At 43.3% G+C, this 70,991-nt stretch overlaps 4 protein-coding genes and 1 pseudogene across 4 annotated transcripts; 4 read left to right on the top strand and 1 right to left on the bottom strand.

The window, feature by feature from the left end:
• Nucleotides 1-3,175: 3,175 nt before the first annotated feature.
• Nucleotides 3,176-4,111, top strand: LOC100720692 (olfactory receptor 4D2-like). Its single transcript, XM_003466815.2, has one exon. The coding sequence runs from the start codon at nt 3,176-3,178 to the stop codon at nt 4,109-4,111; it is 936 nt and encodes a 311-aa protein (XP_003466863.2).
• A 27,649-nt stretch (nt 4,112-31,760) lies between these two features.
• Nucleotides 31,761-32,696, top strand: LOC100720418 (olfactory receptor 4D2). Its single transcript, XM_003466814.1, has one exon. It carries the CDS (start codon nt 31,761-31,763, stop codon nt 32,694-32,696), a length of 936 nt encoding a protein of 311 aa, XP_003466862.1.
• A 7,547-nt stretch (nt 32,697-40,243) lies between these two features.
• On the top strand, nt 40,244-50,189 carry Epx (eosinophil peroxidase). The gene is made up of 13 exons (XM_003466813.4): nt 40,244-40,664; nt 40,786-40,879; nt 41,083-41,258; nt 41,432-41,549; nt 41,648-41,777; nt 42,634-42,840; nt 43,905-44,223; nt 45,550-45,710; nt 46,080-46,335; nt 46,907-47,077; nt 48,210-48,447; nt 48,966-49,178; nt 49,468-50,189. Exons 1-12 carry the CDS (start codon nt 40,589-40,591, stop codon nt 49,165-49,167), a joined length of 2,148 nt encoding a protein of 715 aa, XP_003466861.1. The 5' UTR covers nt 40,244-40,588; the 3' UTR covers nt 49,168-49,178; nt 49,468-50,189.
• Mks1 (MKS transition zone complex subunit 1) lies at nt 50,180-63,101 on the bottom strand. The gene is made up of 18 exons (XM_003467012.5): nt 62,993-63,101; nt 62,475-62,584; nt 61,037-61,104; nt 60,495-60,650; nt 59,460-59,557; nt 58,986-59,114; nt 58,731-58,835; nt 58,019-58,127; nt 56,387-56,443; nt 54,941-54,983; nt 54,618-54,683; nt 53,212-53,282; nt 52,803-52,872; nt 52,606-52,713; nt 51,815-51,948; nt 51,206-51,288; nt 51,024-51,121; nt 50,180-50,931 (listed from the first exon to the last, which is right to left on the bottom strand). Exons 1-18 carry the CDS (start codon nt 63,070-63,072, stop codon nt 50,840-50,842), a joined length of 1,677 nt encoding a protein of 558 aa, XP_003467060.1. The 5' UTR covers nt 63,073-63,101; the 3' UTR covers nt 50,180-50,839.
• LOC100725829 (sorting nexin-2-like) lies at nt 63,071-69,765 on the top strand (annotated as a pseudogene).
• The last annotated feature ends 1,226 nt before the right edge of the window (nt 69,766-70,991 follow it).

Genomic DNA, 70,991 nt, shown 5'->3' with positions numbered 1-70,991 from the left:
ACCTACATAGTAAGGCCCCATCTCTAAGAAACAAAAAGCATAAAAATTCTTGGTCTCACTTTTGAACTTCTGAATGAGAAATCAGGGATGGGCGCACAAATCTGTCTTTCTTTCTTTTTGAAACAAGGCCTCTCTATGTAGTTCAAGCTAGCCTTGAACTTATGGTGCTTCTTATGCTTCAGTTGCTGGAATTACAGGCATGTGCCACCATGTCTGACCACCAATCTGTCTTTTAACAATACACCTAGGTAATTCTCTCAAAGGTAAGAATCACTGGTGTCTCAGTTACTTTTCTCTTGACATCCAAAAATAAAGGAGGAAATATTTATTCAGCTCACAGTTTGTAGAGGTTTCAGTCCATAACCTATTGGCTACAAGGCAAGACTGGCACACCACACAGTTATTGCAGAGGAGAAACCGTCCATGGCAGGCAGAACACAAAACAAGCAAGAGACCTAACACCTTCTTTCTGCCTCTTTTATCTTATCCAGGCTACTCAGGGTGAGTAACAGTCACATCCTTAATCCTAGGGCCCTTGTGCCTACCATTGCATCATGAATCAATTCTAGCATCACACACTCCAGATACAGCCACTTCTGAAAAAGTCCCACATTTGCCACATGAGGCTTTGGGGGACATCCAAACACAACTCATGGCAACTGATCTAAGAAAATTTTCCTGCTAAAACTCTCAGAGTCTGTTCCTTTTGAAGACTCTCTTATTCTCTTGGATGTTGACCTGCAAAGCTTACAATTAATCGCTAAGATTGTCCACTAATTTCTAATCTCTAACAGTGTTCTTGGCACTTTGTGCCTGAGGGAAGACTTCTCAACAAATGTGTGTTTTGAGACATAGATAAACTTTTTTAACAACTCCCATTGTTCCCTGGTCCCAGTAGTAATCAACCTAGGTCTTTTCCTGAGCCCTGTCCAATGGTTTTCCCCAAAGATATGCTTTCTTCCTCCAGGGTACTGTCTGAACCTGGTAGCACACATGAAGTAGAAGAGGGCCTCGAAAGCTGAAGCTACACCTGAGGGCTCCAAGAGGATGTAGGACCTGAAGCTCCATTCTGGGCTGGAGAAAGGTAAGAGGATAGAGTTTGCTTACCTCACATAAGTCAGCTGTAAGAGGGATCCAGCAACATCTGCTGGGGGTAAGAAATAATAATCTAGTGACACACTTGATGGGTAAGTCTAGAGAATGAGGAGGACCTGGGAAGTACTTACTGTAGGGGGACCTGACACTGAAACAAATCTTTTAAGTTAGTTATGAAAATAGCCATGCATATAAAGCGAGTTCTGCAATTTAAAGAATTAAAAAGATGTGAAAAATCACTACAAAACTGTCCATAAAATTTCATAATTACCTGCTAATACTTTAAGTTGGTAAATATTTCTTGGTACACATTGTTTCTTAATTTTTTGTTTTTATTTTATTTTATTTGTTTTTTTGGTACACATTTTTAAATCACCTACTAAATCAGAGTTACTGTTACTCATATGGGCCTATCATGTTATTAAAGTCATAATCTGGTTAGCAGTTAAGTGATAAGGGCTATAATGAAGGTGTCTATAGCTTGTTACTGGGACTCAGAGAAATGAAGAATTCTGTATGGGAGAAATGAGAAATGGAACTGGGTAGAAGGTGATATCTAAATGTTTCTAGGATGTCAAGGTAGTGAGATGCACTAAAGAAACAGGAATTATTATTGAAGTTATGGAAGTAACATTGATTTAAAAGGTATGTGGAGGTGATACTTTGCAGCCTCATGAACTGCTAAGAGGGAACTGTGCGCACACTGTATTTATGTTTTTCAATCCTAATTCCACCTTCAGGCACCTCCAAGAGTTTGAGTTTTAAGCTATGAGTGCTAGACAGTCACTAAAAATGACAACAAAACAGAAACATTACAGTGGAAGCACGGGGAAGGAAGCATGGGAAGTGAGTGATCTACAGTGGGGATCAGATTGTAACAGTCAGGTGAGAGAGGACGTGAGGATTGAGATGGAACAGTGGGGCCTGCTCCATTTAACCTTTCTCTCTCCCTTCATTTGTCTTTCCAGTTAAAACTATCCCCGCCAACAGCAATATTTTCATTTCCCCCTCCTTAGCCTATACTATTACCTCATTTCTCTTCCTTGTGATTTTCCTTTACTTCAGTTTCTTTCCTTTTCTTCTTGCCTTAGATTTGGTAACAACTAATATTGCTGAGAGAGGCCCCTCCAAACAGTATCCAGCATCGATTTCTTAACTGAGTGAATCTCTCTCCCCACCTTCCTATTGCCCATATGTACGTATTGTGGAGCCCCACACCACAAACAAGCAAGACCTGCATTGGGGAAGTGGGCAGAAACTGTAACCAGAGGTTCCTCTGCAAGGTTTTGCACATCCTATAACTACTTAATCATCCTGGACCTCTTAAGTACTAACTGTGCTTGGCATAAATAGATTGTGAAATCAAGACCTATGTCTAGAATCCCACAATTGAATTGAGGAGGAAAAATGGACAGTTTGATGGACAGTTTACTTTTATGATGCCAGCATTTCCTCTAGAACATTGCTACTTTCTGCATATTGTCTCTAATAGAAAAGAAAATTCTATGAACTCTTTAGTGTATTTAGTGTTCTACAAAAATGTAAAGGAGTTTTTGGAAGCAGAAAGATGCCTTTGGACTTTGAGTTATCACAGATGAGTGTGATTACTGTTTATTATTCCAGACATTGTTCTAGGAAGTTTATGTGTGTTGCTTCACCTAAGTGCACAGAAAATTCTGTGAAGGAATTCTTTTTATTGTTACCGACAGAAGTAAAAGTTGAGATCCCCATAAAATCAGCAGGTTAAACATGAGCAAATCTCGAAGAAACAGAAGCCCTAAAACTGACTTCAGACCTGTGGGACTTTTGTCTTCCTATCACAATATTAGTCTTTGGAAGGAAGATTGAATGAATGTAGTTCTGGAGGGTGCTCAGCTACCTCATGAATGTGTATTCCAGCATCTACTTGTGAACTCTTCAAAGACAAGGCAGTGCCTGCTATCATGGTCCACCTTTAACGATGTTTAACGATGTTTAGCAATTGGACCTGAAGAGCTTCATCTGGGCCCCTCGGCACTAACAGGCACATAAAGCCTCCTTGCCTGCAATTCGTTTTCTCTATGTCTATGGAGAAGACCCCATGGAACCAGGGAATGTCACGCAGCTGTCAGAGTTTGTCTTCCTAGGACTCTCACAGACTCAGGAACTCCAGCTTTTCCTGTTTCTGCTGTTCTTGTCCATCTACGTCACCACTGTGGTGGGAAATCTCCTCATCATAGTCACAGTGACCTCAGACTCCAGGCTCCACACACCCATGTACTTTCTGCTCCAAAACTTAGCTGTCATAGACCTCTGTTTCTCCTCAGTCACTGCCCCCAGAATGCTGGTGGACTTCCTGTCTGAGAAGAAGACCATCTCCTTCAGGGGCTGCATGGCCCAGCTCTTCTTCTTCCACTTCCTGGGAGGGGCCATGGTCTTCTTCCTCTCAGTGATGGCCTATGACCGCCTTGTTGCCATCTCCTGGCCCCTCCACTACGTCACCATCATGAACACTCGGCTCTGTATGGCACTCATGGTGATGGCATGGTTAGGGGGCTTTGTCCACTCCATTATTCAGCTGTCTCTAATGCTTCCATTACCCTTTTGTGGGCCAAATATCCTGGACAACTTCTACTGTGATATCCCTCAAGTGCTGAGGCTTGCCTGCATGGATACTTCCCTCTTAGAGCTCCTCATGATCTTCAACAGTGGGATGCTGGATGTTATTTGGTTCTTTCTCCTTCTCGTCTCCTACTTGGTCATCCTGGTGATGCTGAGGTCCCACCCTGGGGAAACAAGGAGGAAGGCAACTTTCACCTGCACCACCCACATCATTGTGGTGTCTATGGTCTTTGTCCCAAGCATCTACCTCTATGCTCGACCCTTCACCCCATTCTCCATGGACAAGGCAGTGTCCATCAGTCACACAGTCATGACCCCCATGCTCAACCCCATGATATACACCCTGAGAAACCAGGAGATGCAGGCAGCAGTGAAGAGATTAGCAATGGGTAGACTGGTTTGTAAAAGAGAGTGATTGTCAGTAGATGTGTTTTCTTTGGCTTGTTCGCCCTTTGCATATTGCATAGACAGCTACTACATGTACTCTACTCATAGTTTATAACTGTGTTGGGAGAACCATTTGCATAATGGGTGGATTTTGAAACTAAGAAACACTCAGTATTTTTAGGTGAAAGGAAAGAGTCTTTTGTGACTAAGGTGGGTGAGAAAGAATTCTAACACACCTGAAACTAAGACAAATATTTACTTCTTCCTGGAGAACTCTACTCCACTTCATTTATTTCTTACTGATGGATAAACAATTTTCTTTGATGATGACCTCAATTCCTCTAGAGCATTTCAACTTTCTGTATATTTCCTCTCCCCTTGGCATTTCCTTTCAGCCTGAGTCTAGAGTGTTAAAGAGAACTCAAGATTTGTAGTCTTGGTTCTTAATTGGGAGCTATGTCTTTTCATTTGTCCATTTGGTGGACTTGAATGAGCCACTTAACATCCCTTGGTTGCATAGCTTTTTCTTCTCTCCACACACGTATTAAAAAACAATGCCAATTACAATAATACCATAAAGTTTCTGTAAGATCCAAGTTTTTAAATATGTGGGAAAGTATTTTAAAAAACATAGAACCTATGTAAGGATTGTTATTTCCCTTGACATTTACTTTGCTATCAAAATTTTGGAAGTAAGGCAGATTTTCATTCCCATGTCAAGGCAGGTGGCATGGGGAGGGTGGAGGCTGAACTCCTGAAGGCCATGAAACATGTCAGAGGTTGAAGCTAACTCACAGATAGTGAGTACAGATTCAGGGCCATGTGTTGGAGTCTATTTCCCACTTTCCCCTTACCCATCTGTGTTTTCAGACTCAAGACTTCTTGCAAACAAGAATCAAAAGATCCATTGATTTGATATCTCTCTCTCTCTCTCTCTCTCTCTCTCTCTCTGAAAGATGGCAAATTTCCTCTGGCAGGTGTTTTCCTGCATACAAATGACCTCCATTTTTATGAAGACTGTCAGAGGAACCCAGAGCCATTGGCAGATCTCAGACACAAACAGAGGACAAACAGACTCTTGGGTCCTTAATGTTTTACTCTTTAAATATAAGATTGGTGTTCTCCTGGGATAGTCAGGGACTTAAAAATTGATTTTGCAAAAAGCAAAAACAAAAACAAAAGAACAGTGATGCTCACTTGGGCCTGCAGATGCCCTATAGGTAACTAAAAGGAGAATACACTTTCATGTTCATTTTGTATTTGCCTTTCTTTTCTATTTTTAAAATATTTTATTTAAAGAAAGACTAAACAAAACAAAAAATAGGTAGAAATTATACATATACTCAGAGAAAAAGTAAACAATAATAAATCACTGGTTGATGTTTACATATTGTCATTTTACAAATAGTTGCTCAAGATACAAAAATGGAACATGTAAAGTGAGAATTCAAACAGTGACACAGCAAAGAGTTCTGTTCAACTGTCCAACAAAAACTTAATAACATGGTTGTCAATCCTACACACTTAAACATAAATACAGTTATCCATATCTTTCTTTATGCTTAGATTAAACAAACTAAAGCAGGTTAAAATCACTCTGAACAAAGAATAATAATATTGCTGGATTTCACATCATGACACTCCATGATCAGCACTGGGTACTGTAGTGTCTTTTTGTTAAAAAATTTGATTTAAAGAAAGACTAAACAAAACAAAATGGGTAGAAATAATACATAATTGCAAAGAAAAGAATAAACAGTATGAAATCACTATTGATGATTACAGATTGTCTTTTTACAAATAGTTATTCAAAATATTAAAGTGGAACATATAAAATGGGGATTCAAACAGTAAGACTGTAACCAATTCTGTTCAACTATCCAACAAAAACTTGGAAATATGGTTATCAATCCTATACACTTAAACATACATGCAGTTATCCATATCTTCAATTATATTGAGATTGAATAAACCCAAGCAGGCTAATATCACTCTGAACAAAGAATAATACTATTTCTGGGTTTCACATTATGACACTCTAAGATCAGCACTGGGTATTTTAGGGTCTCTTTTTCTTCAAAGTATCTGTTCATTTCATCATGTATCATAAGATCAGTTCTCATAAACTGTTTATAGATTCTACACATATGTAAGTCTTAAGATGCATTTCTATCTTTTATGTATTAGAGGGAGAAACAAAACAAAGCAAGGCAAAACAAAACATATTCCTATAAACACATGAAATGAAATAAACATGTAAGACTGTTGTACAAAGAGTTCTACCATGGTTCCTGTGTTGTCTCTTGTTATCTGAATAGAATTGGCTGTATCATCAGACATAGTATAATTGAATATATCAGTACATAACAGTATTAATAAAAACACAACTTTGTATATAGTATAGAACTTCAAAAACTGGCAGTTATCAAACCAGAACGTGTATCGTAGAATCTTGTCATCTTCAGTGTAGTTGCCCATACTCTCAGACTTGTTACTGTCAATCATATGAGTTTTGAATAGAATCTTGTCTGCCTCATTTATGTTATGCTCTTGTTTTGCCATCAGTTGTCTGCTTATCTTCTTCATTCTATTTTCTGCTCCATTAATTGAGGCCTCTCTGCCACTGTTCCTGGAATCCTAGTACTTTTCTCTCTCTCTAGAATGCCCTGGAGTATTCTCTGGAGAGTTGGATTGGTGGTTGTGATTTCCCAAGTTCCTCTTTGTCTTGGAAGCATCTTGTTTCTCCATTAGTTTCTAGAGACAGTTTAGCAGGGATGGAGGTTATTTTCTTTCAGAGCTTGGAATATTTCACTCCAGGCTCTTCTTGACTTGATGGTTTTTGTCGAGAAGTCTGCCATTATTCTGATGGGCCTTCCTCTGTAGGTTATCTGTTTCTTGTCTCTAACAGTTTTTAATATTCTGTTCTTATATTGAATTTCTGGGATCTTGATTATTATATGCCTGGGTGTAGCTCTGTTTTGGTTGTAGGTGGCTGGAGTTCTGCATGCCTCATATATCAGAATATCATTTCCTTTTCCTATGTTTGGGAAGTTTTCCTTAATTATTTCTGTGAATAACTTTTGTAGTTCCTGTGTTTGTACCCCAGCTTCTTCATTCACATTCTTTATTCTCAAGTTATAGATCCTTTTGTCATCTTCTAGCTTTTGTATTGCTACTGCTTGTTTCCTTATTTTTAAAAAGGTTTCCTTTTCATACTCCCACATTGCAAAACTGTCCTCCAGTTTGAATAATCTATCCTTTGTTTCTTTCAAGCTGATTTGCCATCTTTCCATGGAGTTTTTAATTTCCTGGTGATCTCTTTGAGTCTGCTTCATGATTCTATATTTGTTTATATCCTTCATCAAATGGTTCTCTCCTTTGTTTGAATTCCTCCCTTCTTCCGTCTGTGTCTGCTTGAGGGGTGCTTAGTATCTCTTTTATTAATCTTCTTATATCTTGCTTTATTTGGCTAAATATTTCACTTTTGAACACATCTATGAGGCCTCAAATATATCTCGTTATGTCCACTGGTGCTGTGTCTGATATTGCATGTTTTCTGTTCTCATTCTCCTTTGTATTTACCGGTCCTGGGTCAGTGTTCTCAGGGTTGGGGCCTGGGGACTTTTTGTTGTTGCTTCCTCTTTCCATCTTTTTTGCTTCTTCCAGGAGGCCCCAGTTTCTTTCTTTGTTGGTTACAATTTTTCTGAAGCACACTGGCTAGATGACCCTTCACACTGCCGTGTGCTAGTGAGTTGCAGACAGGGACAGCGTATGCTGGCCCCTCCCCTCCAGATCAGTCAAGCTGCTGTGGCCTGCACTGTATTACTTTGCACCACCTCCCCTCCGGATCAGTCAAAGGCTGATCTGAGGCTTCACTGGGTTAGTGTGGTTAGTGTGCGCCACCACTGTAGGGACTCGATTTTGGATACCCTATTGGGTCTCAGCCAGGTCACGTGAGCCAGGCCTAGCTCACTCCACCAATCCCGTTTGGGAAGGGAACAGCTGACTGGAGTCACTGCTGCCCCTTGTACTTGCCAGTCCTGTTGGGGCCCAGAATGTCGTCCACCGGAGCCTCCCTATTTATGGAATGGCTCCACTCCCATCATTCACCAGGGGTCGGTGTAGACATCGTGCCAACTCAGCTCTCTGTTCGGCTTGCTGACCCCCAACTCAATGTAACTGCACCTCCAATGAGTCAAAGCGGCAGGACCTCGGATGACTCGCCAAGTCACTGTGGGACCTCAGATGGTCGGCAAGTCACCTGCTTAATTTCTTCTTGGGACAAGAGAATTCATCTCCCTCTGTTTGGGGCTCCCCACTTTATTATGTTGAATTCTAAGTTGACTAGCTCAAGGAGCCTCTGTAGCCAGTTGTTATCTATCTGCCATCTTTCTGTATTTGTCTTTTTTACTACTTAAAAGTTTTTGTCAGATCCCTGCTGAGCTCTGCATATAAGCATCTCCATTGAGGGAGCATCTGTCTAAAAGCTGATGGCACAGGGCTGATTAACCCTAGGTTTACAAAACCTATTTCTCCTCCTTTTAAGACTGAGGACACTGGGATAAGGCATTTCTAGGGACATGGAACGACCAATGAATCTCCAGAAGTCTTCAGTATTTCTTTAAACCTATAGTCATCTTGGATATCAACAGAGCCTCCACAAAACTGATCTTGCCCTTAACACAAACAATCATCTCATGAAGACTAGGTTAAGTGACAAGGACCTTTCCTGAAGGTGGTTTGCAACTCCAGAACTGAGGTCCTGATCACCCAGACCCTATCCCACTCCAACACCTTAAAAACTGGTCTTTTCTGTTTATTTTCTATTAGTGTGTGATTGTAGTAGATACTGATTATACTCATCGTGGGCAGTAGGGGCAAGTACATAATGTATCTTAATTTTTTTATTTCCCTAACCCTCCTTTCTCATGTCTATTTGAGCCTCTCCAGAATGGTGAACTGGAAGCTCCTTCAGCTTAAGTTCTTCCCATTCCTCTCACTTTCTAGCTCTGCTGAATAAGCCAGGCTATGCCTTTCTCTGGCCCATCTTGAAATCCTCTCATATAATGCCATGCCAGAAGGGAGGTGGGAGAGGTGGGGTGCCTCCCCTCAGCTGACCACCACTCCACCCTGGATCTTCCTGCCTCTCAAATACTCATCTGAAAGGCCTCCTGCCTCCTGAACCTTCCTCTCTTTGGTGACTTGGTTAGGATATCAGAGAGGACAAGTACTTCCTCAAGCTCACACAAGCAGGAGTAGTGCTAGACTCCCAGGATGGCTCTCTAAAGCCCAGGCTGAGTTTACTCCACCTTTACTACAGGCAGAGGACTCAGAGCTGCCCCTCTCAGAAGATTCCTGGGCTCCGGAGCACAAACATACACATGGATACAGACACATGTGCACCCGCATGGCTTTGGCACAGGGGAGAGCCCACCCTCTTCTCCTTGAATACATTTATGTTCTCATCTTGCGAGCATGACCCTGGACTCCTTCCTAGAACCCCTGGAAGCCGAAGCAGTCTTGCCAGGTCCTGAGCCTGGCCCTGAGTTCCCCTTGGCCAGTTGGGTTGGAGATAGGTGATGGCTCCACTGTCTTTCCATGCACCACACTGAGAAGACTCCTGCCAAAGCCTAATGTGAGAACAACAGGGGCTAGAGGGAAGGAATGGGATACTCATTAGGCAAAAATTCTGGATAAAGGTATTTCAGGAAGAGTTGGTTTGATCTGGAACTAAGATTTGTCTGCACTGGCCTATGTGTTGGGTGGAATTTAGGGCAGAGGGTAAGAGGGAGAGAAAAATACAGACACACACCATCCTCTCCCCCACCCGTTACATCCACTCTGCATCTTCCTCCCACTCCTAGGGAAAGGCAGCCAGGTGTCTCACACTTCCTACCATCTATTTTTTTCCATATCCATTTTATATCCAAGAGAAAAATAAAAAAGAAGAAATAAAAAAACTCAAACAAATTTCAAAACATGTTCATCAGAGGGCAAGAATGACACCTACATTGCTCATTCTCATCCTCAAATCATTCACCCAGAACACAAGACACCTGCATTCAATTTTCTGAACAATACTGGCACAAATCTTTCTCTTCAGTGAATTCAGAGAAATCAGTAGCATAAATATCTTGACTATTTTTTATATTCATAAGCATAAACGTACACATATGTTGTTTCTTTCAGCTTCTCACACTAATGAGACAATATGATGTTTACACATGTGTGTCTTATTTATTTCTCTAGTGAGTATGGTCTCAAATTGCATTCATTGACCTACAAAAGGCTCCATTTTTATCTCTCTTTATAGCTGAGTAGTATGCCATTGTATAAAAATGCCACTTTTGAAAGGGAAGCAATCCTTTCTAAGTCATTTCTGGAAGCAAATATTACTCTAGTACCAAAGCCTGCGAAAGACCCAACTAAAAAAGAGAACTACAGGCCAATCTCCCTAATGAACATACATGCAAAAATATTCAACAAAATATGGGCAAATAGGATGCAGCAAATCATCAAGAAGATTGTAAACCATGACCAAATGGGATTCATCCCAGGCAAGCAGGGATGGTTCAACATACATAAACCAATAAATGTAAGCCACCACATCAATAAAGCCAAAACTAAGAATCACATGATCATTTCTATAGATGCAGAAAAAGCTTTTGATAAGGTCCAACATTTATTCATGATAAGAACCTTACAGAAAATTGGAATAGATGGTCTTTACCTCAATATGATAAAGGTCATCTATGACAAACCAACAGCCAGCATCATACTAAATGGCCAAAAACTGAAGGCCTTTACCTTAAAATCAGGCACAAGACAATGATGTCCCTTATCACCACTCCTATTTAATATAGTACTGGAATTACTGGCCAGAGCATTAGACAAGAGAGAGAAATAAAAGGGGTAAAGATAGGAAAAGAAGAAGTTAAATTATCATTATTTGTGAATGACATGATACTCTACATAGAAGACCCCCAAGACTCCATTTAAAGACTCCTAGACATAATGAATAAATTCAGCAATGTAGCTGGATACAAAATCAATACTCAAAAATCAATAGCATTCCTATACTCTAACAACAAAATCACAGAGAGAGAAATAAGAGAAAACATACCCTTCACACTAGCAACCAAAAATATGAAATATTTAAGAAGTATTCTCATGAAAGAAGTGAAATATCTACATAGGGAAAATTATAATACACTGAAAAAAGAAATTGAAAGGGATCTCAGAAAATAGAAAGACATCCCTTGCTCATGGATAGGAAGAATAAATATTGTGAAAATGACCATCCTCCCAAAACAGATTCAATGCAATCCCGATAAAAATACTATCAACATACCTAATAGATCTAGAGAAATCACTCCTAAAATTCATCTGGAACCAGAAGAGACCTAGAATAGCAAAGACAGTTCTAAGCAGTAAAGGCAAGGCAGGAGGCATCACAATCTCTGACTTGAAGTTATTCTACAAAGCAACTGTAGGAAAATCAACATGGTACTGGAATCAAAACAGAGCCAAAGATCAATGGAATAGATTAGAAGATACAACCACAACTACAAACACACTCAACCACCTTATCTTTGATAAAGGGGCCAAACATGTTCACTGGAAGAATGACAGTCTCTTTAATAAATTATGCTGGAAAAACTGGCTCTCTATATGCTGAAAACTAAAACTAGACCCTAGCCTACCACCATGTACTAAATTAAAATCTAATTGGATCAAAGATCTGAATATTAAAACAGAAACACTAAATCTATTGGAAGACAAATTGGGTAAAAACCTTGAAGACATAGGAGTAGGTAGGGAATTCACGAACAGGAATCAAACCACATGGGAAATACTTCCCAGAATCAATAACTGGGATCACGTCTTCTTAAAAAGTTTCTGCATGTCAAAAGAAATCTCCAGCATAGTGAATAGAAAACCCACAAACTGGGAAAAAAATCTTAGTGAACTGTCCCTCAGACAAATCACTTCTGTCTAAAATATATAAAGAATCTTAAAAAAATCAGACCCCCAAAATTGAAATATCCAATCCAAAAATGGGCATCTGAGATGAATACACAATTCCCAGATGAAAAATTACAAATGACAAATACATGAAAAAATTTTCATCATCATTAGTCACTAGAGAAAGGCAAATTAAAACCACACTGAGATTCCATCTCACTCCTGAAAGAATGTCCAGGATCAAGAAAACTTCCAACAACAAAGCTGGAGAGGCTGTGGGGAAAAAGGAACTCTCCTGCACTGTTGGTAGGAGTGTGGACTGGTGCAACCATTGTGGAGGTCAGTCTAGAAATTTCTCAAAAAACTGGGATTGGAAGTCCCATTTGTTCCAGCTATTTCACTTCTAGGCATATTCCCAGAAGAATTGAAAACATCATACTACAGTGATATATGTGCACCCATGTTTATAGCAGCAAAATTTGTAATAGCCAGATCTTGGAAACAACCTAAGTGTCCATCAAGTGAGGAATGGATAAAAAAGTTGTGCTATTTTTATACAACGGAGTACTACTCAGCTATAAAGAATGATCACATTGAGATATTTATAAATAAATGGATGCAGCTTAAGACCATACTCATAAGTGAAATAAATCAATTTCACATTTATAAATACCAAATAGTTTCCCTAGTATAAGAAATGATAAGAATACATAAAAGTATATGGTAATCATGATTCCTCATTATATTGCTTTGAATCTTTATAATGTTTTCATTCATTAGTTGGAATGATTTTATTCTGGGTTGTTTGATTTTATTGTCTATGATACTATGAACAGCTATTTTGAAGAAAACAGGACATTATAATAGCTAGTGATGATTTAATATCATCTTGTTTTGAAGTCCCACCAAGCTTTTGTTCTTCTGTCTCCATTGTTTTTATCATGTTGTGTCTTATTGGATTTTATTATATGTGATAGTACAAACAAAAAATTTTTATAGGCAAAGAGATAATGTGGAAACCATTGTTCATTTTCTGTTAGTTGGTTCTGAATATCCTGTAATACTTTCATTCTCTTGAATGGTTTTACACTGTCTTGTTATGTTTGATACTGTAGTGTATCAAGGTATACTCAAATATTTCAAAGAGACACTATGGTAACTACTGTTATGTCGAGTTGTCTTGTGGTGAAACACTATGTTGCACAAATTGTTCTGTTCTGCCGTATTATTATGTCCTCTTCTCTCTTAATCTTTTTTAAAAAATTAAAAAATACCATTTTTTATGCATTCCTCAGTCAATGGACATTTAGGTTGTTTCCAAGATCTTGCTGTTGCAAACTGTGCTGCTATAAACATGGGTGCACATATGTTGCTGTGATCTGATGTTTTTAATTCTTTAGAAAGATACCCAGAAGGGTAATAGCTGGGTGAAATGGAATCTCTAGTCCTAGTTTTTTGAGGAATCTCCACACTGATTTTCACAGTGGCTACACCAATCTGTATTCGCACCAATAGTGGAGAAGGGCTCCTTTTTCCCCACAGTCCCTCCAGCATTTGTTATTGCTTGATTTCTTGGTAATAGCCATTCTTTCTGTCACTTTTGGGGGGGGGGTGTCAGGGATTGAACTTGCGACCTCACGCTTGCCAGGCAGGTACTTATGCCGCTGAGCTAAATCCCTGGCTAGCCATTCTTTCTGGTATGAGCTGGAATCTCAGTGTTGTTTAAATTTGCATCTCACAAAAGACCAATGATGTTGAACATTTTTTCACATATTTACTTTCCGTTCATATTTGTTCATCTGAGCAGTGTGTATTCACCCAATCCCATTTTTGGATTGGGTCTTTAAATCTGGGAAAGCTGATTTTTTTTTCCAGTTCTTTGTATGTTATTGATAGTAACCCTTTGCGTGTGGTACAGTTAGCAAACATTTTCTCCCATGTTGTGGGTTGTCTCTTCACTCTGTTGGTGGTTTCTCTTGATATGCAAAAGTTTTTAAATAGTGTGATATCCCAGTTGTTTATTCTTTGTGAGAGTTCCTGTACAATCAGGATTTTGTTCATAAAGTCTTTGCCTACACCAGTGTTTTCAAAAGGTTTACCTACTTTATCTTCCGGCATATTTAATGTTTCTGTCTTAATATGAAGATGTTTGATCCTTTCAGATTTTAGCTTAGTACATTGTAAAAGATATGAGGTCAGTTTTAATTGTCAGCATGTGTAGAGCCAGTTTTTCCAGCACTATTTATTAAAGAAGCTATTATTCTTCTGAGGAATGTTTGGCACCTTTGTCAAAGATAAGGTGGCTTAGTGCATCTGGAATTGTTTCTGCATCCTCTAATCTGTTGCACTGATCTTCAGGTCTGCTTTTTTTTTTTTTTTTTTTTTTTTTGCCAGTACCACTCGGTTTTTTTTTTTTTATCACAGTAGCATTATAGTATAATTTCAAGTCTGGGATTGTAATGGCCCATCTTATCTTTGTTGCCCATGATTGCCTTTTCTATTCTAGGTCTCTTTTGTTTTGAGATACATTTTAGGATTTTTTTTCTCTAATTCTATGAGATATGCTGTTGGAATTTTGATTGAGATTGCATTGAATCTATATAACAGTTTTGGTAGTATAGCCATTTTTACTATATTGATTCTTCCTACCCAAGAGCACAAAATATCTCTCCATTTTCTTATATCCTCTTCAATCTCCTTTTTCAGAGTACTATAGTTTTCAATGTAAAGGTCTTTTACATCCTTTGTAGATTGACTCCTAGGTATTTCATTTTTTTGATGCTATTGTAAAAGGTATTTTTTTCCTCACTTCTCCCTCAGTGAATTTGCTATTTGTGTACAGGAAGGCTATTGATTTTTGCGTGTTGACTTTGAATCCAGCTATATTACTGAATTTGCTTATTAAATCTAGAAGTGGAGTTTGTGGTCTTCTAAAAAGAGTATCATGTCATCTGCAAATAATGATAGTTTAACTTCTTCCTTTCCTAACTTTATTTCTTTCTCTTCTCTACTTGCTCCAATTAAAGTTTTTAGGACTATGTTGAATAAAAGCGGAGACACTGGACATCCTTGTTTTGTTCCTGATGCCAAAAAGACAGCTTTCAGTTTTTGTCCATTTAATATAATATTGACTGTTGGTTTGTCATAGATGGCTTTTATCAAATTGAGTAAAGACCCTTTATCCCAGTTTTCTCTAGGCTTTTTATCATGAATCAGTGCTGGACTTTGTGAAATAATTTTTCTACATCTATTGAGATGACTTATGATTTTCATCCTTGGCTCTGTTAATATGATATATTTCATTTGTGGATTTATGTATGTTGAGCCATCCCTACATCTTTGGGATGAATCCAGCTTGATCATGGTATACAATCTTCTTGACAATTTTTTGCAGTTTGTTTGTCAATATCTCATTGAGGATCTTTGCATCAATGTTCATTAGGAAAATTGGTCTATAATTCTGTGTCTTAGTTGGTTCCTCTGATTTTGGTATCAACATAGTGCTGGCTTCCAGGAATGAATTTGGAAGTACTGCTTCTCTTTTAATTTCATTAAAAGTTTGAGAAGTGGTGGTGTTAGGTCTTCTCTAAATTCCTTGCAGAATTCAGCAGTGAATCTGTCAGGCCTGAGTTTTTCTTTGTTGATAGATTGTTAATTACATCTTTAATTTCATTTATTGATATTGGATTATTTAGGATTTTTATATCTTCTTGATTCAGTATTTCACATGTATCTAGGAATCTATTATTTCTATATTTTCCATTTTACTGGACCACAAATTTTCAAACAGGTATAAATTATTTTCCAGATTTCTGTAGGGTCTGTTGTGATTTCACCCTTTTCATTCTTTTTTTTTTATTTAAGAGGAAAAAGAGAAAAACACAAAACAAACCAAAGCGGCGTAAGGGTACACGCAATACAGAACTACAAAACAAAACAAAACAAAACAAAACAAAAAACCATAACAGTAAGAAATTACCTGCTAGTAGATTACACACTATTTTCTTGAAAATAGTTCCTCAAATCACAGTATCAAAGAACACAAGGTGGACATTCAAACAGGGAGACTGCAAACAGCTGTGTTCAATGTTCCAAAAACATTGATAAAGTCAGCTATTTAACACCCCCAAACACACTTGCTGTTATATCCGTTAGAGCTCCTTTTCTTTTTTTTTTTTCCCTCTCTTTTTTACAACAAAATTTACACATCTTGGATTTTATTACTCCTTAGTGCTTATTACTTTCTTTGGGGGGGGGGAAGAATACAGTCAAATATGGCAAAACAAAGCTGTCAGTCAATACCAAGGATAGACGTAGCACATGGTGTAGAACAGAGTACAATTTTATCAACAATGGTTATCAACGTTGTCCCTTGTTTCCTTAAAAAGAATTGTCTATCTTATTAGATATTATAAAGTTGGACAAAACAGTAGAGAACAAGACCAATAAAACTTAGGCATTGTAAACATTACAGGACTTCCAAAGAAGACAATAGTCAAACCAGAATGGGTATCTTAGTGAATCTTATTGTCTTCAAAGTAGTTGCCTATGTCTTCAAACTTGATACTATCATATAGAATGGAACAGAGTCTAATCAGTCAAAACAAGATCGTGGGAGTACTATAGGACTTCAAAACAAGTTAATAGGAAATCATAAAGAGTTACTATTTATATATCCTAATTTTTTTGAATTTTTTCTTTAATTAAGACAAACATAAGAAATGACTAAATAATTTTTTTTTGAAACAATAAGGGGGAGATTGAGATAAAACAGGACATAACAATATAACAATAGAGGTCACAGCATGACTGTTTCAATAACCTAGTACTTCACCACCTTATAACCTGACTTAATAGTAGTTACCATAGTGTCTTTTTCCTTGAAATATTTGGGTAAAACTTCATATACTCTAGCTTCAAATATTTTCATATCAAGAAGCCCAGAATAAAGCCTTTCTAATTAATGAGTGAAAACTTTATAAGGCTTCAAGGCCACCTAATGGGGAATCATGATTACCACATATTTTTATATATTTGAATCATTACTTACATTAGGGAAACTATTCGGTATTCACACATGCGAGATTGATTTATTTCACTTATGAGTATGGTCTCAAGCTGTGCCCATTTATTGATAAATATCTCAATGTGATCCTTCTTTATAGCTGAATAATACTCCATTGTATAGAAATACCACAACTTTTTTATCCATTCCTCAGTTGATGGGCACTTGGGTTGTTTCCAAGATCTGGCGATTACAAATTGTGCTGCTATAAACATAGGTGCACATATATCACTGTGGTATGATGCTTTCAGTTCTTCTGGGAATATGCCTAGAAGTGGAATAGCTGGAATAAATGGGATTTCCAGTCCCAACTTTTTGAGAAATCTCCAGACAGATCTCCACAAAGGCTGTACCAGTCTACACTCCCACCAGCAGTGCAGGAGAGTTCCTTTTTCCCCACAGCCTCTCCAGCATTTGTTGTCAGTTTTCTTGATCCTGGCCATTCTTTCAGGAGTGAGATGGTATCTCAGTGTGGTTTTAATTTGCATTTCTCTAATGACCAATGATGATGAGCATTTTTTCATGTATTTATTTGCCATTTGCATTTCTTCATCTGAGAATTGCATATTCATCTCAGATGCCCATTTTTGGATTGGATCTTTGAATTTCGGAGGTCTGAGTTTCTTTAATTCTTTGTATGTTTTAGACAAGAGGCCCTTGTCTGAGAGAGAGTTCACTAAAATCTTTTCCCAGTTTGTGGGTTTTCTTTTCACTATGCTGGAGATTTCTTTTGACATGCAGAAACTTTTTAATAAGAAGTGGTCCCAGTTATTGATTCTGGGAAGTATTTCCCGTGCGGTTTGAGTCCTGTTCATGAATTCTTTACCTACTCCTATGTCTCCAAGGTTTCTACCTATTTTGTCTTCCAATAGATTTAGTGTTTCTGTTTTAATATTCAGATCTTTGACCCATTTACATTTTAATTTAGTACATGGTGATAGACATGGGTCTAGCTTTAGTTTTCGGCAAATGGAGAGCCAGTTTTTCCAGCACCATTTATTAAAGAGACTGTCGTTCTTCCAGTGAACCTGCTTGGCTCCTTTATCAAAAATAAGGTGGTTGAGTGTGTTCGTAGTTGTGGTTGTATCTTCTAATCTATTCCACTGATCTTCAGCTCTGTTTTGATTCCAATACCATGTTGATTTTACTACTGTTGCTTTGTAGTATAACTTCAAGTCAGGGATTGTGATGCCTCCTGCTTTGTCTTTGCTGCTTAGAATTGCCTTTGCGATTCTAGGTCTCTTCTGGTTCCAGATGAAATTTAGGAGTGATTTCTCTAGATCTATAAGGTATGTTGATGGTATTTCTATTGGGATTGCATTGAATCTGTATAACAGTTTTGGGAGAATGGCCATTTTCACAATGTTTGTTCTTCCTATCCATGAGCAAGGGATGTCTTTCCATTTTCTGAGATCATCTTCAATTTCCTTTTTCAGTGTATTATAATTTTCACTGTATAAGTCTTTCACTTCTTTCGTAAGAGTAATTCCTAAATATTTCATTTTTTTGCTTGCTAATGTGAATAGTCCAGTTTCTCTTATTTCCCTCTCTGTAATTTTGTTGTTCGTGTATAGGAATGCTATTGATTTCTGAGTATTGATTTTGTATCCAGCCACATTACTGAATTTATTTATTGTATCTAAGAGTATTTCAATGGAGTTTAGGGGGTCTTCTATGTAGAGTATCATGTCATCTGCAAACAATGATAATTTAACTTCTTCTTTTCCTATCTTTACCCCTTTTATTTCTCTTTCTTGCCTAATTGCTCTGGCTAGTACTTCCAGTACTATATTAAATAGGAGTGGTGATAAAGGACATCCTTGTCTTGTACCCGATTTTAAAGTAAAGGCTTTCAATTTTTGGCCATTTAGTATGATGCTGGCTGTTGGTTTGTCATAAATGGCCTTTATTATATTGAGGTAAAGACCATTTATTCCAATTTTCTGTAAAGTTCTTATCATGAATAAGTGTTGGACCTTATCGAAGGCTTTTTCTGCATCTATAGAGATGATCATGTGATTCTTATTTTTGGCTTTATTGATATGGTGGATTACATTTATTGATTTGCGTATGTTGAACCATCCTTGCATTCCTGGGATGAATCCCACCTGGTCATGGTGTATAATCTTCTTGATGATTTGCTGGATCCTATTTGCCAATATTTTATTGAGGATTTTTGCATCTGTGTTCATTAGGGAGATCGGTCTATAGTTCTCTTTTATAGTTGGGTCTTTCTCAGGTTTTGGTACTAGAGTAATATTTGCTTCCAGGAATGACTTAGGAAGGATTGCTTCCCTTTCAATTTCATTGAATAGTTTGAGGAGTGTCGGCATTAGGTCTTCTTTATATTTCTTGTAGAATTCTGCAGTGAATCCATCCGGGCCTGGGCTCTTCTTGGTGGGCAAGGACCCAATTACATTCTCAATTTCATTAGCAGAGATTGGGTTATTCAACAGTTTTATATCCTCTTGATCTAGCTTTGGTACTTCATATGCTTCTAAGAATCTGTCTATTTCTTCTGTGTTATCAAACTTTTGAGAGTAGAGGTTTTCGAAATAGGTGTTGATGATCCTCTGTATTTCTATTGGGTCTGTAGTGATTTCTCCTTTTTCATTTCTTATTGCATGAATTTGAGCTTTTTCTTTCCTTTTTTTAATAAGGTTGGCTAGGGGCTTATCGATTTTATTTATTCTTTCAAAGAACCAACTCTTTGATTCGTTGATTCTTTGGATTGTTTTCTTAGTCTCTATTGCATTGATTTCTGCTCTGATTCTTATAATTTCCTCTCTTCTTTTGGCTTTGGGCTTGACTTGCTCTTCTTTTTCTAGCTGTTTGAGGTGTAGCATCAAGTTATTTACTTGTATTCGTTCTGTTTTCCTGATGTGGGAACTCAGTGCAATAAATTTTCCTCTCAGAACGGCTTTCATTGCATCCCACAGATTCCGGTAAGTTGTATCTGCATTTTCATTTTCTTTTAGGTATTGTTTAATTTCTTCTTTAATTTCTTCTGTGACCCACTGATTACTCAAGAGTGTGTTATTTAGTTTCCATGTGTTTGCGGAATTTTTGCAGTATCCTTTGTCATTAATTTCTAATTTCAGAGCGCTATGATCCGATAATATGCAAGGGATGATTTCAACTCTTTTGCATTTGCTTAAATATGTTCTGTGAGCTAATATATGGTCTATTTTAGAAAATGATCCATGTACTGCTGAGAAGAATGTGTATTCTGATGTTGTTGGGTGGAACATTCTGTATATGTCTATCAAACCCATTTGTTCACAGGTGTGATTCAGTTCTGTTATTTCTTTGCTCATTTTCTGTCTGGTTGATCTGTCCCTTGGTGTCAGTGGTGTATTAAGGTCTCCTGTTACAATTGTGTTACTGATAATTTGAGTTTTCATTTCTGTTAATAATTGTTTTATATAACTGGGTGCTCTGGAGTTTGGTGCGTATATATTTAAGATAGTTATCTCTTCCTCTTGGAGTTTTCCCCTTACGAGTATGTAGTGACCTTCTTTGTCCTTTATGGTCATTGTTGGTTTAAAGTTCACGTTGTCTGCAAACAGAATGGCTACTCCTGCCTTTTTTTGGATTCCTGCTGCATGAAGGATTGTTTTCCATCCTTTGACTTTCAGTCTGTGAGTATCTTTCTGGGTTAGATGGGTTTCCTGTAAACAGCATATGGTTGGATTTTGTTTCTTGATCCATTCTGCTAGTCTGTTTCTTTTGATTGGTGCATTGAGACCATTTACATTAATGGTTATTACTGTTAAATGCTGGTTAATTGTAGGAATGTTATCTCTCTGCTGTTGCATCTTTATCTTTCGGTTCTGTTTAATTATTTGCTTTGCTTAGTGGTTTTTTCCTTTGTGTATCTAAACTGTCTTTCAATATTTTTTGCAGGGTTGGTTTGGTGTTCATGAAGTTCTTCAGCTGTTCTTTGTCATGGAAGTATCGTATTGCACCATCTATTTTGAATGATAGTTTTGCAGGATATATCAGTCTTGGTTGGAAATCATTTTGCTTTAGGATCTGGAATACTTCACTCCATGCTCTTCTTGACTTTATCGTTTGTGCTGAAAAGTCTGCTGTGATTCTGATAGGTTTTCCTTTATAAGTGATCTGTCTTTTCTCTCTGACAGCTTTTAATAATCTATTCTTGTGTTGGATTTCTGGGATGGTGACTATTATATGTCTGGGTGTAGTTTTATTTTGGTTATGACTGTTTGGAGTTCTATATGCTTCACTGATCCTGATGTCAGTTTCTGATCTCATGCTTGGGAAATTTTCAGCTATTACTTCTCTAAATATCCTCCTGACATCCTTCATGTTGTCTCCCTCTCTTTCATTAATCCCTATCATTCTTATGTTATTCTTCTTTGCATCGTCTTGCAGTTGTTGAATTGTTGTTTCCTGGTTCCTTGTTATTTTCAAAAGATCTTTCCTTTCCTGTTCACTAGCTGCAATCCTGTCTTCAAGGTCTGAAATTCTATCTTCACTTTCATTAAGGCGGTTTTTACAACTTTCAGTGGAGTTTTTTATTTCCTGTATATCTCTGTGCATCTGCATTATGCATTCTGTTTGTTTCTTATATTGCTCGTCTAGGGATTCTATCTTTTTGTTTAGTTCCTCCAATTTTTTATCTGTGTTTTCTTTAGATATATTTAGAATCTCTTTCATTTCTTTTATCATTTCTTCTTTTATCTGGGAGATTATTTCGAGTTTGAATTTCTTTAAAGCTTCTTGGAGTTGCTTGTCAATTTCAGTGGCTATTGTGTCCGATAGATGAGGTGGATGGGATATATTTTCTTCTATATACATCGCTCCTAGGGTTTCTTAAGATGGGCTGGAGGTTTGAGGTTGTAATTTGGTCTTTCGTTTTGTCATTTTCCTATATTTCTGTGTTTCAAGTGTTACTTGAAAGCTTCCTCAGGATCTGTTGAAAATCCCCTTCTATGTTTGGAGCTACTGGGACTCTGGTGCCACGCTACTCCAAGCCATTAGGCCTACAGAACCAGTGGCCCTCCTCTGCCTGCTCAGAACTCCGCAGTTCCAGACAAGCTGGGCCTCAGGGACACTGTGCGCCCACCTGCCCCTTGGAAGCTCCACAGTTCTTCAATCGCAGCCGGGTTAGGGTACTCACCACAGGCCGCAGTGCTTCAGGAACCTGTGGACCCTCCCTGGTTGCAGAGATATCCACAGTCCTCCAGACACGCAGAGAGGCCAGTGAGGGCACCCCAGATCTGCCCAGCTCCTCCTCTGCAGACCTGTGGCCAGGCGCGGCAGCTAAACAGGCTGGGCTAGGCTGGTAGGGTGGGCCAGCCCATCTATCGGGAGCTCAGCAGGTCTCCAAATGAAGCCGGGAATGGGGAGGCTGATGTGGAAGCCTTAAACCCACCTCTCTCCTTCACTGCACCTGGAAGCCTGAGGGAACTCCAGCAGTCTGGGCGCAGAAATCCAGAGTCCTCCAGACACGCAGAGAGGCCAGTGAGGGCACCCCAGATCTGCCCAGCTCCTCCTCTGCAGACCTATGGCCAGGCGCGGCTGCTAAACAGGCTTGGCTAGGCTGGTTGTGTGGGCCAGCCCACCTATCGGGAGCTCAGCAGGTCTCCAAATGAAGCCTGGAATGGGGAGGCTGATGTGGAAGCCTTAAACCCACCTCTCTCCTTCACTGCACCTGGAAGCCTGAGGGAACTCCAGCAGTCTGGGCGCAGAAATCCAGAGTCCTCCAGACACGCAGAGAGGCCAGTGAGGGCACCCCAGATCTGCCCAGCTCCTCCTCTGCAGACCTGTGGCCAGGCGCGGCAGCTAAACAGGCTGGGCTAGGCTGGTAGTGTGGGCCAGCCCACCTATTGGGAGCTCAGCAGGTCTCCAAATGAAGCCGGGAATGGGGAGGCTGATGTGGAAGCCTTAAACCCACCTCTCTCCTTCACTGCACCTGGAAGCCTGAGGGAACTCCAGCAGTCTGGGCGCAGAAATCCAGAGTCCTCCAGACATGCAGAGAGGCCAGTGAGGGCACCCCAGATCTGCCCAGCTCCTCCTCTGCAGACCTGTGGCCAGGCGCGGCAGCTAAACAGGCTGGGCTAGGCTGGTAGTGTGGGCCAGCCCACCTATCGGGAGCTCAGCAGGTCTCCAAATGAAGCCTGGAATGGGGAGGCTGATGTGGAAGCCTTAAACCCACCTCTCTCCTTCACTGCACCTGGAAGCCTGAGGGAACTCCAGCAGTCTGGGCGCAGAAATCCAGAGTCCTCCAGACACGCAGAGAGGCCAGTGAGGGCACCCCAGATCTGCCCAGCTCCTCCTCTGCAGACCTGTGGCCAGGCGCGGCAGCTAAACAGGCTGGGCTAGGCTGGTAGTGTGGGCCAGCCCACCTATTGGGAGCTCAGCAGGTCTCCAAATGAAGCCGGAAATGGGGAGGCTGATGTGGAAGCCTTAAACCCACCTCTCTCCTTCACTGCACCTGGAAGCCTGAGGGAACTCCAGCAGTCTGGGCGCAGAAATCCAGAGTCCTCCAGACACGCAGAGAGGCCAGTGAGGGCCACCCTTTTCATTCTTAATTTCATGGATTTGAGTCTTTTTCCCCCTTTTTTTTGATAAGGTTGGCTAAGGGTTTGTCAATTTTATTTAATCATTCGAAGAACCAACTTTTTGATTCATTGAATCTATTTTTTGGTCTCCAGTGTGTTAATTTCTGCTCTGATCTTTATAATTTCTTCCCTTGCACAAGCTTTTGACTTAACCTGTTTTCCTTTTTCTAGAAGTTTGAGGTTCAACATTAAGTTGTTTATATGTGCTTGCTCAGTTTTTCTGACATAGGCACTTCCTGCTATAAATTTCTCTCTTAAAACTGCTTTCATTGCATCCCACAAGTTGCACTAGGCTGTATTGTCATTACAATCATTCAACTATAAACACTGTCTAATTTCTTCTTTAATTTCATCTGTGGCCCATTGGTTGTTCAGTAGGATGCTATTTTAATTTCCATGTACATATGAAGTTCTTCTGATTTCCTTTGTCATGGAGTTCCAATTTCATTGCACTGTGATCTGGTAGTATGCATAGGATACTTTCAATTCCTTTGCATTTGCTTAAGCATGTTCTTTGAGCCAGTATATAGTCTATTTTGGAGAAAATTTTGTTGTGCAACTGAGAAGAATGTATATTCTGAAGTTGTAGGGTGGAACACCCTACAGACATCTACTAAGTCCATTTGTTCAAAAGTTTGATTTACTTCTAATATTTCATTAAGATGTTTTGTCTAAAAAAAAAAAAAAAGATGTTTTGTCTAGTTAATCTCTCTTTTTAGTCACAGTGGGATATTGAGGTCTCCCAATACAATTGTATTATGGCTTACTTGATTTTTTATGTCTGTTAGTAATTGTTTTATATAATTGGGTGCAGTGGTATTTGTTGCATATATATTCATGATTATTATCTCTTCCTTTTGGGTCATTTTCCTTATGAAGATTTAGTGACCTTCTTTATCTCTCTTAATCAGTCTTGGCTTGAAATTCACTTTGTTTGCAAATAGAATAGCTACCCCTGCTTTTTGCTGGGTTCCTGTTGCATGGAGTATGGTTTTTCTGTCCTTTGACTTTCAGTCTATGAATTTCTTTTTTAATTAAATGTGTTTCTTGTATGCAGCATATTGTTGGACCTTGCTTCTTGATCCATTCTGCCAGTCTGTGCCTTTTGATTGGTGAATTAAGACCATTAACATTGATGGTTATAATTGAAATGTATTGATTTATTCTTGTCATGTTATTTTCCTGTTGTTGGCTCTCCACCTTTATTTTTCCTCCCTCTAATTATTTACCTTTCCTGGTAGATTTTTTCTGTTAGGGTTTATAGAGCTGTAGTCCTTATTATTTTTTTCTAGAATATTTTGCAGAATATTTTTGAGTGCTGGTTTGGTGGTCATAAATTTCCTCAGATATTCTTTGACATGAATGTATTTTACTTTTCCATCAGTTTTGAAAGATAGTTTTGTGGAGTACATCAGTCTGGGTTGAAAGTTGTTTTCCTTTAGAACTTGGAGTACTTCACTCCAAGCCCTCCTTGATTTGAGAGTTTATGCTGAGAAGTCAGCTGTAATTCTGATGGGCTTTCCTTAATAGATGATTTGTTTCTTTTCTCTAACAGCTTTTAGGATTCTATTTGTGTCCTGAATTTCTGGAATCTTGGATATGATATACCTGGCTTTAGATTTTTTATTTTTGGTCATTGCTAATTGGAGTTCTACATGCCTCATTTATTTGTAGGTCAAATTCTTTTTCGCTACCAGGGAAGTTTTCTGTCATGTTGTCTGTGAACAGTTTTTAACATCATTTGTGGTATCTCCTGCTTGTTCATTTTTAAAATTTTATTTTAAAGAGGATAAAACAATAAAACAAGCCACTGCAAGAGATAAAGGACTCCAGAACATTACAAAAATCAATAATAATGCCTTTTGATGTCTTCAAAATAGCTGTAGGTAACTTCAGACATAGTAAAAATCAAACACAACAGAATATTCAAACAAGACCATAGGGAATCAACAATGGTTACAACCCTCAGAAGGAGATCCCCCCTAGATGCCACACTGTGTACTGCTATCTTCTGAACCTATGATCAGGCCACTGGCCTAGACCTACAATGTTAGTGAAACACCAAAGCACTACAAACATGCAATTGCATTTCACTGCGATAGCTATCATCACAACCTGTGTTTCTCCAGATAAGCCAATCACTTACATGAGGTGGGTGGGCGTGATTGGTACCTCTTGTTTGCCAGTCCACACATCAGAAGAGGATGGGGTCTGGCTATATAGTCTTGGTAGTGGCCCACATATGGCACTGGTTCCCAGACTGGGCTTGCTTGCTGGTGTGGCCTTGTTATCTCTTCCTCCAGTCCACAAATGGTGCCAACTCATGGGGAGAGGCTTGGGTCTAGCTGTTCCCAGTCCAGTAGCTGCCTGCACATGGTGCTGGTTCACAAACTGTCCTGCTTATTCACTGACTACAATTAATCTCCAGTTATTCTTCATTGTCTCATCTAGCAGCTGTTGCATTAATTTCTCATGGTCCCTTGGTATTTTTGAGAAATCTTTCTTTTCCTGATTGCTAACTGCAAGCCTGTCTCAATATCTGAGATCCTGTCCTCACAGTGGCTTAATCTGCTTTGAATACTTTCAGTGGAGTTTTTATTCTCCTGGATATCTGCTTGAATCTACTTTATGGATTCCATTTCTTTCCTATGTTGAACTTCTATACTTTTCTTGAGCTTGTCTATTTTTGTCTAACATTGTTAAGCGTGGTATGTATTTTGATACACTCTGTAGTTATCTGAGAGAATATTTATGATTTCATTTTTTTCCAGAGCCTCATTCAATTGCTCTGTTGTTGCTCCTTCAGAGAGACCTGATGAAGGGGTTTTGAATTTTCCCACATCATTGCCCCTGCATTTGCCTTTGGTGAACTGGATGTCTGAAGTTTCATTTAGCTTAAATGTCTTCTCATTTTGTTTTCTCTCTTTTTTTAGACTGACTCTTTGGGTGATGCTGGTAAATTGCCTGTGATGGGTTGCTTTATTAGTAGTATTTAGGACACTTAGGTGATGATTACTTCTCTGAGGTATCTTCAGGTGTAGCTAGTTTTGGGGTGTTGAGTCTGTTGGAAGATCTTACCTCTTCAGTTTGCTGAAGATGAGAAGTTATCGCTTGTTTGGCCCAGTCCCTGGTTCTTTGGCACTGTGCCACAGTATTTTCTATGGCTCTTAGTCAGTCTCAGTTGTGGAATACCAGGACCAACAGCTGTTTACAACAATTATGTCAATTTTGTCTACAGTGGTACCAATAGCATCAAACACAACCTAGAAAACAACAAACTGAGCTAACCATTAATTTGCAACTTTTAACCATATGAAGTACATTTTTGGTTATATAGCAAAATGTAAAAACAAATGAGGTAATTATATGTAACATATAAGTCTGTAATGTGTCAATTTTGCCCTCAGGGTTAAAATTAAAATGGATGAAGGAGAAAATAGGGAAGTGGAAGAAGCGAAAAAGATTAGAAAAAAGGTTGGAGGACAAAGGGAGGTCACATCAACTTGGGAAAACTAGTGCAGAAGACTGAAGAAAAAAAGAGATGGAAGAGGTAAAAGGAAAGAACAGAACAGAGAGCTGAGAAACCACTTTCATACTCATAAAAATAATGAAGGGAAGGAGGGGAAGAATGAAAAAGAAAAAAAAAAAAGAAAAATAGTCCATTTCTAGAATTCTCTCTGGTTTCACTAGTAAACAGCCTGGGGAAACAGAATCCCAAATCATGCCAATCTGTCCCAGCAAGCCAGCAGTAGTGACAGGGTAGTGGATAATCTCTGCAGGCCTGCTCTAGGACCATACTAGTTGCTGTAGTCCAAGCAATTTCCACAGTTCTGCACAGCTGGGAGCTGCTGGAGGAAGCTGGCAGCAGTTCTGGGTTCTAAGCTCAGCTGGCTTGTCTACAAAATGGTTCCCAGCCAATCACTCTCTCCCCATAGGAGGACTGAGTCCTCTGTACTCATTGCCAGCTAGTGCAGTCCTTCACTCTTTCCCAGAACTTGCAACTCATCCCTCCCTTCTCCTGTCTCCCCTTTCCTCTGTGCTCTGTGGTTTCCCCTTCCCTGAATGCTGCCCCTCACACACTTGGATCACCTTCAGCCTTCAACAATGCTGGTACCCAGAAACACTGAGAAGCTGTTCATCTCTTATAAATGTCTTCTCTCATAATATTCCTTTGCATTCTTTTTTCTGAGACCCGGTCTCACCATGTAGTTCAGGATGGCCTTGAACTCACTTTTGTAGCCCAGGCTGGCCTCAAACTCATGACAATCCTCTTGCCTCAGCTTTCCAAGTGCTGGGATTTCAGGCTTCTTTTGCTTTTTAAATTAAAATTAAATATTAATTAAATTAAATATTAATCTTCTAAAGGAGAAAAATATATATCAATCCCTCCCATTAGACAAACATAATCACTGTTAATATGGTTAATATTTTGTGATTTTATTTACACTGTTTTCCTTTTCTTCTTTTTCCTTTTTACAGTTTGAAACATTTACTCTCCCCATTCACATGTTAATTCACCTGTTAAAATCCCTAATACCATGTGATCACATTGAAGGTAGGGTTAAACCCAATCTATCTAATCTGATGATGGCCTAAGAAAAAACTGTCCATTCTGTTAATGAGGAAGTCAGTGGTTCCCAATGTCTTACCCCTAGGCCAAGTTTGTTGGAATTAATTGAGAACTTCTTATGAATGCAGATATTCAAGCTCAGTGTGGTGGCACATATCTGTCATCTGATTACTAGACTGAGACTGAGGCAAGAGGACTGAAGTTCGAGGCCAGCTTGATTTACATAGTGAAGCCCCATCTCAAACAACAACAACAAAAAAAAAAACAGATAAAAATTCTTGTTCTCACTTTTGAATTTCTGAATAAGAAAGTCAGGACTGAGTGCAACAATTTGTCTCTCTGTCTCTGTCACTCCTATCTCTTTGTCTTTCTCTGTCTCTCTCTCTCTCTGAAACATGGGATCTATGTGGTTCAGACTGGCCTTGAACTTATGGTGATTTTTCTGCTTCTTCTGCTTCAGTTGCTGGGATTACAGGCATGTGCCACCATGTCTGACCACCAATCTGTCTTTTAACAATACACCTAGGTAATTCTCTCAAAGGTAAGAATCACTGGTGTCTCAGTTACTTTTCTCTTGACACCCAAAAATAAAAAAGGAAATATTTATTCAGCTCACAGTTTGTAGAGGTTTCAGTCCATAACCTATTGGCTACAAGGCAAGACTGGAACACCACACAGATATTGCAGAAGAGAAACCGTCCATGACAGGCAGAAGCAAAACAAGCAAGAGATCCTAATACTTCTTTCTGCCTCTTTTATCTTATCCAGGCTACTCAGGGTGAGTAACAGTCACATCCTTAATCCTAGGGCCCTTGTGCCTAGCATTGCATCATGAATCAATTCTAGCATCAAACACTCCAGATACAGCCACTTCTGAAAAAGTCCCACATTTGCCACGTGAGGCTTTGGAGGACATCCAAACACAACTCATGGCAACTGATCTAAGAAATTTTTCCTGCTAAAAATCTCAGAGTCTGTTTCTTTTGAAGACTCTCTTATTCTCTTGGATGTTGACCTGCAAATCTTACATTCCACTAATCGCTAAAATTGTCCACTAATTTCTAATCTCTAACAGTGTTCTTGGTCTTTGTGCCCAAGGGAAGACTTCTCAACAGATGTGTGTTTTGAGACATAGAGAAACTTTTTTAACAACTCCCATTGTTCCCTGGTCCCAGTAGTAATCAACCTAGGTCTTTTCCTGAGCCCTGTCCAATGGTTTTCCCCAAAGATATGCTTTCTTCCTCCAGGGTACTGCCTGAACCTGGTACCCACATCAGGTAGGGACAGGGGCTGGAAAGCTGTAACTACAGGTGAGGTCTCCAGGAAGATGTAGGATCTGAAGCTTCATTCTGGACTGGAGAAAGGTGAGAGGACAGAGTTTGCTTACCTCACATAAATCAGCTGTAAGAGGGATCCAGCAACATCTGCTAGGGCGGTGGAAATAATAATCTAGTGACACACTTGATGGGTAAGTCTGAGTATGAGGAGGACCTGGGAAGTACTTACTGTAGCGGGACCTGACACTGAAACAAGTACTCCAGATTAGATATAAAAACAGCCATGAAGATAGCTAGTTCTGGGATTCAAAGGGCAGATGCTTAGAGCAAAGAATAAAAGGATGTGAAAAATCACTTCAAAACTGTCCATGAAGTGTCATAATTACCTGCTAATACTTAAAGTTGGTAATTATTTTTTTGGCAAGCATTTTTAAAGCATCTACTAAATCAGAGTTGCTGTCACTTATGCTGGGCCTACCATGTTACTAAATTCATAATGTCATTAAGAGTTAAATGCTAAGTGCTACAATGAAAGTGATTACACCTTAATTACTAGCATCCAGAAAAAAGAATTCTGTATGGGAGAAATGGGGAATGGAACTGGACAGAGGGTAATTTCTAAATGTTTCTAGGATGTCAAAGTAGCAAGAGGCACCAAAGAAACTGCAATTATTATTGAAGATATGGAAGTAATATTTATTAAAAAGGTATGTGGAGATAACATTTTTCAACCTTGTATGAAAAGTTAAGAGGAATTTTGTGCACATGTAGATGTGGTTTTCAATCCCAATTCTGATGTACAGAGTTTGAGCACTATTTGTACCAGGATTTGAACTCACAACCTCATGCTTCCCAGGCAGGTGCTATCCCACTGAGCTATATCCCTTTTACAAGAATTTCAGTTTTAACCTTTGGATACTACATAATCACTAAAGATGATGACAAAAAAAGAGGATTACAGTGGAAGCACATTGAGGGAAGGCTGGAAAGAGAAGGATTTACAATTGGGAACAGATTGGAACTAGTCAGATAAGAGAGGATGTGAAGATGGAGAAAATCCACGTCACCTTGTCCCTCTGTTTCTCTCTCTTTTCATCTGTCTTTCCAGTTAGAACGTTTCCCCAATACCAATGTTTCCATTTCCCCCTCCTTAGCCCATATTATTACCCCATTTCTCTTCCTTGTGATTTTCCTTTACTTCATCAATTTCTATCTTTTCTTCTCCCTTTAGACTCGGTAACAACTAATATTGCTGAGAGAGGCCCCTCCAAACAGTACCCAGCATTGATTTCTTAACTGAGTGAATTTCTCTCCCCACCTTCCTCTTGCCCATATGTACATATTGTGGAGCCCCACACCACAAACAAGCAAGACCTGCATTGGGGAAGTGGGCAGAAACTGTAACCAGAGGTTCCTCTGTAAGATTTTGCACATCCTATAACTACTCGGTCACCCAGGACCTCTTAAGTGCTAACTGTGCTTGGCATAAATAGATTGTGAAATCAAGACCTATGTCTAGAATCCCACAATTGAATTGAGGAGGGAAAATGGACAGTTTGATGGACAGTTTACTTTTATGATGCCAGCATTTCCCCTAGAACATTGTTACTATCTGCATATTGTCTCTAATAGAAAAGAAAATTCTGTGAACTCTTTAGTGTATTTAGTGTTTTACAAAAACGTAAAGGAGTTTTTGGAAGCAGAAAGATGCCTTTGGACTTTGAGTTATCACAGATGAGTGTGATTACTGTTTATTATTCCAGACATTGTTCTAGGAAGTTTATGTGTGTTGCTTCACCTAAGTGCACAGAAAATTCTGTGAAGGAATTCTTCTTATTGTCACCCACAGAAGTAGAAATTGAAATCCCCATAAAATCAGCAGGTTAAACATGAGCAAATCTCGAGGAAACAGAAGCCCTAAAACTGACTTCAGACCTGTGGGACTTTTGTCTTCCTATCACAATATTAGTCTTTGGAAGGAAGATTGAATGAATGTAGTTCTGGAGGGTGCTCAGCTACCTCATGAATGTGTATTCCAGCATCTACTTGTGAACTCTTCAAAGACAAGGCAGTGCCTGGTATCATGGTCCACCTTTAACGATGTTTAGCAAATAGACCTGAAGAGCTTCATCTGGGCCCCTTGGCACTAACAGGCACATAAAGCCTCTTTGCCTGCAATTCGTTTTCTCTATGTCTATGGAGAAGACCCCATGGAACCAGGGAACGTCACGCGGCTGTCAGAATTTGTCTTCCTAGGACTCTCACAGACTCAGGAACTCCAGCTTTTCCTGTTTCTACTGTTCTTGTCCGTCTACGTCACCACTGTGGTGGGAAATCTCCTCATCATAGTCACAGTGACCTCAGACTCCAGGCTCCACACACCCATGTACTTTCTGCTCCGAAACTTAGCTGTCATAGACCTCTGTTTCTCCTCAGTCACTGCCCCCAGAATGCTGGTGGACTTCCTGTCTGAGAAGAAGACCATCTCCTTCAGGGGCTGCATGGCCCAGCTCTTCTTCTTCCACTTCCTGGGAGGGGCCATGGTCTTCTTCCTCTCAGTGATGGCCTATGACCGCCTTGTTGCCATCTCCTGGCCCCTCCATTATGTCACCATCATGAACACTCGGCTCTGTATGGGACTCGTGGTGATGGCCTGGGCAGTGGGCTTTGTCCACTCCATTATTCAGCTGTCTCTAATGCTCCCATTACCCTTCTGTGGGCCCAATATCCTGGACAACTTCTACTGTGATGTCCCTCAAGTGCTGAGGCTTGCCTGCATGGATACTTCCCTCTTAGAGCTCCTCATGATCTTCAACAGTGGGATGCTGGATGTTATTTGGTTCTTTTTCCTTCTCATCTCCTATTTGGTCATCCTGGTGATGCTGAGGTCCCACCCTGGAGAAGCAAGGAAGAAGGCGGCTTCCACCTGTATCACCCATATCATTGTGGTGTCTATGGTCTTTGTCCCAAGCATCTACCTCTATGCTCGACCCTTCACCCCATTCTCCATGGACAAGGCAGTGTCCATCAGTCACACAGTCATGACCCCCATGCTCAACCCCATGATATACACCCTGAGAAACCAGGAGATGCAGGCAGCAGTGAAGAGATTAGCAATGTGTAGACTGGTTTGTAAAAGAGAGTGATTGCCCGTAGATGTGGTTTTGTAAATTTTTTTTGGCTTGTTCTCCATTTTCAAGTTGCATAGCAAGCTACTACATCTGCTCTTCTTATAGATTTTGAGTGTGTTAGGATGGTTAGCTGCACAATGGGTGGTTTTTCCCCCAGTGGGTGGATTTTGAACCTAAGAACCTACCCAGTATTTTTAGGTGAAAGAAGTGGGGTTTTTTTTTTTTTTTGGTCATTAAGGTTTGTGATAAAGCATTCTGACATTCCTGAAAAAAAGAGAATAATTTACTTTTCTCTCAACAATTCTACCTCCTATGTTCCTTACCAATTGACAGACAATTTTCTTTGATAATGCCTGCATTTCCTCTAGAGAATTTCTACTTTCTATATATTTCCTCTCCTCTTGGCATTTCCTTTCAGCCTGAGTCTGGAGTATTAAAGAGAACACAAGATTTGTAGTCTTGGTTCTTAATTGGGAGCTGTGTCCTTTCATTTGTCCATTTGGTGGACTTGGATGAGCCACTTAACATCCCTGGGTTGCATGGCTTTTTCTTCTCTCCTCACACATATTAAAAAATAGTGCCAATCACAATAATACCATAGAGTTTCTGTAAGATCCAAGTTTTTTAAATATGTGGGAAAGTATTTTATAAAACATAGAACCTATGTAAGGATTGTTATTTCCCTTGACATTTACTTTGCTATCAAAATTTTGGAAGAAACGCAGATTTTCATTCCCACGTGATGGCAGGTGGCATGGAGAGGGTGGAGGCTGAACTCCTGAAGGCCATGAAACATGTCCGAGGTTGAAGCTAGCTCACAGACAGTGAGTACAGATTCAGGGCCATGTGTTGGAGTCTATTTCCCACTCTCCCTTCACCCGTCTGTGTTTTCAGACTCAAGACTTCTTGCAAAAAAGAATCAAAAGATCCATTGATTTGATATTTCTCTCTCTCTCTCTCTCTCCCTCTCTTTCACTTCCTATGATGGATTTTTTCCTTAATACAAATGAGCTCATGGTCAACTCCTTTGGTTCCATTCAGAGCTATTTCCAAGATGGACACAAAGACTGTCAGAGGAATGTAGAGCCATTGGAAGATCTAAGATATAAACAGAGGACAAACAGACGCTTGGGTCCTTAATCTGTTACTCTTTAAATACATGATTGGTGTTCTTCTGGGATAGTCAGATAGACTTAAAAGCTGCTTTTGGGAAAAACAAAAAGCGAAAGAACAGTAATGCTCACCTGGGCCTGCAGACGCCTTATCGGGAACTAAAAGCAGAACACACTTCATGTTAATTTTGTATTTGTCTCTTTTACTCATTATCCCTGCTGAGCTCTGTATATAGGCATCTCCATTTAGGGAGCATCTGTCTAAAAGCTGATGCACAGGGCTGGTTATCCAAAAGTTTATAGAACCCATTTCACCTCCTTTGAAGACTGATGACACTGGGATAAGAGATTTCTAGGGACATGGAATGACCAATGAATCTCCAGAAGTCTTCAGTTTTCCTTAAACTTATAGTCATCTTGGATATCAGCAGAGCCTCCACAAAACTGATCTTGCCCTAAATACAAACGATCATCTCATGAAGACTAGATTAAGTGATAAGGACCTTTCCTGAAGGTGGCTTGCAAATCCAGAACTGATATCATGGTCACCCAGACTCTATCCCACTCCAATATCTTAAAAGCTGGTCTTTTCTGTTTGTTTTCTATTAGTGTGTGATTGTAGTAGATACTAATTACACTCATTGTGGGCAGTAGGTGCAAGTATATAATGTATCTTAATTATTTTATTCCCCTTTTCCTCCTTTCTCATTTCTATTTAAGCCTCTCCAGAGTGGTGAACGTGAAGCTCCTTCAGTTTAAGTTCCTCCCATTTCCTCTCACTTTCTAGCTCTGTTGAAAAAAACCAGCCTAGGGGCTGGGGATTTAGCTCAGCGGCATAAGCACCTGCCTTGCAAGCAGGCAGTCGTGAGTTCGATCCCTGGTACCGATAAAAACGAAAAAGACAAAAAACAAAACAAAACCAGCCTATGCCTTTGTGCGGCCCATCCTGAAATACTCTCACACAAGGCCAAGGTAGGAACCAGGGATGTAGCTCAGCAGTCTAAGTGCCTGGCTAGCACAAGGTCATGAGTTCGATCTCCGGTACAAAAAAAAACAACCAAGGCCACGGTAGAAGGGAGGTGGGGGAGGTGGGGTGCTTGCCCTCAGCTGACCACCACTCCACCCTGGACCTTCCCACCTGTCAAATGCTCATCTGAAAGCCCTCCTGGCTCCTGAACCTTTCTCTCTTTGGTGACTTGGTTAGGACATCAGAGAGTCAAGTACTTCCTCAAGTTCACACAAGCAGGAGTAGTGCTAGACTCCCAGGGTGGCTCTCTAAAGCCCAGGCTGAGTTTACTCCACCTTTACTACAGGCAGAGGACTCAGAGCGGTCCCTCTCAGGAGATTCCAGGCTCTGGAGCACAAACATACACATGGATACAGACACATGTGCACCCACGTGGCTTTGGCACAGGGAGAGCCCACCCCTTCTTCTTGAACATCTTTTGTTCTCATCTTGAGGACATGGCCCTGGGCCCCTTCCTAGGAACCCTCGGGAAAGATGTGGTCCTACCAGGCCCTGAGCCCTGCTCTGCTGCAGCTGTCTTGATAGAGGCAGTTGGAGCAGAGCAGATAAAGAGATCCAATCGGGCCTGTGGCCGGTTGAAAGTGGTTGCAGAAACTTGAGGTTTCAGGCTAGCAAGGGGCTACAGGGGAAGGTTTTGGGGTATAGTTGCTGGAAGGTATCTGAGAAAGAAGTCTCCACTGCAACCACTGATCCAGGGCTGGCCGGGCCCAGGGAGAAAAATGCCGCAGTCAAAGACACCATCCTGACAGGCATAAACCCACTCATGTTCAGCCCCTGCCAGGCACTGTGTTAGGCAATGAAGGCCGAGTGATCAACAAAATAGGAGCACATAACTCTTTTGTGTGGTGTGCAGACTGGCAGAGAGCTGGAGCGTGGTCAAATCCAACCAGAGACACACACGGTTAGTTGTGATGACAATAAGGTCTAGGAAAGGACCAGCAATACCGTGGGCAGGAAGACCCAGCCACAGGAATCCTGGCTGGCAAGGGGCAGCATCTCCCCCTCCAGGTGGAAAAGTAGGTGTGAGTTCCTGGTATTAAACAGGATACCACACTTTTCTGAGCGCTGGGTTTGAGCTCAACCCTGGGCCAGGTGCTGGTCACACAAGATCAGGCGTGGAGTCCTAGGGACAGACATAGTAACAGCGCTTCTTCAGTGCAATACCGCATGTGCCGTGGGAAGCGTCAGCATAGGGTGCCCTGCAGGCAAAGGCGGGGGCATCTAACTGAGATGGTATTTAGGGGTGAACGGAAAGGCTCCTAGAGGAGGTGACAGCTCAACTCCAGTGAGAAGATAAGTCAGTCAGGTGAGGGACACGTACAAGGGCATGGAGATGGCACATCAGAAAACTCCAGGGAGGGCTGGAGACGCGATCCAGTGCTAGGATACTTGCCTAGCACACACATAGTCTGTGTACAATTCCCGGCACCCAGAACCAAAAACACACAGACAAACCCAGCGAAATCAAATCAGAGTGTGATGGGTGGGGAGGAAGAGTGAGAGAGGAGACTGAAGAGGCCCTGCAGGGTCTGGGAAGCTGGGGAAGAATCTAGGACTCCCTGGCTGCTGCTGCTTAAGGGACACTGTGCACAGACTCTGACTCTGTTACTTTTCTCATTGCTGACAAAATACTTGACACTCAAAGTTAGCGGAGGAAAGGTGTATTTAGCTCACAGTTTGCAGTCCAAATTCAGCTGGGTTAGAAGGCCATCACAGCAGAGAAACCAGCAAGCTGGCAGGTGAGAGCACAGTAGCCCTCTTTCTGTCCCTCTTATTTTATGCAGGCTGCTCTTTTTAGGGCAGATATAGCGCTCACACCCTTAATCCTAGCCAGAACTATGTCAAACTAATCTGTGGACTGATGTAGTCGTCACAACCCTTAATCCCAGCACACTCTAGATCCAGCCCCCCCTGAAAAGTACCCTCTGTGACTATTTCTGAGGCTTTGGGGGAATATCTAGACCCAAACCATAACAGACTTCATAGAGGAAACCTGCCCACTAGGACCTTGCATGGCCATCTGCTCCCAAGAGAGCATGGAAGCAGCCCCTTCCCAGCTCTAGGGGCGCCAAGCCCAGCGGTCACCTCCTCCCTCTCCCCAGGGACCCACAGTGTAGATGGTAGAAGGACTCAAAAGCCTCATGACTTACTATTTAACAATTAAGAAGTGGTGAAACACCAACACCAAGGACAGAGTAAGGGAAACTCTCTTCTCACGCAGAAAATAAGGGGAGAACAGTCTTACGAGGGATTCAGACTGCTTAGGAGACCACACAGCAGCAATTCTAAGCAGTATCAGAAGCCGTCTTATGTTGGTTTATATGCTAAACGGTCACTGTAGTTACCCTTGAGCTGTAGGAAAACATGTAAAACTTTAAGTTAGTGCATTTTAATTTCTTGTTCTTTACTAAACACGGTACCCTATGTGGAAGTTAATTAAGAAAATTCCCAGTAATTCAGTGGATCCTTTAGCCGTGGGCCTTCACTTTATGTAAGTGCTGATGGCTCAAAATGAGCTGAGCAGGCTTTCGTGTAATACCTTGTCTTTAAACAATGTCCTTGCCTGCAAGCAGTTGACTTGAGATAAATGATGGTAGCATGGTGACTGTATTTTCCAGGCAGGCGCCGTGCTGCTGAACCATATCCCCAGCCCGACATGCATGGTGATTGTAAAGACAGAGACAGAACCTTATTTGTTCAGTTCTGCCTGTGCATATGACTACTGGAGTTTTGTGTTTAAAATTAAAAGAAACAAGTGCAAACTGTGCCAACTGTGAAGTACTTTTAAATGTCAATTTTATTTCACATATGAAATACCTTACTGAATTTCATTCATATCTTGAAGGTTGAACTTACTCTTCTTTTTAAAGTTTTAGTTGTTCATTTTAAAACAAAAGAGCAAATCAGGAAAACAGAGACTGCTATTATGTTAACTATTAAACCACCAATATATGGGTTATTTAAAACATGTTCATGCTTTTTTTTTTTTTGAGACAGAGTTATGCTGTCTCATTCAGGCCAGTTTTGAATTCACTATGCAGCCAAAGCTGGCCTTAAACTCAGAGCAATCTTAAAGCCTCAGCCTCCCAAGTGCTGGGATTATAGGTGTGTACCACCACGCCCAGCCTCATTCATGCAATTTAAAAAGTATTAATCAATTATTTTCCTATTGTATAGTAATATTTTATGTTTATTTCTTTATTGGTATGATTACATATACAAAGTTCAATAAAAAAGAACTTTCATACATTTCTGGTCATTAGTATCACTTGTTTCAATGAGTATCATTAAAAGTGCTTTGGTATGTAGAGGAGAGGAACACCAAAAAGTGGTTTGAGCCAGGCCAGGAAGTCCACACCTGCAGTAACCCCAGCTACTCATGAGACTAAGGCAGGGGGATTCAAGCTTGCAGTCAGCCTATATTACATAGCAAGACAATGTGTTAAAGAGTGGGCCTGGAAAATGCAGCTCTGCGACAGAGCACTTGCCAAGTTGGTGTGAGGTCCCGGGTTTCACCCCAGTACTGGAAGAAAAAGTCAGATACTCTTGATTGCCATAAGCAAAATTTAGCCCTAGGGAAAACCTCTCCAGTGAGGTCCCAGGGGACTTGAGAAAAAAGTCCATAGGAAAAGGAAACTGGAAACGCCTCCCTCGCTCTCACCTTCTTCTGGTTCCCGTGTGCTTTTGCCCTCACCAGAGACATCAAAGGCACACGGTCTGAGAGGACGCCACCCATTGGGCCTTGCTCCCTAGTGAGGGCCATGGCACATCCCCAGGTTGGACAGGGCCCACTTGTCTTTTCCCTTGATTTTCAGTGTCCTGGCCCCACAGAACTAGAGGCCCCACAGTCGTCTTTGGAAGCCACCTGAACCCCTGCCCAGCAGTGCAGATGCGTGGGCCCTGCCCTAGCAGCGCCCCAGGGCCTGACCGCCAGTCTGGCTGTGAGAGCTGTTCTTTGACCCCTTCCCATTATTTCCCTCTCACCACCATCCCAAGCAATCAGGAGGCCCAGATCCTTAAGATGTGGACCAACATGGCAGGGAGGGATGGGTCTAGAGCCCAGGGCTCTGTCTCAGGCTGTGGTCCCTGTAACCCATGGCAGCCCCCAGCTGTGGACTTGAAGAAGCAGGACAGCAGTGCTCACTGAGAGCAAGGACCCTGGAAAGAGGGTGACCTGCAGGCCACGTGTACTTCAGGTGGCTCCGAGCTGGAGCATCCAGCCTCTGGAGGCCAGGGTAGACCAAACACTATTAAGGAGCATGTGGTCTTAAAAAGTCTCACTTAAAAAATCTCTCTCTGTCATGAGGGCCGCCACCCTACCGTACTGGGACTGAGCCCCAGGGGAGGTGGGATTCACGTCACACAGTGGGTCAGCGAGGAACTCGGTGCACTTTCACCACCTACAGAGTGACTTTCCTTCCAGCCCCCTTGTCGCAGAGCAGGGGCCTCTGCTGAAGACAAGAGATAAGATCAGGTGGCTCAGCCATCAACGGGAGCTTGTGAAAGGGTTGCCAAAGCAAAGTGTTAACTGTAGAGCGCAACTGTCAGGACTGAAGGCGTTGCTGAGGGAGGAGGGGCAGAGGAGAACGCTGGGCAGGCCGAGGGGGATGGGGGCAGACAGGATGACGGGAACACCCTGCGGGGCTCTGAAGCAGCCCTGTCTGCACTGAGGGAGGAAAGGACACGTGATCAGAAGAGGAGTAGAATAGGTAGGGTGTGGGCACAGCGGGGGCAGCTGCAGGGTGGAGTGTGTGCCTTCCAGACAGGCCGGGATGGAGCCTCTGAGCAGTCCTGGGGAGGACGGGCAGGAGGAGACAGGTGTAAGAAAAGAGGGCCTGGGCAAGATGGATTCTACACGGAAGATGTGGAAGCGGGGCTCCCCAGAATAGCTGGATCAAAACCCAGCTCAGTCTGAGCCCGCCACAGCAAGTGACCTCCAGCCACGCACAGAGGACCTCTGACTTCACCACCTCAGAATTGAGCTGTCACTGCTGTGTGCTGAGGACACATTGAGGCACATAAAGCCCTGCGGGACCTCCACTGTCAGGATTTGCTGAGTGTTTCACCAGTGAGATATTTCACTGCCAGGATCTGCCTCAGCCATCCCTTCATCTGTCCTTGGCACCTCAGAAAGAGCTAAGGAGGTCAGGGGAACAGGCAAACCATTGACCATAGATTATTCATTCACTTGACAAACATTTACTAAGCACCCACTGAATCAAGCTCTTAGGCTGGGCACTGGAAAATACAATACTAAGGCAGACGCAGTTTCTGAAAGAAGAGCCTTTCCAATTGATTGTCTGACCCAACTCTAGCTTTGGGGATGTGGACATGGAGGCCCAGCCCTGTAGCTAGTGAGGGAGGAGGCCAAACCCAATCCTGTTCCAGACACACTGCTCCCCAGCCATCCCCAAGTACTCATCAGGTGGCACCTGTGCCCTGGGTGCTGCTTTGAGCCCTGGGAGAAACATATCCATGGCGAACAGGTTGGGGAGAGGATGAATGTCAGGGGCTTCCAGGGACCAGGCTTGCAGGGGCAAGGTGCTTCCATCTCTCAACTCCCCTAAAGACCACAGGGCTGCTGCAGAGCTCCGCCTCAGGGGCTGGGCTTCTGGGCCCAGGGCAGCCCTCCCCTCCAGGAGGGGATATAAAAGTCTCTTCCCAGCTACTTCCAGAGAGAAGCAGGAAGAGGTGAGTGGTCAGCTGGGGACCCTCTAGGGGGAAGGTTTTAGGGGACCCACCTGTGGAATTGGAAGTCTCTCGCAGAGATGCAGCTGCTGATGGTCCTGGCAGGAGCCCTGGCCACATTCATCCTCACCCAGCTCTGTGAGGGCACTATCCCAGGTAACAGACCCTTGGATAGCCAAGGAGGCGGGTCAACCCGAGGGAATGGAAGTGTAGGGAAATACTTGGACCTGGAGGTCTGTGGCTACTTTGGATTCTGAGACCCTACCCCTTTAAACAGCCTCCCCTGGGGCAGTGGAGACCTCGGTTCTTCAGGACTGCCTAGCAGAGGCCAAGCTGCTGGTGGATACTGCTTACAACCAGACCCAGAAGAGGTAGGTCAGGCCTGGGAGCCAGTGAGGGGATGGGCCCCAACCAATGTCACTTCACCCAACACCAACTCCTGGGCATCATGGGGGAGAAGGGAGTCTCTGCAACCACAGTCTGTCCACTGTGTCCTGACTGTCCACTCCCTGCACTGGGGCTCTGCAGTGTGAGTCCACTCTTCCATCAGTCCTCCCTCCTCCTCCTCTGGTAGCATCAAGCAGCGCCTTCGCAGTGGCTCCGCTAGCCCCATGGACCTTCTGTCCTTCTTCAAGCAACCAGTTGCAGCCACCAGGACTGTGGTTCAGGCTGCTGATTACATGCATGTGGCCATAGGGCTACTGGAAGAGAAGTTGCAGCCCCAGGGATCCAGAGCCTTCAATGTCACTGGTACTACACTCTCTACTTGGCCTGGGAGAGGAAGGAAGCCAGGAGTGGGAGGTGGTGTGCACAGCCATGGGATGTTGGGAAAAGAGAGGGTAACAAGACAGTAAGGGTTGGAAAGGGCCAGTCCAGAAAGGAGCTAAGGTCCTGCACTCAGACCTGTCCATCTGCCCCTGCAGATGTGCTAACGGAACCCCAGCTGCGCCTACTGTCCCAGGCCAGCGGCTGTGCTTTCCAGGGCCAGGCTGAGAAGTGCAGCAACAAGTATCGCACCATCACAGGGAGATGCAACAACAAGTGGGTGCTGGGCTTGCCCCGCCCAGGGACCCTGCTTCCCTCCCTAGTCCTTCTTCCAGGCCCTATTCCCTGCTAACTCCCACTCATGTCTGCTTCAGGAAGAGACCATGGCTGGGGGCCTCCAACCAGGCCCTGGCTCGCTGGCTGCCTGCAGAGTATGAGGATGGGCGGTCGCTCCCCTATGGTTGGACCCCTGGCAAGAAGCGCAACGGCTTCCTCCTTCCTCTTGTGAGTTGGGGAAAGGGAGCTGCCGGATGCTTGATTTTCTTCAAATACAGAGAGTAAAACACAGCCTGGAGGCAGCCAGGCAGATTCACCCCAAGCTCTCCCACCAACTGAGTCAGTTTCCTTACCTACACATGGCTCCTAGAGCTGGCATGAATAGCAAACTAAGTACTCGGTCTAAATAGCCACATAGGACATGATCTGTTAACGCTAGCTATTACAGCACTCGGGTTTTTTTTTTTTGGTTGGTTGGCTGGTTTTCTGAGAGAATTACCATCAAAGTATCTTGCTAAATATAGAGAACTATACATCTTTTTTAAAGAACTATACATCTTAATGTGGCTATACCTATTGATCTATATGATTTCACGTTGAACAATTTTCTATTTATGTGCCAATATAACAATTGATCATCTACCCACCCAGCAATATCGACTTGTTACTTTTCTTCTGTTGCTTCTTCCATCTATCCAGCTTGCTATTTGTTATTCATCACCTTGCAACCAGTCCATGATTTCTGGATCATTTCTATGATCTGTTAAGTCTACACATTAATCTATCAATTTGATCTATTTTCTTCTCTGGAAGAGCTGGTGGGGCCCGAGTCAATCATTCCCAGTTCCTCTCCTCTTTACTGCTGGGATCCTCAGGAGCCAGGCCAAGACCATCCTTCTAGGAATGACAGCCACAGTAGGAGCATCTCCATGGAGCATCTCCATGGGAATAGAGGGGAACGCAAAAGAGAGGAGACTCCGGCTACTCCAGCAGGGGGAGCTGTTTCTCCTCCCTCCCAAGTCTTGGGTTGGCTCTAGCACCAACCCAAGGCCCAGGCCCATTGCTGACCTTATTTCTCCAACAGGTCCGGGCTGTTTCCAACCAGATTGTGCGTTTCCCCAGAGAGAAACTGACCTCTGACCATGGCCGGTCCCTCATGTTCATGCAGTGGGGTCAGTTCATTGACCATGACCTGGACTTTGCCCCAGAATCTCCAGCCAGAGTGGCCTTCACTGCAAGTGTGGACTGTGAGAAGACCTGTGCCCAGCTGCCCCCCTGCTTCCCTATCAAGGTACCCTCAACCAGCCAGCCAGACTACTGGGGTGGCTTCTAGCCTAGGCAGAGTGTAACAGGTCAGGGCAGGGGAGACTGAGGCCTATCTTGAGGACCCATCTGTAGAATGGGGGTGTAATCCAGAGGCCCAGAATGCAGCTGTGCACAGACCCTCCTGCTGTGCATATTGAAAAAAGGAACAGATCTGCGAGAGGCTCAGGTGAACTTCATGGAGGGGACGCCATGGAGACAGGCCGTGAACTATGGTTCTGATTCCCAGAGCGGAAGCTCCTGGGCCCCTACTTTTGGAAGCCTTTAGGATCCCTTACTCTATCTCTCCTTCTGGAGGAGGCCCAAGGTCCTTGAAGCTCTTACCAACCTCTGGGGTCAGGCCGTGAGCAGAGTCCTGACCTGCTAGAAACGAGGATGGTGTGGGACTGGGCAAGACATGACAGAATCCAGGGAGTAGAGGCTCTGCTGGAGGTACAGGGGGAACACACACCACCATACATCCACTTACCCACAACAGCCAGGCCACACTCAGGAGCGATGGTGTGTAAGGGTCCCTGGCCGGCCCCTTCTTGTTGCCACCTCACCCCTTCCTCAAGCAGTGGCACAGGCGCCCTCCTCTGCAGAGCTTCCAGGCCTTTCTAGTGTACCATGAGCATTTGGCTTTTATATCAAGCACAGCAAATGCTATGTCACCTGGAGTGACTTAGCTCTGTGTCATTGTCTGTCTGTCCCGAATTGGCAGCATCCCTCCACCTGCACTGGGTTCATGACCTTCACAGTCTCCAAAGCATCTGCAAAGAAAGGAGCTTAGGGAATGTTTGTCCAACTGTGTCCCCTTTCAGAAATTGTTTCCCCACCTGTAAGATGAGGCTCTAGATGGTCTCAAATGCCTCATCAGCTTCTAATCTTTTGTGACTCTATGATACAAAATGCTAAGGGTTGAGCAGCACAAGTCCAGGTGAGTCAAGGTGGGCTTCCTCGACGGGAAGCTTTGGAGGGAGTGGGGATGGCCAAAGGGAGTGAGCCTGCTGTTGAGGGGCTCCAGAGCCAATGACTCCTCTTCTGCTTCAGATCCCACCTAACGACCCCCGCATCAAGAACCAGCGTGACTGCATCCCCTTCTTCCGCTCGGCACCATCATGCCCCCAACACAAGACCAAGGTCCGCAACCAGATCAACGCGCTCACCTCCTTCGTGGATGCCAGCATGGTGTACGGCAGCGAGGTCTCTCTTGCCCTCCAGCTCCGCAACCGGACCAACTACCTGGGGCTGCTGGCCATCAACCAGCACTTCCAAGACAATGGCCGGGCCCTGCTGCCCTTTGCCAATATTCATGATGACCCTTGTCTCCTCACTAGCCGCTCTGCACGCATCCCCTGCTTCCTAGCAGGTCAGAACTGAGGGATGCTAGGATGGGGAAGCCCTAGGGGGATGTGATGAGGGGACGTGGTTTGGGACACCATAGGCATCAATCTGGGCATAGTCATCAGAGAACTCGTAAGTTGCAAGGAATCCCTTTGGTAATCCCCTGTGCGTGGCCAGAGATCCCTGCTTGACTATCTGCAGTGTCGAGAGTCTGCTCCCCAGCCCCAGGCTGAAAGGTTGGCTGTAAGAATCAGACACTTATTTGGATTCAGTATCTTAAGACACACTGCTAGAACCTGAGAGGCTGTCTCTCCTTACCCAGAAATGGCCGCTTTAATTATCTGAAAGCAGCTTTGCTTATCCCTAGGTTTTTGCTTCTCTAGGCTCACTTTTCTAACCACCTCCAACTCCAGCTAGGCAGTGTTACCTTGTACCTTCCCTTGGATACATAACATAAACTCTCCTTGGTCTTTTGCCTCTGTGCATGTGGATATGATGATAATGGTAATCACTTCCAATTATTTAAGATATCTGAGTGGGCCATTCCTAAACCTCAGTGCAGCCCTGAAAGACAGGAATTGCTATCACCCTTACTTTACAAACAAACTGAGACTCAGAGGATAAGTGGCGTGTGTGAAGAGCACAGAGTTTCAGATGGAAGGTCCCACACAGGGACAAAGCTAGTGTAGCTCTGGGGCCTCTGCTCTGTCAGCTCCGGCTCTTGCTTTCCTTGAGGCAAGCAGTTCCGGCCTTGCTCTGTCAGGATGAGACACCAGGAAGCCCCAGGAAGAGCAGCCAGTACGCTCAGTATCCAGAAGCGTGGTCTAAACACGACCCTGTGAGAAGGGCGCGCTGAGAAGCCGGAAGTTGAAACTTGCTTTCCTTGCCTGTCTGTTGGAGAGGGTCTGGGTACAGAAGCAGGGTTCTGTTCATCCTTCCCTCTTGATCTCCTTTCCCCTGGCTCCTAGGGGGAGGGTAATATGAACCACATCCAAAGATGGGAAGGTTCAGCCCTCGGTAGAGAGTATGCAGTTGGCCCCGCCTCCCAAAATCAAGTTCCCAGAGTTGTCCAGATGCCGCCCCCACCACTGCTCCCGGTCATCTTGTAGCGTCCTCAGGCAAATATCTCCCTGCTGCACCTATAACTTCCTCCAGCCTCTCAGGTGCTTGAGGCCCCGCTGCACTCCCCATCCTGGGCTGCAACACTGGGAGGGGGGCAGTCAGGGCGTCTCATGGCACAGCCAAGGACATGGAGGTGCAGGGAGGGCAGCGGGCCCCGGGCCTCAGTCTGCCCCTTGTAGAAAGACAGTCTAGGTAGGGCTGTGGCAACTTGGAACTTGGAATTTTCAAGGTGACTCCCGGTCAAGTGAAACCCCTAAACTGGCAGCCCTGCACACCCTCTTTATGCGAGAACACAACCGGCTGGCCACCGAGCTGAAACGCCTGAATCCCCACTGGAGTGGAGACAAGCTGTATAATGAAGCTCGGAAGATCCTGGGGGCCATGGTCCAGGTAAGAAGCCCTGGGTCCCAGCATCACCCAGAAGCCAACCCGATGTGGGAAGCACTTGGAGGAGAGGCTCACACCTTCCTTAACACATGCTTGGGGATGTGCTCCAGTCAACTCCAGTCAGCTGGGTCTGAGTAACCAGGGGGTTAGCCCTGCCACCATTCTGCTGTTACCTGACTCACTGTGGCCCTGCCCATAACATTCAGCTTCTCTGGGGTTCCGTATCTCTCCCTCAATGGGAAGTTAACATTGCCACATTTGATGTAACAGTGAAGATTCCCTCAGTCTGAACGGACCTTTGAAAGCATGAGTTTCTGTCTGAAGCATGTGTACTGCCATTGCCTCCAGTAGCCTTCCATGTCTCCTCCTCAGATCATCACCTACCGAGACTTTCTGCCCCTGGTTCTGGGCAAGGAGCGGGCCAGAAGAACCCTGGGACCCTATCAGGGGTATTCCTCCAACGTGGACCCGCGTGTGGCCAACGTCTTCACCCTGGCCTTCCGCTTCGGCCACACCATGCTGCAGCCCTTCATGTTCCGCTTGGACAGCCAGTACCGGGCCTCAGCACCCAACTCCCACGTCCCACTCAGCTCCACTTTCTTTGCCAGCTGGCGAATCGTGTTAGAAGGTGATGGGGCTTTCAGAAGCAAAGGGGATGTGGTGGGGAGCACTCTCTCCCCACAGAGCGCCCCACTTATGGCTCGGATGTCACACTGCTGCTGTCTCCTCAGTGCAAGGGAGGTGGGAAGGGCATGACCTTTCAGGCTGGGCCTCCCTGCCCTGCAGAGAGGATTCCTGAGAGGAGCAGAGACCAGTGTTAGACTGGCTCCTTGGAGACTCTGAAGTCTTCCTCCTTTTTTAAGAAGTAGTGAATCCCAGCACTCAGGAGGCTGAGGCAGGGGGACTGCTGAGTTTGAGGCCAGTCCGGGCTACGAAGTAAGTTCAAGGCCAGCCTGAACTGCCTAATGAGACCTTGTCTCCAAAAGATTAAAAAAAAAAAAAAAAAAAGAAGGAGTGAGGTGATCCCTTCCCCATGGCTTCAGCTCCCTCATGTCCAATCTGGCTTCTGTGTCAAGACACACATTAGAGATGATAAGCAGCTCATTTGCCCAGCTCTGAGCTACCTCAGCCTCATGAGCTAACACAAGGGCCTTCTAGAGGCTGGTACAATCCATGCTGCTGTCATTCCCTGACACCAGGTGGCATCGACCCCATCCTCCGAGGCCTCATGGCCACCCCTGCCAAGCTGAACCGTCAAGATTCCATGCTGGTGGATGAGCTCCGGGATCGCCTATTTCAGCAAGTGAAAAGGATCGGGCTGGACCTGGCAGCCCTCAATATGCAACGCAGCCGGGACCACGGCCTTCCAGGTGAGGGGGTGCCCCCTTCTCCTGCCAGGCTCTGCTGAGACAGGGCTGCTCCAGGGGGTTCTGCAGAGCCTCCCTTCTGACCGGATGTGTGAAGGTCCAGAGTTGGCGCCCCAAAGCATTCTGGGAGCCCTTGGTTGCTATCTTGTCACTTCTCTACCACCGCTGTAGGGTCTCCAGTTTTAGGTTCACCACAGAGCCAGAACTTGGGCATGGCAGCCAAACAGAGGAGATCAGAAATTTCCAAATAGAGAAAAGCAGTTGACTGGAAAGGCAGTCCATTCCCAGCCTCTATAGAAAGTTCTGGCGGGGGTGGGGGGTGAAAGCTATAGGCCTGCAAAAGCTGGCACGTTGCTGAGAAGTCCAAGGTGCCTTAGAGGCAAGTAGCTAGTGGAGTCAAAGTAAGGCTGCCAACCCAGGAAAGAAAAAATAGGGCGGGGGTTTCTTCCAGTTATGCAGCCATCTCCACTCTTGATTGCCCATAGCATATTACATGGCTTTGATCCTGGTAGGTTCCTTCCTTCCTTCGTTCCTTCTTTCCTTTGAGACAAGCTCTCACTAAGTCACTAAGTTGCACGGGTGTGGCTTATGCTCCTGCCTCAGTCTCCCAGAGTGCCAGGATGACAAGGATTCACCACATGCCTCGTGACCACTAATCTATGTTCTATGTATCTCCCTATTCTAGACCCCTCATATAAATGGAACCACACTGTGTGAGGTCCTTTCCTGTGCAGATGAGTCTTTGTTAGTTTCTTCACTCATCTGCTTGCTTACTCACTCATTGTATAATCATGATTCAGAGCTTCAATTATTCTGGGTTACTGCGTCTAACTAATGCACATGAGCTCACTAACAGTACCATGAAATGTCAACTTCAAAGTTTTGGTTACAATGGCTTTTCACATTAGGACACACTTCACAGCCCGATACACATAACACTTGGTTGTCCACATTTAGAGCAGAGCAAATATTTGTACCAGTGGAGATCTTCTTGTTTGGTCCAGTGTTCACTATCCACAAATACCAGATCGCTGTCTAAAATGAACGCACATCTGCACTCTGGAGGACTTAGGGAGAGAGGCAGAAGAAGCCACTGAGAGGTGAGGAGGACTGAAGCTGCTTCTGTCTCCTGCAGGGTACAATGCGTGGAGGCGCTTCTGTGGCCTTTCCCAGCCTCGGAACTTGGCACAGCTTAGCCAAGTGCTGAAAAATCACTGTTTGGCAAGGAAGTTCCTGACACTTTATGGGACACCTGACAACATTGACATCTGGGTTGGGGCCATTGCTGAGCCTCTTTTACCAGGGGCCCGTGTAGGGCCTCTTTTGGCTTGTCTCTTTGAGAACCAGTTCAGAAGAGCCCGAGATGGAGACAGGTAAGTCTCCACTGTAAAAGACTTCAGTACCAAAGCAGAGCAGAAAACCACTAGCATTTCAAGCATCCTTGGGGAGAAGAGGTTTAGATTTGTTTCAGGTAGGAGCCTCTGGGTCTGAGACAGAGACACTGACACAAGCAAGGCTGACATTGCCTGAGCTGCAGTCGCTTTAAACCTCAAAGAGACTTGTCACCCTCACTGTTCTGGGCTGGCAGATCCCATAGGACAGAAAAGGATTAATCTCCTTTCCCTCCATTAATCTTGTGGTCTGAAACCTGACTCCTTATTTGGATGCAGTATTTGCTCAGTTTCAAATCCACCCTGGCCATTTAAATTACTGTGCATTTAACACTGGGCAATTTACTTAACCACTTGAAACTATTTCTTCATTTATAAAATGGAAAGAATACCTATCTTGGACTAAGTTTCTGGGAACTGAATTAGACACTGTATGCATACAAGTGCTTGTAAAGTAATTCCTTCCCAACATTCTCCCATATCTTTTGACCTCCTCGTAGGTTCTGGTGGGAGAAACAGGGTGTCTTCACCAAGAGACAGCGTAAGGCCCTGAAACAGATTTCCTTGTCTCGAATCGTGTGTGATAATACTGGTATCACCACTGTTGCGAGGGACATCTTCAAGGCCAATACCTACCCCTCGGGCTTTGTGAACTGCAACTGTATTCCCAAGTTGAACCTATCAGCCTGGCAAGGCAAATGAGAGGTCTGCAGGTAAGCGGAGGAGTGGGCGGGGTCAGGCCTTTACATCCTTCCCTGGATGGATGACTTCTCTTAGGCTTCTAAGTAGAGACAATAAAACTGGTCACAGGGATGAGGGGCTCTTTCCTAGGGGGTTCCCAGTGTGTTAAATTCTGAGCTGATAGTCAATCCCAAAGCCTAGAACTGTGGGGAAGAACTATGAAGTGTCCAGCTAACATTACAACTTGGTCATGGTGCCCAACAGTTTCATTCCCGGATATCCCATAAGTCTCTCGCTTATCCATTGCTGCTGTTTCCACAGGAGTCTGTGCCAAGCCCCAACCCCGGGAAACCAGGGAAAGGGGAAGATCATGAGGATGCCTGCACTACTAGAGCAACTATTTCCTGCTGGTACTTTTGCTGACTGCAACTCACTGCTGGCTTCATTGGCTGAGAGGAAAAGCTGGGACTCCTAACAGCAATGGACCCACTCGCCTCGGGAGCCTCTTAAAGATTAGGTTGTGAATTAGCACCAGAGGCAAGGACTAGTGAGCCAAGCCACGAGGCCTTAAGTTTCCAGCAAGAGTCAACTGAAGGGCTTCCAGCACTTTCTTCTATTCCCCACCACCACCACGAGAAGGCCACATAGTCCAAGTCTCGCCACCCCACAATCCTGAGCCTGCAGACTGGGTGCATGCTCTTTCTACCAATAAAGCACAGCTGAGGGCAGGGGATGCTGTGTCTATGTCAGGTTAGGGAACAGGCAGCCTCACACCCATGCTTTGCCCCAGATATTGTGGAGCAGCACTGCTATGACACGAGCTGGCATTCTATGTCTCTTCTGGGAGCTGCACTAAGACAGTCAAAGAAACACCGTGGGGGAGGGAAAGACAGAAGAGAAGAAGGGTAGAGGTGTTAGGGGCCCACCATGAAGAGGTACCCTAGACAGGTCAGCAATCTGAGCAGAGAAACAGTCCGCAGAAATAGATGTGCAAAAAACACAGAAAAAGATACTGTACAGCTAGCAAAAAGAATTGAGAATTACCTTCACCTTCATTTATTCCAGAAATAAGTTTTCTGTCAAATTCAGCCAGCACTAAGCAGCAGAACAAACTTGAGTCTTGTATTTCTCATGTTCTTTTCTTAGAAAAAGACAAGCTCCTTTTTTTTACTTTTTGAGACAAGGTTTCACTACGCAGTTTAGACTGGCCTTGAACTCACTTTATAGCCCAGGCTGGCCTCAAACTCACAGTAATCCTCCTGCCTCAGCCTCCCAAGCACTGGGATTACAAGTGTGTACCACCATGCCCAGCCGCAAGTTCGATTTTTAAAGGCTGTGAAACAGGCAGCTTGCTACAACTGAGACTGAGACAAGCCAGAAGAGAGGCTGCATTGAGGACAGGTAAATGAGGAGTTCACCTGTGAAAACAGTTTCAGACCAAAAGTTGTGCTTTGCTATGCAACTCAGTAGAGTAGCTAAAATACGAAGAGGGGCCATGGTGGGGGCCATAGGGTCTGTGGCTTCATTCCCACATAGCAGGAAGAAGACCTTGCTGAAAGTCCAGCAGCAGGGCCAGTCTGGGAATTCCCAGCACTCCTGGTCCTCAGCAGGCCAATGTGGTCTTTGAGAGGAAGACGAAGAGCCCTGACATCCCTCGTCTTGCCCTCCTGTACCACAGGCCAGGGCAAAAGAGCTAGGAAGCCGAGGTTCTCAAGGGGCTCATTAGGTCTTGTGGGAGGCTGTCTCGGGCCTCCTGCATGCGGCGCCGGGCTCGATGGAAGGCCTCTGCAAGGGAAGAAGATGCTGCTGTGTAATCAGCTGCTATAATGCAGAGAGGAATGTGGCCGTGGGTGGCAGGCTGGGCAGGGGGAGCCTACCTAGCACATTGTGAACGGAACTCTGCTGGCTAAATCCTTCCAAACGGTCCAACACACTACGCATCCTTTTCCTCAGGGAGCTCGATTCCATGAAGGCCCTGTGGGGAAGCCCATCACATGGTCAAGGCTGTTCTTTAGCCCTTAGAGTTGAGGAGCCCGAGACGAGGGCCGGGTCAACTCACCGGGACTGCTGCAGACAGTGCAGGCGGAAGGTGACGCTGCCTGTGGTCTCTGTGCGGAGTCCAAATCGGCTGAGGCGTTCCCCCTGGGGCGTCAGTGGACAGCGTCAGTTTCTGCTGTCTCTGGACCCCAGGTGGTGCCTTATGCCATCGTCACTGGCCGTGTTGTCACTCTTATTCCCATTCTTGAGGAGGAGCAGTTTTCCTGGGCATACCTCATTCATCATCCAGACCCCATCACTGCAAAGCTCTAGGCTTCCAACTATAACTCAGGGAAATTGCCACCTCATCTAAGAACAAGCAGGCTACATGCATCCCACAAATCCTCTGCATCTGACTGCTAAGGCCTTCAGTAAACGACGAAGAGGCCAGTCATTCAGATGGGCACCAGGGGAAATCACTAAGTGTACTATTTTCCAGAGACCTCCTCGGATAGTAGTGTGGCTATCTGTACCTGGTTCAAAACGTGGCTATGACTTCCAGCTGAAGAAAATGACTTAGGGACACAAAGTAGTTAACAACTAAACGAGAGGCCTCAACCCAGAACCTACTCTTGACAAAACAAAACAGAAACAAAGGTCCCGGCCTGAAGTTGCCCTGGAGACAGGTCACCTTGAAGGTTCCTGGTATTCGCACATAGGTCAGGTCCTCCAGCTCCAGAGAGCCACCAATGAAGAACCTCCTCAGTTCAGCCACAGGGCCAAGCTCCATGGGCCTCCATGTGGACACTGTCAGGGTATGAGAGCCTGGAAGGGAAGGGGAGAACAGGGCTGGAGCTACAAAAGGCACATGGCCCCCACCGACTCCTCATCCTGGGGAAGGTAATCCTGGTGGTAAATAACTCTTGTTTGGAAATTGGTCATACAGAAATTTAAATCCCAGTTCTTCCAGGGATCACCTGTATGCCCAGGACAAGTTTTCCAATGTTCCTGAGCCTCCTTCTCCTCAACCTATGTAATGGAAAAATCACCCGCACCTATATCTCCCAGGGTGGTTGAAGAATTAGATGAGAAGCATTTAGCACAATGCCAGGCACTCAGTAAGAGACTGCTGCTTTTATTTTAAAGTGAATGTTGATTCAATCAGTCCACATATGCCAAGAACCTAATTATCTATCATGCATCTTCTCTCGAAAGGTCATAAATCCAATCAGAGGAGCAAAAGTCATATAACACAGACCATCAGTTTGCCTGTTGCACCAAGTCAACCCCAATATCACACCTAATTTTCATTATTTGCCTCTAATGCAGCAAGGAGAAATTCCTCAAAAGAACAAGGCACCTTAAGTTAAATGCTTCTAATTCCAAATTATCACTGCTTCTCATCAGAAGCACCCAAACCTGGAACGTTGGTCTTGTTCCCAGGATATGTGGGTCATTTGAAGGGCAGGGACGGGAGTTTACCTGGAGTGGCAGGCAGCACCACAGCCCCATAGCCTTCCACACGGTACCTCTGCCAGAAGTCCAGGGAGCGGACCTCACAGTAGAGCACAGGCCACTCCGGGAGGGCATCTGGGAACAAGGGAGAGAAGCAGCCTTGGCCAACACAGGCCACAAGCGGAGGAGAACGGAGGCCTAGGATCAGCTGCTGCCCTGCTTACCATCTGATTCATCTTCATGGAGGAAGAATGCTTCAAATGTGAACGGGTAGGAGAAGTAAGCTACCTTGTCCTGAAAAAGACAAGTGCCATTTTATACTCAATGTCAGAAGGTGGGCAAGGCCTCACTTGGAATTTTTTATCCCTGTGGCTAATGACAGGGTCACTTTCACACAGGAAAAATAAAAATTCCTATGCTGGTAGGAAACAGGATGTACCAAAGCGCCAAACACAAACTACGGCCATTCTCAGAAACACTGAAGGCGGCCCCCGGCCCCAGCAGCCCACACGGTAGGCTCAGGCCCCGGTTGGGCTCCTTCCCAGAGTGCACAGCTATTGACCTGATAAAGCTGCAAGTGCCACCCCAGGCACAGATTCTCATTCTCCTCCAGGGAACCCTGATTCTCCATACCATGCCCAGGGACTTCGTGGCACAGGTCTGGGTTACTCCTGAGAGCTGGTGGAATTCTGGGCTCGACCAGTCTGAAAGCCAAATACCAAATACAGTAAGTTCACCTGGGAGAGGACCAAGTTGCGGAGAAAAAGATGAAGTTACTTCCTTCTTTTCTTCCTCCATTCATTCACTCACTCATACAATGAGCCATGCATTTATCAGTTCCTGAGTGTCTGCTTCTAGATAAAATGACCTGGGGATATCTTGGTGGCTGGATATGAAAGATTTCTATCTCCCATGAAACTCTCATCCTGGATTGCACATGGAAGCAGAGACACATAAAACCAGTAAGAGATTGTCAGGTGGCAGTGAGTGTTATACTAAACACAAAACAAGATGAAGGGACCCTGCCTTGGAGGCTCATTCAGTGTGGGCCTCTTAAGAAATGACACAAGCTGAGACCTAAACTGAAGAAGAACCAGCCAAGCTAAGATATGGAAGAAAAACGTCTACAAATGGTCCTGTAAAGGCCTAAGGTAGGAATGACACTGGCAATGTCAAGATCAGAAAGAATAACTGGAAAGCTGTAGGGGAGAGAGAAGCAGAAACCAGCTCACTCAGGGTGTGGGGTTTAGAGCTCAACTAAGTGTGGGGTGAAGTTGTGGGGGTTTTAAGCAAAACTGCATAGCATTCTTAACAGCATAATGTGGTTATGTGTGTGTGGCAAAGAAGCCACCATTGGGGAGCAAGACAGGAAAAGTCAGAAACTTATTGCATTTGCCTAGGCAAGAGATGATGGCCTCCCTGGCTACAGGGAGCTAGAGGAAGCAAGCAGTTGTGGTTCTCTCCTAAGGTTTTGGCATCAGCAACTGTGTGGACGATACCGCCATTTTGCTAGAAAGGGGAAGGTTTGAAGGAGGAGGCTCATGTTGTCTGTCATGTTAAGCAGCAATGGCACAGAGCTAAATGGATATAAATCTGAAGTCAGGAGAGAGGCAAAGCCTAGGTAGGAATCTCGGAGTCTGAGATACACAGATGAAACTGAAGCCATGGGAGGGCTGTGACTGCCTATGAAGGCTGCAAGAAGACAGTAACAGGGGCCTAGGCTTGGCCTCAGAAACACCTCAAGGTCAACAGAAAGGAAGGAATCTGCTAAGGAGCCTGAGCGTCCCCCTGGGAGATGGAGGAGAGGCCTGTGGGGCCAGAAGCAAGAGAAGTTAAGAAAAGTGAGCTGTGCCATGGGCTTCAGAGGCCAAGTAAGGTGAAGGCAAAGAAGTCACCACTGGGCGTAGCAATGTGAAAGCCATTTACGTCCTTGAAAAGAACATTACTGGCTTCAGTTGAGAAGCAGGGGTGGGAGCCTGGCTGAAGCTTCCAGAACTGCTGAATGGGGATAAAAAGAGAGACCTCAGAATATTACTTACTAGCAGCTGGCAATTCCACAAAGAAACGGACATAGAGGTTGTCATACTCATAGCCTTGGGCTGAAACTAAAAGAAAAAACGTATTACTTTAGCTTATTCTCCTAACCCTTAGTACCCAGCCCAGTCTTGAGGAGCCCACGTGCTCTGGACACAAGTCATCTGTGAGTTTGGAATGCTCCATTTCCGGGTCAAAGTCATCCTAAGTTGCCCATACTGCAGACAGACCAAGCTGTGGGGTAACCCGGGGTGTGGTGGGTTACTCACTACTTACTTCATCGGACCCTTGCCCACGCCTGCAGGGATCTGTCTGGCACGACACTTACCTACCTCTCCATTTACAAAGAGCCGGAGGGCACCCGGGGCCGTCTAAGGTAGAGGAATGGGGACACATCAGGGGGCTTGGAGGGAATCAGCGGTTCTCCTCAGCCCCACCCCCAGAGCTTCGGAAGATCTGACATTGGATGTGGACCCTGGGCCACACTGCTGCCCCTTCTCCCCACCCTGGCTCTTCAGCACAGGACTGCTTCCTTCGTTTCTAAAATTGATAAGGGAAAAGTACACAATTTAAATGGTAGGGAGGGAAGTGCAGTCTGGAAAATTACCAAGAGAACCAACAACAACGCCCTTCACAGTGCAATGGACCCAAAACCCTTTACACAGCTGTGGCCAAGAACCTGAGGGTTTTCTTTTTTAATTAGTTAGGTATTTGTCTCATCTAACTCTGTAATGTGAATATCTGTTGCTTACACGATATGACAGTAAGTTAACTCTTTAGAGACAGAAGAAAGCACATGCGTATTTCCACCCTTGTTTGCAGATCTAGAAATGAAACTGCTGGCATGAGGGAAAACATGAAGCAGGACTCCAAAATAACACATCTAAACTGTTTGGTTTGGTTTTTGTTTTTTAAGATCCAAAATATTAGCCAGGCATGGTGGTACATGTCTGATCCCAACACTCTGGGAGGCCTTAAGGCAGGAGGATCACAAGTTTCAGCCCAGCCTAGACAACTTACAAACACTCTGTGTCAAAAAGTTTAAAAATAAATAACACAAGGCTGAGGATGTTTCCTAATACAAAGGCCCTCGGTTTAAATCCCCAGTGCTGAAAAAAGGGGAAAAAAAGAGCCAAACTATTTGACAAGCAGAAATACATCCATTTTCTCTCTATGGGGAACTTTGGAAAAACCTCAATATGAAGAGTGAGGAAGGTATTTTTCATCTTTATGTTAATATTTTTTAAACAATTTTTAATTTTTTTTGGAGACAGGGTCTTACTTTACAATTCAGGCTGGCCTTGAATTCACAGCAATCCTCCCACCTCAGTCTCCCGAGTGCTGGGACTACAGGAATGCGCCACCACACCTGGCTCTATATTAACTTTTTAAAATAATTACAAAGTCATGTGTGAATATATAGTATCATTATTAATGGAAATTCAGAACCACATGAATTTTGGGAATAAAGGCTCCTGATACAGCCTCCCACCACCCAGTTCCCATCTAAGCTCCAAATCCAACCTCCTCCCCAGAGAAAGCCACCTGCAGCTCTTGTGCAGCCTCACAGACCCTCTTCTATGTGGTTCTCTAGAGATTTGCCGTGTCTTATGACACAAACCCAGGACCATGCTGTCTAAGCTACTCTCCCACTTCCTTTTCAGACTGCGTTTTGTCTTGGGGACCTCTAAGAAAAAGGCACTGTTACTCATTCCCGGTCAGAATACTCTGGCTAAACACAGCGGCCAAGGCTCCAGGCGGCCGAGCTACCCACCATTTCAAAGTCTGTGCCCACGAGGCTGCTGAGATACTCCCTGTGTCGGCCATAAAGCTGAGGAAACAAAGAAATCAACCTTCAGGACGCAGCCCAAATTCCTCAAAAGTCTCAAACTAGAGGCTCCACTGGACCCAGCCGTTCCTCTTCTATCTTCTTGAAACCATACCATAGCAATACATGCACACCCATGTTTACAGCAGCACAATTTGTAACAGCTAAATCTTGATAATAGCCCAGATGCCCATCAGTGGATGAATGGAGAAAGAAAAATGAGTTTTTCATATACAGAGGAGTACTCCTCTGCCATAAGGATTAACTTGAGCCACTTTTAGGTAAATGGATGCACCTTGAGACCATACTTCTAAGTGAAATAAACTAGAAGCACATGTTTAAATATTGTATTGTTTCTTTTGTGTGAGAAACCTAAAGGGACTAAAATGCATGACAGATACTGGGAAGTAGGAAGAAAATGTTGAAGTGGAAAGAGGAACAAGGGCAGAGGAAGGGAAAAGGAAAAAAAGAATAGATGGAAACAAAGCTTTTGTAAATAAGTAGACGAAAGGTTGAAGGAAGGGGAGGGGAATGGAAAAAAAGGATAATCGAGACATACTATGTACAGACACAAATTCCCTAAAAATGAATGTGATCATTATGTTATCGTCGCATTAAAATTATACTAATAAAATTAATTTAAAGAACAACAGTAACAAAAAACCAAAATATACTTAGGAAAAAAAATAAAGATGCAGCCCAAGGCAGATCAGAGTTCAGCTCTGCGTGGGAGGAAGAAGCAATACTGGGAAAGGCCAGGGAGAGCTAGAGGCCTAACCATTCCAGCCACTCACATTTTAAACTGAAGTACAAGACGGATGTGGTGGCACATTTCTAAATCTCAACATCCTGGAAGGCTGAGGCAGGAGGATACCAAGTCTGAGCCATGCCTGGGCAATTTAGCAAAGTAAAATATAAAAAATACAACAAAATAAACCATTAAAAAATAGGCTCGGGAAGCTCAGTGTGAATGCCTTAAATTCAGTCTCCGATAAAGACGATCATGATGACAATGGTGTCAAAAGGTTTAAAAATAAATAACACAAGGCTGAGGACGTAGTAAAGCACTGGGGCTCTGGAGTCAACTCTTCTGAGCTTGAATCCTGCCTCTTTTTAAAAATGATAATAAGAAAAATGTTTGCCGCACAGGAGGCAAGTTCAGGGCCAGCCTGAGTCACTTAGCAAGATGCTATCTCAAACAAAATACATAAATTCATTAATTAAAAAGGGCTGGGGGCATAGCTCAGGGCACAAGACTTGCCTAGAATGCCCAAAGCCCTGGGTTCAATCCCCAAACTGCACCCACCAAAACTGCCCACCTTGAAAGGTTGTCACAAGGTCTAAATGGAATGTATATCTGCACAGAGAGATCCATACTCAAACAACTGGCCACTAGTATTATGGTGTATTATATGAGCAAAAGCTTCTGTGTGATCTGTCAGCTATGCTTTCCTGCTCAGAAGAAGGCCATGAGGAGCAGAGCTTGCCCGGCACCTGCAGACATCAGCCTCAGGTGTGGGCTCAGCTCCCACCACACAGGCGGCCTGCCTGTGGGACGTGGAAGGAACCGGCTCTTACGTCCTTGAACACGCGCCGTTCCCGCTCCTCCTCCTCTGGCTGTGCGAGGGAGGACACGTTATCAACCGTGTACTTCCACAGCTCCTGCTTCTCGCCCTCTGTCTCAATCCTGCAAGGTCAAAGCCACAAATGGAGCACCATGATGATAACAGTGGGTCCTCCAGATCCGGCCCAGGAGAGCTATTAGGGGCTACACACCTCCGTTAGAGAAAGGTGGCCGTAAAGGTCACCAGGAGGGCGAAACAGTGTTAAGGCAGGAAGGGCACTATATTATAGAGTCAGAGAAAGAAGTCCTGAGCCCATTTCCCCCTCTAAGTCACAGTGAGAACCTAAAGTACAACATCCAGTTCTCTCACCTGGAAGACAGGCAGGCTGGTCCTGGAATGGTCTAAATTTCGGTTCTATTAGCTCAGATAGGGAGACAAAGAAGAATCTGCCCAGCTTGGCTGAGTTCACCTGGCCTTGTTCAGTCCCTACATTCAGCAGTGCAGATGATCGTTTTCACTTAACTCTGCTGCAGCTGAAAGGACTCCTTTCCCGACAGCTGCCTAAGGGCCTATGACCCAGAAGAGAATATGTCCTGTAGCCTGGGAATTTAAAAGCTGGAACAGATGAGGAGTTTCCTGGGACCCTCCTTGACTAGGGATAAGAAGGGCAGCCAGAGAAAGAATGCCAGTCTCTACGCTTCCAGCCGCTTGTCTCCTCTCCTCACCTGTAGGGTCCTTTGAGGCCAGAGAAGTCAGGTTTTACTGTGATCACACCATTGCTGTCCACCTTCAGAATACAGAGCACATGTTCATATGACTTATAGCCAAGCCTAGGAAGCAGGAAATCAATATTGAGATTCAGGATCTCTAGTGCCACCTCCAGAGAAAGAGAAAGTCAGCCCATGTCAGGAGGGGGCCAGAGGAGGAACTACTGGAGAAAGAGGATGGGGGTCTGAGCATCGGTGAGAAGCTTCTCTTACTTTCCATAGGGCCCCAGGTCTGCCATGATGTACATGGTCTGAAGAGGGGTGTTAATGACATGGTTGCTCCTGATGAACTCTTCCGAAGGTTCCCAGGTGATGATGCGTGACTTGAGGATGCCGCCCTCCCTGGGAAGTGACCATAAGAAAAGTCTCTTCCCTGGCACCTCTAGAAGAGCCTGGGGGGAGCCTAGGCAGTGATGGCAAACATTTTAGAGGTTTTTTTTTTTTTTTTTTGGTACCAGGAATTGAATTCCTGACCACATGCCTACAAGGCAGGCGCTTATGCTGCTGAGTTAAATCCCCTTTTAGAGCTTTCAGTGATAACTGCAGCACACATGGCATAGGTTCGCCATCACTGGCCTCAGGGTTCACATCTCTGTGGTTGACCACAGCAGAAGGGGAAGCTGAGTCAGTGGGGCACTGCATGGGAGAGCCGCAAAGCCTCCCCCCCACATCCTAATTTCAACTCACGTTCCTCGCCTGTCCTGCCGTCGCCTCCTAACATTTGTCATCCGTTCGACCAAAAATGATGGTACCTCATTGGCTGCGGTGGTCATTTTCTGACAGTGCTGGGAAAAAACAACAGTCCTGGGAAAGCCATCTGGCCAGGGCCACAAGGGACCAAGCACCTAAAGGGAAATCTTCCTTCTGAAATCTAATAGGTACAGCCACATCAAAGTTACACAGGCCACTGGAGGGGGGAAGAGACAAACAGCCCAAAAAGAACTCCTCCTGTGCATTGGTTTGCCTTAACAGTCTAGGAATGAGTTATTTATGCAAATATTAGAATCAGTCTGCATTCCCCAGGCATAACCCTACAAAAAGTTGGGTTACTGTGCCTATGGATATTGATACTAGTTAGGTAGGTAGAAAAGTCCCAAGTGGAATATTCTGTGGAAAATTCTTACAAGGGAAACTAAACACTAACTGTATTTTTGTTTTTCTAAAATGGACAACTAAAGCTTTCCTGAAGAAAGCATGCAATCTTTCAAAAACATGCACATAATATAGCCTCTCTACAGAGATCTATAAGGTCACACACACAAAATCTGAAAATATGGGTTCCATACTCAAGGTGTTTAATATTTCACTGAGAAGACATATAAAAGAACTGAAGAAAACATAAAGCAAGTCCAAAAGGGAATGTTAGTGAGGGCAAATTGAGGATATAAGCCACTTCCTACAGCTGAACCACACTCCTCTTCAAACCTGCATGCTCAAAGTTGTGGCTGAATTTTATCTAGATTGTTCTAGACTCTGTACACCTACCTTACCATTTTGCACACTTCTGGTTCTCCCAGGATTTCCAGCAGGCAGAGCAAGGAGCAGCAGCCACACTACCTGTGTCTAATGCACTCTAGCCTGGCTGCCTACAGGCAGCACATAGCAGTTTCTAGACAGGTTCCCTGTCCTTGCTTCATGCTTTCAAGTGTAATGCACAGAACCAATGAGATCATAAAACTAGGAAAGGCAGAGGACGCGATGGCACCTTGGAAAGAACAATACCTCCTCCAAGTTGGTGTATCTGTCAGAGTCAGTGTAGGTAAAGATTCGCCGGTTCTTCCTGCCACCCGAACTTTCCAGCTTCAGGATCTCTTGGCGGTACTGATAATCCAAAGGACTCTGACAAGCTGCTTCATTTTGGTACAGATCCACTTCAAACTGCGGTCACCACAAGGAAACATCAACCTTTTCTTCATTCAACCAAATCACTTCCATGAAACTGATGCTATTTAATATATTTTCATAAGCAACTCTCATTTGAGAGCAAGGGATACAAGAACTTTATAGCTAAAAGGAGTCAAGATTGATGGTCTAATCCAATTGGGCTGTTACAGATGGCATACAGCTCAGAGATCAGATGTGCCTGAGCCAGGATCATAAAACCGAGTAGTGGCAGTCATTTATATGCTGCCCCCATAAACACAACAGGGGAAAGTGTAAACCAAATTTAAAGTGTTCTGGAAATCAGTCTGGCAATAAGTCACCAGCGAAGTGGAGGTAGACCAGATAGAAACAGTGTAAGCAGACCAGTAACAGTGCCTTACCTGGCTAAAGAGCTTCTCCTGCCATCCAATCTCAACCTCCTCCTCTTCTTCATCTGGGCGGTGTCCACCTCCAAAGATAACAAAGTGAGTCAAACACTTTTAATAAACCTGCACCATTTCTTGCTCTGTGGATGGCGATAACCAGAGTTCCTACCACTTGTATTTACTATAAAACACTCTGGAGTTTAGTGGTTTATTAAGCACTCAAACTACAAAAAGGCCACAAAAGTTGTGGATATATACTGGTTAGTATGAACAGAAGCCAAGATTAGGACTTCAGAAGTCTTAATCACTACTTTAATATGAATAAAAGGCAGTACTGCCTTCCAGTAAATACTTTATCAAATTCAGTATCAGAAACTGAAATTTAGTACAGACTGAAGAGCTAATCCCTCCCCAATCCTAATTGACTGCATTTGCCAGATAAGAACCCTGGCTTTTTTATCTGACTATTCCTAAGTCCATATATAGAATCATAAGCCTTGTAACTTAGGAGACCAAGCATTACGAGTGGACTGGGAGGCAAGTAAATCATTTTTTAAAAGAACCAAATCTAATATGCTCCTGGCTGAGTGTGCTCTTTCAGAGACACATGCTTAATAATCCACCAGCCCACATTATTACTCAGGAACTATTCTTTTCAGTACTGGGAATTAAACATGACCTTCACATTGAACCACATCCCCAGGCCACCCCCTTTAGAAATTTTGTGCCAGGGTCTCAAATTGTTTACTGGCTGGGCTTCAACTTTTGTGTACCACTATGCCCAGCAAAGCCCAGGGCAATTTTTGAATAAAAACAAAAACAACACAAGCAGAGCATAGTGACCTCAGGTAAGCACCCTGTCCTCTCTTTTTCACTCTTTGGCTTTCCAGATAAGGAAAATCACAAGAACACAACTTATGTTCACATGTACACTTTTTCAGGAAGTCTCCGATTTAAAAACTGTTGATAAAAGTGTTTACATTTTATAGTATGGTGTACCATTTCTTTTGGACAAAAAAGTCATATATGGTATTTTATATCTGTAACATGTGAAAGTATATTTGTTATTTCATTACATTTAACTACAAACTGGATCCAAATTAAGATGGCAGAAATCAGTCTTACTCAATTTTCAAATATAACACAATTTAGTAGTTAAGACTTCTTGGATTCAAAACCTGGCCTCTGCAAGTGTGATGTCGGGAGTTCGATCCCCGTACAAAAAAAAAAAAAAAAAATCTGGACTCTGGGTTCAACGTTTAACAGCTGTGTGACACTAACCAATGAATTAATGTGACACTATTTAATGAACTAACTTAACCTCTTTAAGCCTTCTGCCGTTCCTCTGTAAGAAGATTCTTATTAAGATGACAAGCCTGGACCTACTGTCTCTCCTTCCTCAGACCCCTTTTCCCGAATCCCCAAAGGGCCGCATCACCACCGTAACACCCACTGGCAACTGGGTGAGGCGCAAAAGTGCCCAAGTCTATAAGGTCCTTCCCGAGCTGGGTAACAGTCTGGTAATGAAGAAAGCTGCTTGACGTGATTCTTTGCAGATGAACTCTGTCAAGAAAAGAGAAGCCCCAAATATGCATTACATACACAACCTGGCTTTAAACACAGCAAGGATTGGGGAAACAAAACCCAGAGGTGGAGTTGCCAACGGTGCTCCTGCACACAAATGAGAGGTGGGTGGGGCGCAGGGACCTACCGGGAAATTAAGAGTAAAATGATGCGTTGGGGGGGGGCACAGGATTTTCATGGATTTAGGAAAAAACAAGGACTTGTAAAGGCTGAAAGGTATGTTTAGAAGCTGTGAGTAAAGAAGGGTCGGGGTAGTGCGCGGAGCTATGCGGAGTTGGGGAAGAAACTAGTCCGGATGGCAAACGGAAGTGGGGAACCTTTCAACACCGACAAGTTTAGGCTCGAATTATCTGACAGCAGAAAATCAAGGGGCCAGAGCGTTTCTACCGGACGCGCAAATTGCGAACGGGGTCCCGGGAACGATACACAGCCTCTCCAGTGTCAGTGTTCCAGACAGCCTCCGCCATGACAGCTGCGACGCGTCGCAATAGCGCCGGAAAGCGCACCGCCCCCCCCCCCCCCCCGACGCCGGGTTCTGCAGGCGGCGGAGGCGCCGAGCACGCACACTGCGGCAGCTCTGGGTTCACCAGCTGCCAGCGCATCCCCGGCAGAGAGCGCCAGTGAGCCCAAATGCACGCTCGCCGCAGCTCAGCGGGTTACCGTCTGCCCTGTATGTGAACAAAGCTTACTCTTACGCAAGGAGGGATTTTGATGCGCTGTACAAAGGAAGAAATAGTAATGGTGGTCCAGACACAGGTGACCTGAGTCTTGGCCTTCCACATTTCCCACTGTGCCACACTACCTTCCGCCGAACACGCGTCAAAAGTTTGGCTTGAAAATCGATGGGCGTGGCTGAAAGAATGCACCCATTATTTTCAAAAGAAGTAGGAAAGTTGGTATCATGCAAAGATGAAAACATATTCTTGGAAGAAAATAAATGTGTCGGCTTTATTACTCGTTCTATTGGTATTCGCTGAGCCAGAGAAAGAATAAACAAGGAAGTTCTGGAATATTAAACCAATATAGATACTACACTGGCCCTCTGAAATGCCAATAATGTAGCGTTCAGAAGACACGTTTGACTGTACTAACTGTCAAACAAAAGGTACAACATAACCCCAAGTCTGGTGCCCTGGCACCTTTGGAATGTCACCATCTGTCACCCTTCACCTTTTGCTAACTCAACAAAGTAATTGTCCCGTGAATTCAGAAACCACATGCCAATTTGATTATGTGACCTTAGGAGACCTGGGCACCTTGGCCACTAGTTATGTAACACCAACGACTCATCATAAATAGTACCAGTTATTTAGGATCTAACATGAGCACTTTGCATTATCACTGCTTCTCACAGAAACCACTCTGGGTATATTTATTCCCATTTAGCAGATGAAGTTAGTGAAGGCCAGGGGTTAAAGGGCTTGCTAAGGCTGTACTTGTAAAAGCGCTGGAATTCCAATCCTGTCAAGTTTGCCTTTTAAAGCCAAACACCTTCTCTTCTGACTCACAACCTCTGTTTAGTCCATGAGAACACAGAATTTTCAATCCAAGGAACAATTATTTCAACAGATGAAACCACAGAGGCAGAATTCCAGCTCCTTAAAGAAACATTACATTTTCTCCTTTCAAAGTTATGAATAGACAACACTTCCATGGGAACAAAAAAAAAAAAAAAAAGATATAGCTGAAGCCTGCATCAACAGTTTAATATTACAGCCAAATCAAACTTATGCCAAAGTCAGTCTTACATAATTATATCCCAAGTAATTCTGTATATGGCATGGAAATGTAAGCTATTTGTATAAGTAACCATAACTAGCATTATTGTTATACAGATAAACTAGGTTTTATATTTTATTTTTTCCTTACTGGTATCTATAACTCAAGATTCTTAAAACTAAGATCCAAGAGTCAGATTTGAGTGGTCTCTCTCTCTATTCTGTATGAGGTATTTTTTGCAAATAATTCATAGTTTTGCAGCTTTTTAAAAAAATCAGATTCTGGAAAGTGTTTATACCTTGATACCAAGAATGGCCTGATTTCCTACTACACTCATATAGTATGCTGTGTTCTCCCTAAAGTAGTACACTATAGGTAAAGTTTTTAGTTTAAGAAACAACTGCAAGCTAGGCATGGTTGTACACACCTGCCATCCCAGCATTCAGGAGACTGATGCACGAGGATTGCTGAGATCGAATCCAACCTGGGCTACAAGGCCTGGCTGAGCTACATAGCAAGACCCTGCCAAAGAAAGAAAGAAAGAAAATGAACTGTAGTGCGCGTGGTGGCATGAACCTGAAATCTCAGCACTCGGAAGAATGAAACAGGAGGATAGTGAGATTGAAGCCAGCATGGGATATATAGTGAGTTTTAGGTCAGCAAGGACCATACACTGAGACCCTATCTCAAAAAGAAAAAAGAAAAGCGAAAGTTACATAAGCTACCCTTTAGGATAGATATTATATTATTGTTTTTGTCTCACATATTTAGAAACAAAGACATCATTTGAATTACATATGGTCAAATGACTGGGAAGCACAGAGCATGGAAGTTTGACAGTGGAATACTCCTGAGCAGTGAAAAGAAAAAGAAAAGAAAAGAAATGGATTAATCGTACAAATAAGAAAAAAGACGGCTCTTGAAAATGCTAAGTAGGACAAAAAGGCAAAGAATGCACACTGTATGATTCCACTGATTTGAAATCATGGAAAATACAAGTCTGTAGGGGCAGAAAGCAGATTGGTGTGGTTGCCTAGTATTGTAAACCCAAATATCGAGTTCAGTCATACAAGTATTATAATCTTCTCTCTAGTCTTCCTCACAATCCAAGAAGATATATGTATAATCCTATTGAGATGTTATTGGAATCCCAGAAGGTTAATTCCAATCTACCATCACCAGTGCAATCCACAGTAAGAATAAAGACACAAAGGCATATTCCAATTAAGAGCAGCCAGGCGGTTCAAAGTCCAGTCCTCATGAGAACATGCGGGCAAAGGCCTCAATCCTAGGCCTCTCCCAGCATTTATTACCTTGTGAAGAAAAGGGGGGTGGCTCAGCGATGAGTGATAGTGAGGATGTCGGGGATTATTGAGTAACTCAGTAACTGGCTGGCCAGGTGCAAGAATGGCATTTCTGTAATTTGAAGAGATAAAGATATGCAGAAGCTCAATTTATATAACCCAATTAAGGTAGCAGTGGAATTGTTTGGGGGGGGCTATCGCTTAGGTTTCTGATTGTAAACTCTTGTGCCCTGGGGAGTCCATAGCCTCTTATCTTGAGGCTCATACCTGGTTGACATTCCCAGAGCTATTTGCTCTAACATCTCTCTTGGTGCTCAATCCTGTATTGTAGAGAACACTATGCAAGGAAACAGGGCTGTCTGATGGTACAGACTTTGCACATTAGCACCTCAGCTAGCCTTATTTGCAATGCTCAGAGCCAACTGAAGAGAGAAGGAAATACCCTAGCCAGCCAGCCTTTTACACATCAGTATAAGGAAATGAGTCTCCAAGGAATCAAAACCACAACAATTGTTTTGGATTCAAAGGGAGTCACTGGAATTGCCTCCCACAGCCTGGATGGCCTGGGACAGTGAGGTTGGAGCTTAGGAGGGAAAACTTAAAGAGCACGGAAAACTTTTGGAGGTAATGAATTTGTTCAGTATCTTGATTATGGTCCCAGTTTTCACCAGTGTGTAAATCTGTCAAAATTTATCAATACTATTTACACAAACTTTTAGAACATAGCTTAATGTATGTCAATTATATTTCAACTGCTTTTTTAATCTAAAAGTATGTTCTGACTCAAATGTATGGTTCTGCTTTATTGCTTCCTTATATGCATTCCTCCAATTAGCTCGAATGCTCTTGTTTTTTTCTTTCCTAAATATGGCCCATTTGATCCATATCAGAATAGGACACCAACGAAGCCTCTCTTCTTCCTACCCAAGTTGCATTTTATAGTTTACCTGAGCTCTTCTGACTACAAGAATTTAGAAAAGCGGAAGAGGCAACTCTATTGCCTCTCTTGTGCCTCTGTTACCTCGGTGCCAAGGAGAGTACTTTTGAATGAAATTGTTTTATGCAGAATAATGAGCCTGATTTCTGGTTTTCTCTTCCTCTATCCCACTTTGAGGATAGAAGAAAGGGCTATGAATTATAAATATTCCAATTATAAAGCAGAGATGATCAGATTAGATAAAAACATAAAGCTCAACTATCTGCCGTCTGCAAGGATAAAAAAAAAAAACCACTTTAAATCCCAGCACTTGGAGGCTGAGGCAGGAGGATCACCATGAGTTCAAGGTCACCCTGGGCTGTAGCTTATGTATAAGCAAGCTCACGGCCAGCCTGCACTACATAGTGAGACTTCATCTAAAAAAAAAACCCCCAAAACAGACAACCAAAGGAATCTCACTTTAAATATGCAGAAAATCAATGGGAAAAGTTTTACCAATGCAAATAGTAACTAAAAGAAAGCTGAAAGTGGCTGTATTAATAGCAGACAGGGTGCACACCTGTAACCTCGGTATTCACTGAGGCGGGTGGATCACCGCAAGCTCAAGGCCAGCCTGGCCTGCATAATGAGTTCAAGGCCAGCCTGAGCTCCATAGTGAGACCCTGTCTCAAAAAAAAAAAAAAAAAAAAAAAAAGAAATATTACAGGGACAAAAGGGTATTTTATAATAACAAAAGTATCAAGTCATTAAGAGAACATCAGGAATGTAAATTTTATGCAATGAATGAAATTCTAAATATACGAATCAAAAATCCATGGACCTGAAAGGAGAAATAGACAAATCTACAGCTATCCCTGGAGATATCAATAATTTTCTCTCAACAAATGACAAAACATGTAGACAGAAAATCAATAAACAGATGGAAGACTTGAGCATCATCATTAGTCAGTTTGATCTGGCTGACCCTTGCAGAACACTCCACCCAAGAACGGAGTGCATTGTCTTTTCAAGTTCACTCGGACACTGACCAAACTAGGCCACTTCCAGACTATAAAATAAGTCTTAATGATTAGCACTGGCACAGGAAACATCAGCACACTGAAGATAAACAAACTGAGGTGATCCACTCTGAAGCCATGTTACCAAACCTTATATAATGCAATCCCAATCAAAACACCAACAGTGTTCTGCACAGAACTAGAAAAAAAATCCTGCAATTTATATGGACGCAGAAGAGACTTATAATAGCAAAAACAATCCTGGACAACAAAAGCAAAGCAACGGGCACCCTAGACCTGATCTTAAGCTGTATTATCAAGCTGTGATATGTGTTAAAAAGCATGGAAGTGGCACAAGAACATATAGATGAGTGGGACAGAGCAGAGGATGTGAGAAAAAGCCCAGGTACACTCCAAAACCTGATCTTTGATAAAGGGACCAAAAGCATGAGCTGGAGAAATATAGTCTCTTCAACAAATGTTGCTAGGAAAGCTGATCATGCACATACAAAAGACTGAATCTAGCAGGCAGAGTGTGGTGATACACACATATCTCCCACCATGCACTAAAATAAAACCAAAATGGGTCAAAGACCTACATGTAGTATTAAAACAAATAATTTGCTGGAAGATAAAACTTGAGGTTGTGAAATTGATTCTTAGCATCAAAAAAAAAAGACCTATCTTTCCATATACACTGTGCATTCTCTTCGCCTTTGTATTTCTAGGATACTCACACGTTTTTACAATTTATAATAACTAAATTTTGGAAACAACCCAAATGCCCATCAACCAAGGAATGGATAAAAAAAGATGTTGCATTTTTATACAGTGGAGTACTACTCAGCTATAAAGAAGGATAAGCTCAAGGCTTTTATAAGTAAATGGATGCAACTTGAGACCATACTCATAAGTGAAATAAATCAGACTTACATGTGTAAATATTGTATTGTCTCCCTTGTGTGAGAAGCTGAAAGAAATTTTTATGTATGTATATAAGTTAAGGAGAAGTATACAGTAGTTAAGATAGTTATACTACTAATTTCTCTTAGTTAATTGAAAAGAAAAATTTGTGGTAATATTGTTTGGACAATTAAATTCAGATACCTTATACTCTATGTAACTGCTTTAAAGGTAACAATATGCAATATAGTTACCATTGTTACCTTCTAATTATTTTGTTTTAAAACTTTATGGGTTTTTTCCTCTTTAAAATAAAATGAAATGAAAAAAAAGAAGATTTAGTGACTTTCTTGGTTTTCACAGCAAATCAGCAAGCAAGTACTTCCATGCTGGTTATGTTGGGCCACCAACTCTGTAAGAGTATAGTAGATATGACAAAGGTCAAAGTAGGTAAAGAAGATTCATTGTCTACCGAGTTTGTTAAAGAGTGGCTTCAAAGAACAGTAAAACGTCCAACTTTACTACGCGATCCTGACTTAAGGCAATTCTGGGGAATTTCAGAGCAGCCTAAAGCAGTTAATACGAAGGCCCTGAGCGGAGCAGGCATATTGAGAAGGACGAGCAAAGCTGCTGATGCTGTAAACAAAATGACGGTCAGGATAAATGAATCAGACGTGTGGTCTGAAGAAAAGCAGGAACAATTTGCGAATCTTGACCAGCAACTTAGGAAACTTCATGCCAGTGTCAAAGTCGTGGTCTATCATGGAAAAGTGAAAAGTGCGGCCATGTTCGGTAATTCTGAGGCTCCCACTGCTTTATCTAGAGCTTTGTCTCAACTTGTATGCCTTGAAGAGAAAGTAGACCAGTTACAAGAACAAGCTTTTTCTGACTTTCATAGGCTTTAAGAACAACTTAGTGACTACATTTGTCTTATTTCTGCAGTGAAAGGTGTATTTGACCATCAAACGAAGTGGTGGCTAAAATGGGAAGATGCTCAAATTACTTTGCTTAACAAAACATGAAAATGAGACAAAAATAATGGTCACTAAGAAACCAGATATAATACAGCCAGCTAAAAACGAACTAAGAGAGTGGGAGGCAAAAATACAAAAGGAGAAAGAGATTTTGAACAGATCTCTAAAATAATTTAAAAAGAAGTGGGGAGAGTTGAGAAAGAACCAGGAAAGGATTTTAAAACTGCTATCATCGAGTACTCAGCACCATTAGTACAAACAGCAACAGCTGATAAAATACCAGGAGGCTTTGCTACCTAAAGGCAAACCCATCACCCTGCAATAAGATTATTCCACTCATGACATTTGATCTTTGTTCTACTTATCCCAAACCCCACAATGAAACCATTAAAAACCATCTAAGTAAACCACTATATATATATATATATATATATATATATATATATATATATATATAGTGGACTTTAAGACGAAGAATATTATAGGAACATCTAATGACAAAGAATTTTTAAAAAGCCAGATGTAAGCCAGGCATGCACCTGTAATCCCAGCTACTTGGGAGGCTGAAGCAGAATTGCAAGTTCAATACCAGCCTAGGAAATTTTGCAAAACCTGGGAACAAAATAAAATATTTATATGCCAGGTGCAATGGTGCATGCCTGTAGGCTCAGCTGCTTCAGGAGGCTGAGGGATCACTTGAGCCTATGAATTTGGAGCTAAGCTGGGGAACATAATGAGATCCTATTATGACAGACAGACAGGGTCCATGGAAGGTGTAACATTTTCTAAATTCATGAATGAAAGAGGAGACACTACTATGGAGCTTACAGAAAAAGATTTTAGAATTAAACATTGCTATTTCTTTTGGTTATACATCAAATTTTAAGAAGAAAGAGCACCAGGATCTAAGGATTCTGCTTAAATCTGTACACTAATAGCTACTGATAAAATAAGACTCCCAATTGATAGTTTATATGTTCTTCACCCAGAAGCAGTGAACTAAATGCTAGAGGTCTGTGCTCATCAGTGACTGTGGTCAAACCTGAGAAAATGGAAACAAATTTACAGATGATGCATGACTTCTAAGGCAGTGGTGAGGATCTGGGAAGTGCCAGTCAGAGGAGGGAAGAAGGCCAGATATGGGTAGGCAGACTGCAAGAAAAAACACCAGATCAAGTCCAGTATCTGGAGGGTTTAGAAAGGGAAGCTAGGCTATCCCTGGGTCACAGCACTCTGTAGAGTCCAAGTTCAGCAAACTTGCCCTCGCAGAGAAGGATCTAGTGCCCTGCAGGGCACAGCCAGTACCTCAGTGATACCCAGCTACTGGAAGAGGCACCTAACCTCCCTTCCCTGCCCGTTGGGAAAGGACTCAGGGCACCAGAGCAGCGTCTGAGAAAGCACCAGCAGGCCCTGGGGAAAGCTGTAAACAAGGAGATGAGATTCTGATTAGGGACTTGGATCTGGGCACGGAAAAGGGGAGTAGCAGAAATGAGCAGCGGTTATCAATGGAGAGACCCTGGGGGGGGGGCCGCCCCATTATTCCCACAAACA

Source organism: Cavia porcellus, unplaced genomic scaffold (genome assembly GCF_034190915.1).
Source record: "Cavia porcellus strain 051 isolate PalLab524CR breed Dunkin Hartley unplaced genomic scaffold, mCavPor4.1 scaffold_6, whole genome shotgun sequence".
NCBI classification, from domain to species: Eukaryota; Metazoa; Chordata; class Mammalia; order Rodentia; family Caviidae; genus Cavia; species Cavia porcellus.
Note: the sequence above shows the minus strand (reverse complement) of the source record. Positions and strands in the feature narration are given on the sequence as shown.

Bases quoted from the DNA above. Each gene is read 5' to 3' on its own strand.
- LOC100720692 (XM_003466815.2), top strand. From the start codon at position 3,176: ATGGAACCAGGGAATGTCACGCAGCTGTCAGAGTTTGTCTTCCTAGGA.
- LOC100720418 (XM_003466814.1), top strand. From the start codon at position 31,761: ATGGAACCAGGGAACGTCACGCGGCTGTCAGAATTTGTCTTCCTAGGA.
- Epx (XM_003466813.4), top strand. From the start codon at position 40,589: ATGCAGCTGCTGATGGTCCTGGCAGGAGCCCTGGCCACATTCATCCTC. The intron at 44,224-45,549 runs GTCAGAACTGAG...GGAATTTTCAAG, and splicing joins CATCCCCTGCTTCCTAGCAG to GTGACTCCCGGTCAAGTGAA. The intron at 46,336-46,906 runs GTGATGGGGCTT...CCCTGACACCAG, and splicing joins CTGGCGAATCGTGTTAGAAG to GTGGCATCGACCCCATCCTC.
- Mks1 (XM_003467012.5), bottom strand. From the start codon at position 63,072: ATGGCGGAGGCTGTCTGGAACACTGACACTGGAGAGGCTGTGTATCGT. The intron at 59,115-59,459 runs GTGAGTTGAAAT...GTCACTTCCCAG, and splicing joins CGGCAGGACAGGCGAGGAAC to GGAGGGCGGCATCCTCAAGT. The intron at 51,949-52,605 runs GTAAACTCCCGT...CTTCCCTTCCAG, and splicing joins GGTGCTGCCTGCCACTCCAG to GCTCTCATACCCTGACAGTG.